Source organism: Populus trichocarpa, chromosome 17, assembly GCF_000002775.5.
Source record: "Populus trichocarpa isolate Nisqually-1 chromosome 17, P.trichocarpa_v4.1, whole genome shotgun sequence".
Classification (NCBI taxonomy): Eukaryota; Viridiplantae; Streptophyta; class Magnoliopsida; order Malpighiales; family Salicaceae; genus Populus; species Populus trichocarpa.
In genome coordinates this window covers 12130501-12201903 of record NC_037301.2, presented here as the reverse complement: position 1 = coordinate 12201903, position 71403 = coordinate 12130501, and the positions used below count along the sequence as shown (strand labels likewise).

Here is a 71403-nt window from a genome sequence, read left to right as displayed (position 1 = left end):
AAAAAAAAAACTTGCTCTAAACTAATCCATTGCCATCCTTGTCGTTGCCCAACATGGATTAGCAGACAAATCAAAAGAACTAGGCTGCTCAAATAAACCGAACCCAACCAAATTGGTCGATTCTTCAAGTACAATGTTATGGTTTGTTTAAAACTTTCACTATACATTCATGTTTGTTTCGAAATTCCATAAAACTATACAAATGAACCAAATCTTGAATTGACTCGGTTTAGGTCACTAATGTTTTTCTCTTGAAAATGTATAAAAATAATAATTTTATATTTTATATTTGATTTAATTTAATATTTTTTCAAGTAAAATACATTATATACAAAAAAAAAAAAAAAAAAGTTACCAACTCCGAAATAAATAACTAAATCCATTGGAGTCCACTTGTAAAAACAGGCCTATCCCACAGTTATCCTATGAAAATGGATATCAAATGCTGGAGGGTGAAGAGAACCAGATCGAACCGCCCTGGAATCGATCCTTCCTAGTCGACGTAGTTTTGGCTGATCAAACAGCCCAAACCAACCAACTGATGCTGACCTTAAAATCATTAGTTTAATTACCCACTTGTCCCTTAGCTCTGAAATGATGGTTAACTTTCAGTTAACCAATCTGATAATCTAATCTAATCCAAGTGGTTAGTCATTGTGTTAGAGAGGATAAGCACAAGGAAACAAGGCAATGACCCTTTCCAATACCATTGGCTATATTGGTCATGTAGTGCGCCCACAGTCCCAACACTTCACCCGCACAAACCCGGAAACCGGTTACTTGTTTTACCTCTAAGCGGTTTTAGCACACGACCTCCCGAAAACCGGGAGTTTTCTTTTTCTTTATTTGTTTTAGATACCGGGAGCTCCCCGTGGACCCCAACCCTCGACCTCCCCGATTATGTGGCGATTCGACCGCACTCTAACACCAAAACGTGTTCTCCACGCGTTGCTCTCCTGTCTTCTTAAGATTTGGACCCACCTGCATGCCTGGCTCTACTATAGTTTCAAGGACCGTCTTGCCCTCCCTCCATTTGTTCTTAACCAAATTCGGCACCGTTTATATCTATAAGACTTATAATTAATGCTTTTACGAATAATAGTATTTGTATGAATTAGTATGAATGAGTTTTTTTTTTTTAAATAATACCTTTCATTTTATTTTCTTATAAGAAATAAAATTTATTGATTGACCTTTGAAAAACCATTAAGATATTAGAAACTATGAAAAGTGTTATTGACAAAGCATTTATTTGCTAAAATGCATGGACATTATGTTCTCCAAGCTTGCCAAGATATTATATCATTAAATTAAGCAGCTGCTTCCGACAAATATACTATTATGTAATTTACCATGTGTATAAATTGTAAATTTACTTACAGACAAAAAATAAAGAAGAAAATAGAATTCAATATTAAAAAAACTTAAATATAGTAAAATAAAAAAACTCGATATTTCAGTGTGCTTCAGCTGAATTCATGAATATTACCTGTTTGGAAGTGTAGTTGCGGTTGCTTTTGAAAGTACTTTTTACTCGCATATACATCAAAATAATATATATTTTTTATTTTTTAAAAATTATTTTTGATATCAGCACATTAAAATGATTTGAAAACACCAAAAAATATTAATTTGAAGTAAAAAAATAAAATAAAATTTATTTTTTTAAAAAAATATTTTTAAAACGTAAAAACAAACAGCATCTTGATGAAATACCTCTGGCACCCCTTATGACACAATAATAATATATCTTACAACAACAATAAAAAGAAACAGAAAAAAAATGTAATTTAGAAAAAGCTAGACAAAAGGATGTAATTTTAACTTAGTACCAGGGCACATAGGTAACCACGAAGTCCAGATAAGAGCTACCGTTAAGTTACCGCAAACCTATGTTGGCATGCAAAGAAACAGCTCCTCACCTATGGCAGCATAAAACAAGCTTCTACTATTGGGAGTTCTCCTCACGCTCTCCAAGTGAAAGTAGGAAACCTTCATTCACTTTTCAACATTTTTGAATTTCAATATTTTAAGCACAACCAGACTTAAAACGAGAAGCAGTAGTACAAACTCCAACCTCCTTGAATGTGGAAACCAGTGTTTTGGAAGATACATGAAAAACAAGTTGCGTCCCCTGTACCTCTAATCCAGCGGCTCCTACTCTTATCTTCTCCTCTCTTATACATACATAAGCACACCCCATCTTGTCCTAACTCCTCCTACACGCACATCACATCCTCTTATATACTCATTTCTCTCTTTCATCAACCACCAAGTTCAAGCACTCTTTCGTTTCTAATTCCTTTTCTTTCCAACCCTAGTGGTCTTTTGATTTGTCACAAAACTGGAAGCCAAAATGCGGATGAGTTGTAATGGATGTAGAGTTTTACGCAAAGGCTGTAGTGAAAACTGTAGTATTAGGCCTTGTTTACAGTGGATCAAGAGTTCTGAGTCTCAAGCCAACGCTACTGTTTTTCTTGCCAAGTTTTATGGCCGTGCTGGCCTTATGAACCTCATCAACGCTGGCCCTGAACATCTCCGTCCTGGTTAGTATACACATGTAAACTCTTAAGAATTTTGAGTTATCCCAAATATTTTATAACAAAAGGTGTTTCTGGAAATTTCGGAGTTCTTTTTTTGACCCTTTCAAGTTTTGATTTAAAAAATACAAGCTTAGCTCTTGCTAGTTCAAGGAATGCGTCAAGATTATTGATGGTTTTTTTTCCTTAATAATTTTAATGACCTTTAAGAATCTTAATCTAGAAATGCTTTGGAAAATTCAGATATTCTGTACGATCCTTTAAAGGTTTTCAATTTGAAATCCAAGATTATTTCTTGTTGATGCAAGAAATGCTTCTATGTTCAAGACTTTTTTGTTGATGCCTCAAGTTTCCATGCCAAGGGTTTAAAATTGATTATTTTTTTTTTTGCGACAGCGATTTTTAGGTCGTTGCTCTACGAAGCATGCGGGAGGATAGTGAACCCGATTTATGGCTCGGTTGGGCTGATGTGGTCGGGAAGCTGGCAGCTTTGTCAAGCCGCTGTTGAAGCCGTACTAAAAGGTGCTCCGATAACTCCAATTAACTCTGAAGCTGCAGTTAATGGCCATGGCCCCCCGCTAAAAGTTTATGATATACGACACGTTTCGAAAGAAGAAAACTCGGCTGCGTCAAATGATGCAAACCGAGCCAGGACTCGGTGCCGGGTCAGGCGAGTTGTGAAGCCGAAAGCTAGCAAGCGGGCTTGTTTTGGTAATGGGTTGGCGTCAATCGCTGTCGACACGTTGTCGGCACGGGACGAGTTGACTCGGTGTACGAGTCACGAGTCTTCGGTGAGTCACCAATCCGAGTTGGCAGTGTTGGATGGCGACAGCAAAGAGTCTGATGAGAGCATGGTGTCTGTGGAAACAGCCGAGGCTTCATTGCTGTTCCCACCCAACCCCGAGTCGAAAAACGATTGCAAGGCCCATGACGTTGCGAGTAACGGAATTTCTGGGCTTGAACTTGGCCTGGACTTGACCCTGGGCCTTGAGCCCGTGTCACGTGCACATCACGTGGTTCCCGTGAAGAAGAGAAGGGTGGAAGCCTACGGGTCTGGTGACGTTGACACGTGTAAGATGGAGCTCAGACTTGAATAATCGATGAAGCCCAAAGGAAATTGTGAAAGAGGAAGTCCAGTTTTGGCGGCTTGAGTCTGGGTTTTGTTTAGAAGAGATGCCAATTCTGTTTTTTCCTTCTTTTTTTTTGCCCAACTGTAATTTTTATTTTTTTTATAATCTTTTTAGACCCTTTATGGTGAGAATAGAGCTGTACAAATCTGGTTTTACATGAACAAAGACTTGGTAAATGATCAACAGAGCGATCTTTCTAACTTTCCTTGGCCTTTTTGTGCCTGGAGCAATCAAGATCTCGTAACTTTCAGCATTTTGAAAAGCAATATCTCGTAATCTTCAGCATCTTAAAAATCAACAGCGCTGTTACACTCACAAACTCACCAATATGTTACGAGTCTATCAAGAACACGATACGCAGATCGTTATAGATCATGTACGGCGTAGGTGTTCATCATGGACATCCCAAATGCTCGTATCACGGGCCGCTATTAACATATGTGGTGGAAGTCAAGGAATTCAAGAGCAAAGATCTCAGCTACCTTGATAAGCAGAATGATCAGTCCTGCAATTAATGTTGGGAGACACTGCAACAGTGAACAGGTGTAGACGAGGGTGGAGAGCGTCGAAGGCATTTATTATGCATGTTTGACTGGATTTGTTGGCGTTTGGTGGCATTTGATGCGAGGAAATGATGTTCAAAAGGGTGGAAAATGTTGATGGGCCTTTTGAAAACGTACAATGAATTCAGCATCTGGCGATACCAAAACAAGGAATCTAGGAGTTGTGGGCGGGTTGTAGCTGGTGAAGAGTCAGTGATGTGTACTGAATTGCTCTGACACGTACATGCGCATGTCTTGCACTTGTAAGAAAAAGGCTGAGGTTTGACTGTTTTTGATGGAGCCTTTTGCGTAGGTTCTGTCCTTTCAGTTTTCCATCAGAGGTAAAGGGCGTGGCTTCCGTCCGACCAGGAATCCTGCCTGTTGCCCCGCCCTTAGCTCGTCACGCCCAGTAATTTTGAATCTGTTCCACGCTCCTCTTCTGTGCCCTTCGATTTTATTTACATATAAAATGCAAATCTTACGTATCTGGTATTCCATCTGAAAATATTTTCGTATTTCGTGCTCCTAGAAATTATCAATTTAGTGTTTTTTTTTAAATAAATAAAGTAGAAAAAACACTTAATCATATCTATGACCTCAACAAAAAGAAGCCAAACAAGGCAGTGCATATCATCCTCATTTTCCTTGTCACCTTGTGAATGTTTATTTATATTGCATTTTAAAAATAATTTTTTTAAAAAATATTATTTTAATGCATTTTCAAGTAAAAAATATTTTAGAAAACAACCGCTACCACAATATCAAACAAGTTTACTCGAGATAGTGGTAGCGATTGCTTTTTAAAATGTTTTTCATTTAGAAATGTATTAAAATAATATTTTTTTAAAAAAAATTATTTTTAACATCAACAAACCAAAACGATTTAAAACTATTAAAAATTATTTTAAAAAATAAAATTTTATGAAACTCCGGTTGCATAAAATAGTAAAATACATATCTCCTAAGAAATAAGAGTAATTAAATATTTTGAAAATTCTAAGATAAAATTGTAAAATTCCTCACAAGTTTGGAAGAGTGTCACATCACGCTCAGCCTTTTCAAATGAAGTTCGGCCTCTTATAACAAGTTAGCTGGACACATTCAAATGCGTGGGGTCGTTGATTTTCCTTTCTTGAAATTCATTAATGTTCAATTTAGTAAAATTTAATTTAATTTTTTTCATTAAACATAATTGAAACTTTGAAGACTAAAATTGATGTTCGAATAAATTACCTGAATCCTTTTCTTTTTGCTACTGTAGCTTAAACAAATTAATAAACTAAATTCATGCATCAACTCTTCAACTCACAATTAAAATTGAGTTAGCTCGCTAGTTTGGTTCTAAACTTAGAAGGGATGGTCTAGAAGTAAATTTATTCCAGCCTTATTATTTAGGGCTTAAAATCTTAAAAATATTAGGAAAAAAATATTTTTTTAATATACCAATTTGAATTTGAATTGAATAATTTGTTTATTACTCATTTAAGATAGGTTAAACTGGCTTGAGAATTAAGATATCCTTGTAAAACAAAGAAAGATGTCTTTATATATTTATTATTTTAAAAGTATAAAAATTCACTCAAAATTATTTAAAAAATAAATTTATTTTATATTTCCATCTCCTTAACCAAATATGTTTTATATCCTTTTTGCACATATCCTTTTATTTTTGGATACTAGCTAAATGCAACCTTTTTTTTTTTTTTTTTTGTATAAGACAAGAGTAACAAATATATAGCTAATAAAAACGCATTTGGTTATAAGGATGGAGATGGAGATATAAAAATAAATATATTTCTGAAATTGTTTTAGATTAAATTTTGTATTTTTTTAAAAAAAATCAAGAGACATGTTTCCTTTGTCCTAACAACAATCTTTATCTCCTGTGTCCTAAGACAGTAACTAAATGCCAAGGGACTAGTTTGATTCTATTTTTAACTTTTGTTTTTGTTTTTATAAAATATAAAATTATTTATTATTTATTGTTTACAATAGTTATTTAAGAACCATTTATTTTTTAGTCAAATATTAATTTACGTGCTTGCGCTACATTGAGGGCTGAATATTTTTTTTTGAATGCAACAAAAAATATTTGGGTCTTAAAAAACTATTTGATATTGTTATTAAACTTAACCCAACGGGTGAACCCCAAAACCTTTTGACTCGATTTATTGCCTAGCTTGAATTTTAAACTAAACCGCGTGGAAGTTATCTTGACGTGACTCAGTCGACCTAACTAATCTAAAAACAACTCGACCAATTGGTAAAAAAAATATTAAAATAAAACTGAGAAAAAAATAATGAAACTGACAGAAAAATCTTCTTGACCCATTTTCCTACCTAGCTTAAGTTTAAAACTAATCAATGTGGAAGTTGATCTGACAAGTTCAAGAATAAATATTTAAAAAATATAAAGATAAAATTAAAAAAAAAATATGAACAACTCCATAAAACTCCATAAAGAATGGCAGTTGTTTTAGTAGAGAAGAGGAATACATAAAGGAAATGTTTTTAATAAATCCTTTAAAAGGAACAGCCTGTCCGTGAGGAGAAAGTTGACGCTAGATATCTGTAAATTGAAAGAAACTAAGTGGGCTCAAACCCTAATGAGAACATGCAACTAAATTTATCTCATGGTCTGGGTCATGGGCCGGCCCACACCATACCAACACCCAACTTAGAGAAAACAAAATCGAAGAAAGAAAACCAGACATTTACAAAGCCTTCTTTTTCTTCCTGCAACCCCTCCCTCTCTTCCCCCTCCATGGAACCTTCCACTGCCATCTCTACTTAGCTGCAATTTGCTTCAACCCCCCCCTCTCTCTCATATTCGAATATTCTCTCAGTAACTCTCTCTCTCACCCTCAGGTACGTGCGCCTCTCTCCTTCGCCTCCTCCTTCTCACACTCCAAAACCCTAATTTTCTGATTTCTTACTTAATTCTCTAATTACCAGTTATTATGTTTAAATCCTGATTCTAATTAATCATTTATGTTTTCTTACGTAATTTTCGTACTCAATGCATTTGTTACTGCAGGATTTTAATTATTTTGTGGAAGAATGGATGGGAATAGGCGGAAATATTTCAAGAAACCGGGAAACAATCTTTTTAAACGGAAAGGAGTGAGCAGTAGTAGGAAAGGAAAATGGAGCGACTCTCACGGCGAAGAATGTTCAGGTGATGGTGATACTGTTTATAGGATACTCTGTCCTTCGAGAAAAATTGGGGGTGTTATTGGAAAGGGTGGGAATATAGTGAAAGCTCTAAGAGAAGAGACGCAATCGAAAATTACAGTGGCTGATTCTGTTCAGGGTTCGGATGAGAGAGTGATTATTATTTATAGTTCTTCTGATAAGCCTCCGAGGAAAATGGATGGCGATGAAGGTTTGCCTGCGGGGAATGGACAGCAGGAGGCCTTTGAGCCACATTGTGCTGCCCAGGATGCGCTTTTGAAAGTTCATGACCGGATTGTTGAGGAGGATCTTTTTGGTGGGATGGCGTCGGATGATGATAATGACAACAATGTTGTCACCGCGAGACTTCTTGTTCCAAACAACATGGTAGGTTGTGTTTTGGGAAAACGGGGAGATGTTATTCAGAGATTAAGAAGTGAGACTGGTGCGAACATACGTGTTCTTCCTGCTGATCATCTCCCTTCATGTGCTATGGATACTGATGAATTGGTCCAGGTAATATATGTTGCTCTCTTTGCTACATTGAGTTTTACTGAACATGAGGCTCGCTGCATTTTATTTTCTTTTATTCCAATTCTTTCCCCTAGTAACTGAATTATAGTTATTATGTTGGCCTTTTTGGTCTACTAGATTCTTAAGTAGTTCAGATACCAAAGTCGTTTGTTGGCGTTATGTAATATGGATTCATCATGTTTGTGCATTTGACATATAAGATGATAATCATGATCTCTCTCTTGTGCTTTAAGTTAGCATTGCTTGAGAATTGTAATTTTTCTTGAACCTTTTTTAAAGTATTAATTTGATTTTCATCATGAGATTGCAATAAAGATTTGTCATGACATTTATGGTATTGCATTCTTGGATGTATCAAAGGTTGCAATGTGTTATATGCATGTCAGAGAAGATTTTTTGTTATTTTGCGTGGATGTTCAACAGGGGAAGATGTTCTGATTCTTTTGTTCCTTCTTTTTGACAAATGCTGTTATTATTTGGGCTCTTGGTCCTTAGAGTTCAAGTAGTCAGTGAGCCAAGATAACAAAAAATCAGAACATCTTGACATGGTGGAATATAAAGTACCTACTGTTCTATCACTTGACTATCATTGCTTCAGTAAATTAATTGCTAAGGTGAAGACCCATTAGGGAGTGCTTTCTTTCCTATGTTTAGGATTTCTGGCTGTGCCTTCTGGAGACTTACTTGCCTGTGGTTCGGTTCTGAACGCTTAACTAATTTTGGGCTTGCGATGTACTGAGCCCAGTCATATCAAGTTTCACTTTTAGTATCATTAGGAACAATTGCAAAGCCTGCTCTTTTTAGTTAAGAAATGCTGAGGATGCAGCTTTAACCTTTTCTACTGCATTATATCTCAAGTTTGTGATTTCGCTGGTAAAACATTAATGCAGCTCTTCCAATTGCAGTCTGGTCTTTCTTATAATTTGAGTATGAAATGGCATCCGAGAAGAAATACCTTGGTTTGCAAAATGTCCTTTTGCCTCTGCAACCTTTGATGGTAACTGCAGTATGATGGGTTTAAGAAGTGCCAGCAAACACTTGAGTTTATAATTGATTACATGAGATGGGATATGGAAATATTCTTTCACTGGCTCGTGAGATATTGACCCTCAGTGCTTTTTTCTACACGAGTAAAGCTAATTGAGATGCTCAACAACCCAAGGACTTAGAAAAACTTCACCAGAAGGCCTTTAGGATTATTGGAATTCTTTTAATGCATGTGCCAATAGTTGAATAAAGTAGTATTATTAGATCAAGTAGACGAATGTCTTATGTGGAAGATTGTGGGTTGATTGAAGTCGCATAAATGATCTGAAAGTGATCAATTGATTTTTGATATGACCCTATTGTCCAATGGATTGTACTGTAGTCGACTCGTTACCTAAGTGGATATGTTAACGTTGTTTGGCTACCTTTGGCATTGACATCTTTATGCTTTCTACTGATTTCAAAGCACTGCTAGATTTCTTACTTGAGTTCCGCCTTGTGAATCAGCATGGTGGAATGCAGGTCCTCTTAGTAAGATGGGTCTTCTTCAACTGTTTGCTCACTTCTCATGAGCAGTTGACATATGTGATCACCATGAACTTTCCTCAAAGATGTGACAATGATTTTTCCAATACAGATCAACTGATTTGCTTGACTGAATGTTCTTTATATTGGAAGGAAGGTTATAGTTTCAAGTTTGAGTTTCAGAGATACATACTGAAATGAGTATGCCCCTGCAAGAAGATCCTAGCATTTTGTTGGTCATGGAAGTTTGAAGGATGAGGCCAGACATGCAGAAGAGGTGGGTGGAGTGACCTTTCCTCACCATATTTTTATATTTAAAGCAGGAAGACTGGCATAGCTAGGGAATTAATAACATTTATGAAGGGCATTTAGTTTTGTATTTTGACCTCTTTCCCTTTTTTCTTTGGTATTTATTTTATGTTTCTTATGTGTTGTCTCATATTCTTTATTGTGTCTTTAATATAAGATGGATGGGGTTTTCCCTGACATTAGTAGATAAGCTATTCATTATATTAGGTTCTCTTTCTCCATTTAGTGACCACCACCCAGATTAGAAGTTTTACCTCCTCACCCCTGAAAAGGAAGAGTTACACATGGGGAGTTTTTAGCGATGGGTTAGGGGTAGGACAGAGCTATGCCATGGTCCCATCATATAGTCTGCTATGCTATTATCATATGCTTCGACAATTTACTTACCAACTACGTATTTTCTTATGATTGTTACTGTGACTGGGTTACACCCTTACCCCCACTGCACTTTATTGAGATTTTTAATTTTGAAGCTATTTTTTGATACTATATCAAATCCTGTCAGAAAAGTGGTGGATAGTCTTGCATATTTATGGGAGCAAGTGTGCTACTCCTTTTCTCTTTTTAACTGGTTCAATCTAAAAAAATGTCCTTTGTTGTGCAGTATGAAACAGCACAATAAGATTGGTCATAATGATAGCGACACGTAATTCTTAGATTCATTAAATCGTTAGTTTAATTGCATAACCTGCTTTTGGGGGTCTCGTTCAGGTTGAATTTGATGACTAAGATTTTGTCTGATGGAGTTTAAGATGGTCATTTCATTGCTAGGATTGGCTGTCTTGCCTTTCTGGAAGGCTTAACCTCCTATGACCAATGTCCATTACCATGGTAGACTTTCCTCCTGTTGGTTTTTCCCTGAGACATTTTAATATTTCTCTATAACTAACGATTATCTGGCCGGGGTAGTATATCTAGTACCTTTTATTGAGCTTTAAGTTGGCAACATTTTCAAACAGATTGTTGCTGTTATTACCAAGGGTCTTAGTTGTTAACATCTAGCCTGAGTTAGATTGTTGTGTATCACATACTGTTGGCCCTAATACATCCTGGACCTTTAAACTGCTGCTTAGTTGAAGGCATGTGGTGGTATGGTGTGTGTTGATTGCATTGCACTGAAGCGGAAGCTGAGGAGGGTGTAACTTTAGCATTTATATTACAAACAGTAAACTTTTTCCATCATAGTGTGAATCTGATTATACCTCATTACTTGTTGAATATTATTTGATGATTGTGTGAGCTTACTGCTTTTGAGCATTTGTATGCAAAAGCATCATCATTTGCACTGGTGTGCATGGAGACACAAAAATGAGTTTGATTGCCGCATGATTATTTCTTATGTTATGACGTTCTATTATGGAACCCATGGCATTGTGCCTGTTTGCCTTGCCTTTTTTGTTTTTGTAACATTTCCAAGTTCATGTTTATGAAATGTTGCATGTGGATTTCCCCCACTTCATTCATCTATGAAAAAAGGTGGATTATTTTTGCAATTCCCTACTAAGTATAATTTCAAAAGCTATATTTCAGATCTCTGGAAAACCAGCTGTGGCAAAGAGGGCTCTTTATGAAATATCCATTCTATTGCATCAGAATCCGCGCAAGGACAAACTGCCAAGTGTTCCTATGCCTTATGGTGGTCGAACTTTTCATCCTCCTAGTGATTCCATGGCAAACATGCTTCCACCAGGAAATCCAATGTGGCCTCATCGTAACTCCACTCCCCACAGTATGCCATGGATGGGGGAATATGGGAATCACCCTTCAGAATTTGGGCCAGGTGGTTTCAATGGTGTTCCTCCTGGACATGGCAGGGAGCCTTCAGCTGAGTTCTCAATGAAAATTTTGTGCTCTACTGGGAAGATTGGTGGGGTAATTGGGAAAGGAGGCTCTAATGTTAAGATTGTACAGCAGGAGACAGGAGCTAGTATTCATGTTGAGGATGCTTCAGCGGAGTCAGAAGAACGTGCAATTCGTGTCTCTGCTTTTGAGGTCTAGCTGCTTTAAACATCACTATTTCTTTGTATGCCTAAGGTTTGGCAGTGCCTGCAGATTTGTATATTACTGATATACATTAACAACAGCATTGTACTGATATTTTCAGGGTCTCTGGAATCCGAGATCCCAAACCATTGATGCAATTCTTCAGCTTCAGGATAAAACAAGTGACTTTTCTGAAAAAGGTATGATAATTACTAGACTTCTGGTTCCTTCAAGTAAGGTTGGCTGCATCCTTGGACAAGGAGGTCAGGTTATCAATGAAATGAGAAGGAGATTGCAGGCAGACATTCGTGTTTACCCCAAAAATGATAAGCCTAAATGTGCATCTGATGATGAAGAGCTTGTACAGGTGATGTGGTTGAATGTATCTTTTGCTGATTTTAATGTCTTAACTGATGATTCTGTGATGTTTTCCCCATATCCTTGGAGCTTGGCTATTACTTGAGCTAAATTTCGAACTGGTTTTTTCAGATATCTGGAAATTATGGTGTTGCTAAAGATGCTTTGGCAGAGATTGCATCCAGACTCAGAGCAAGAACTTTGCGTGATGCAAATGCTGGAACAGAACCTGGGCCTGCTGGACCTGTCCCAGGCTTTGGGCCGGCACGAAACTTACCAGGAAGAGGACCCCAACCATCTGGTATGATGGCAGCTAGCAGCTCTGGTGGATATGAACCGCTCAGGGTAATTTCTGTTACATGTTCATGCAGTTTTTATGTTTACTGCGTAACTTACCGGCTTAGTGTTTGTGATAAACTCATTAACAAGGGTTATAGACTGTTCTTGTTGGGAGTTATTGTATTTCTACCGCGCTCTGGGCAATAACTTGTATTTTTAGATTCGTTTTCTGTAGTGATTTAATTGAATTGAGACAATATCTTGGTTGAACATACGCTGCAGTTCCATGTGGTAATTAGGAATGTCTGCATTGAGACCACAAATTGATCTATATATGTCACAGTGACAAGTGTTTGATCTGACTAAACATAATTCTTCTTCTTTCTGCTGCAAGTCAAGCATATGCTCCATGTGTGTGTCTCTAATGTGGGCGAAACGCAGGTACAAACACATAATGTTTGTTTCTCTTCAATATATAGATGGTTTGCCATTTCGCCTTCGCTACTCTTTTCTCATGAAGAATTCCAAAAATCATGCCTATTGCTTGTACCTGAGTTTGCTTTTCACTTATACGCATAATAAATACACATAGCAGAATATACTACTAGTTAATGGTTTGGTTTTTTAGATGCTTAATTAGGATTCTTGAGCAGTCTGTTTTTAACGTTTTATTATTTTTATGTCAAGATATGACCCAGTCATAATACCTATTCTTTATGCTTTTCTGAAGGGTGGAAGACGTGATCATGAGCCTCAGAGCTATTCAGTTCCTCCAGCTGCTATGGGGTATTGATGATATATATTTATAATTTTTTTTTGCAAGTACACGTGAGTTTTTGAATAATAATGCGAGTTCTTTTTTATTCTCCTAATTTCAGATACCCAAGTATGAACCGTGTTTTGGAGGCTGATAACTCTCGTAGTATGAACCGTGTTTTGGAGGCCAATAACTCACTTAATGGAATGAATTCTGTTATGCGATCTGGAGGGCGTGATGTTTCAATTACTGATGAGGTATGTTTATATCATGCCCTTGTGGTTTAGCAGAAGCATTGAAAATTGTTGAGATGTTGGACTTCTTGTCTGATATAATTCTCGGTTCATTTGCTCCCATGGGAGGTATGACACACACACACACACACACACACACACACACACACACACTATTGAGACAACCACAAATATTTCCCTTGCTTTTCAAATTGTGTAATTGAGTTTTGGAACTGCTTTTCCTTCAATAAGAGTTTACGAACTGTTCTTGTATAGTTCATCAATGATTGGATGCTAGATGATTGATGACGCCACTAAGTGGTTGCATCAGCCAGGGACACGGCAGACCAGATCAACATAAATATAAATCACTTGACATATCAATAGCTGACATTGGCAACTAGTCCATGCTTTACTGCCTTTTGAATTCAGTAATCACAACCCAATTTGCTGATTTATAGCTTCCGACCAATGAAAAAGTACCGCCCATTCTAAGAGCTCCTAAAATCTTCCTCTTAAGAATTCTCCTTCATTCTGCCTTTTATTGGCTGTCTCCCTTCTTATAATGGCCTTTTCTCTCTCCACACAGACACACACAATTGAGGTACCATCCGTCTGTCTAGATACCAAATATATTTCAAATCATTAAGATAGTATTTGCATGTATAATTTTAATTGCATTTAGCACAATTTCTCAGATAAAAAAGAGAAGTGTCACTTTCCAAATCTCTCATACCTCTTTATGTTTGTCTAGATACCAAATTATGCCTCCATTTACTGTCAGTACTGACGACACTGGTAAAATTATTGAGTTGTATGCCAAATGTTTCTGAATTCAAATAGATCATCTAGAGGAAAGTGAGTTTTTTGGAGAGTTTTTAAGAGACATTAGGAAACCATCTAAAAATCCTAAATAGTCCAAACAAATACAACTGCCTGTTGCCTACTACACCAGTCTAGAGTTATATCTCTGCAGATTGAGTTGTAATTTCCAGATTATTGTATAATCTCGTGTAGTCCATGTCATCCATGCTTGATCATGTGGGTACATGTTGATTTTAGTAATGGTCTTGGAGCTGGCCTTGCCCTTGACAATATCCGTCCCCTGAAGGAATTTGCACTATCATTGCCATACACAAGTAGGAGGACTCACTATGAATAATGGCTTGAGTCTGGTGCTTTCAAAACAGTATAATTGAAACATTTGATAAAATTAAACTTCACAGTTGGAATTTTTGAAGTATATTATGAAATTTTGTTTGCTCTGTACACTAACAAACATTTGTGAAATTTTATTTTTGCAAAGGATTCTTGAATCACTTTCTACAAAATGCAGTTTGCTGGGAGAAGGGCAAAGCTTCAAGATCCTCATTATGGTAGTTCTGAAGTTGAGAATCATGGATCTTCCGAGCATTTGATTGCTGGACAAGGTTTTTATCAAGGCTTCATGGCCTCTGGTGGACAGAACATGAGTGCCCACCAGGGTTCCTACCAAAACAATGTAACAGCCCAGCAAAGCATGAATCCTCAGCGAGATACCTACCAAGCCATGAGTGCTCAGCAGGACCCTTACCAAAGCATCAGTGCTCAGCAGAGCACCTACCAAAACATGAATGCTCAGCAAAACACCTATCAAAACATGAATGCTCAGCCGAGCCCGCACCAAAATATGAGGGCACACCAAAGCCCCTACTCCATGACCGCTCAGCAAGGTGTCTACACAAATATCAATGCTCCACCAAGCTCCTACAACAACAGTGCTCAGCAAGGCACTTACCAGTATTGAGTTCTGACTTCGATTTGCCCATTTTTGTACCATAAATTGTCATCTAGTGTCTTAACTATAATAATTACTATCGGAGAGAAGGAAGGTTTCTTAACTACAACCGGCAGATCAACTTATCAGCAGGACAGGATGCACAGCGGTTGTTTTAGCTGGGACATTATCTTGGGGATTTTTAGGGGAGCGGCGGTTCAATTTTGGCTGGCCTGTGCCGAGTGCTTAACTTCTGATTAGAGAAACAGACAGGATTTTTATTCTTTAACATGGACAATCAAATAGTCTGTGATCTGATTAAAACCTGCTCAGGACGAGAGATCTGTGGGAAATCCATGAAACCCCTGCTTTGATTCCATGACTTGCACCGACAATTCAGATTCAGATGGTTTGGTAACCAGGGGTGATGTGATTACTAGCCATCTCTTCAGCATTTAAGCTCTGTTTGTGCGCACCAGAAAGCTTTTTGTACAAAGCGAGGTTTCTTCTAAATTACGCAAAGTAGATTTTCGGAATGGATTGATATGATCTCTCCGAAATAGGGAACCCACAAGCTTTCTTTACAGCTCAATATTTATCCATAGTTTCAAAGCAGACAACCTGTGAATGCTAGGCGTAGGCTAGGTTCCAGGTTTTGATAGAAATGCCAGCAAGTCTAGTGCACGTCTGCACCTGCTAGGCACCGTCACAGCCAGACAAATGGTAGCACAGTGCTAGTCCATGGTTGACCCGGTATGTAAGGGGATTATTCAACTTGTATTGCAAAGCAGACAAGAGCCTGGGCCTGGGTCATTTTGCACATGCAATACAAAAATGGATAAGAGTCTGGTATCCACTACTCATCGGCAACCAGAAAGATTTCCAAATAGATGGTCATTTCACATCCTCAATAAAGTGCACCTTCAACTTGGCCACTTGACCAGACACATCGTGGAGATCCATGTAGAAGAAGATTTGATCTTGTTTGCATTATAATCCCTACCTAGTGAGTGCCATGGAAAAAAAATACTTCTTGTTTGCCCGCACAAGGAATGACGCTACAGTGCTTGTATCTTTTCACTTCAAAGCTGAACACAGCAACAACAGGAAGCATCACGAGCCATGTTTGATTGACTTTGGAACAAATTGAGTGCACCCATAAGAACAAAGCAACCAAACCTGTCGACATGAAATTGGTCCTGAGCTGTTGTGGTATCAAATTTGGTGATATCCTCGACTCAATATCATCGGTCCAATGACAAGTGTCACTAACTATCGAGGTGAGAGTGCTGTCAGCATTTCACTTCGAATTCACTAAATAAAACTTTCCGAAGGGCATCATTCAGTGTAATTTGAACCATGAGAGGGTCATGCAGATGCCTGGTTGTCACCTGAGATTTCTCATGGGTTTTTCTTGCCTTAACTTTTCCATTCCTATTATATAACGAATGCATGTAAACTTTCGATTACTAGCTCTATACAACTCGTGATCAAGGTGCCTGTTAACCTAGATTGTAAAAGGATTAACTCTGGATTAGTTATTTAATGGCTTGTTTTTTTTTTAAAAAAATTATTTTTCACGTACCAAGATTAAGGTTCTCTACGATCACATTTTTTTATAAAAATCATTCGAAACATAGATGATAACACAAAAAACCAAACTCATCCATGGAAACTAAGGCTCTAGAAATAAGTAGAGTGACAATCATATCATGAAGGAATCAGACAAAGCAACACCAAGACAAGGAGTATATCATAAAATATGCAGTCATAATCATATCTTGAATGAATCAAACAAGGTGCAACTAGCTAGACACTTATGACTTCCATTATATCCATAAATTCTAAACTCATTTCTACATTTTCTAATGCTGTGTACAGTTGAATCCCTTTCAACTGTGTTTTCCAAAAATGACCGTCTCCTGTAATGTAACAGTGTCCCTTTGACTTTCTTTGCAAATTAAAGTCAACTGTTTCTTCCCACCCAGCATGGTTCACTGTGCTCATTGGTCAAGCATGTGTCGACATCAAATATTCAACTATATCCAAAAACTTCATTAAAAAAAAACCCTGAAGAAATAACCCAAAATGAAAGAAAAATATCCATCCACGGACGTTCAGATCCCATTTGGTTTGAGCTTTGAAGCTTAGTTTTTGTTGAGTTGAGATGCTAATCCAAAAAGGAAAAAAAAAAGAAAAAAGTTAATCCTCTTTATGTGACACATCATGAAATATCTCATTTATAAAATTAATACACTAGTTAAAGAAAAAGATTACAATAAAAAAGTCAAAACATTAAGAAAAAATGAAAAGATATAAAAGGAGCAGTCAAATTAATATAATCTTGACAGGATAGAATACTTTAATAGAAAATAAATGAAATACACAAGTATTCAAATTAAAAAAAAATCAACCATTTTATGCACCGATTTTATAATTAACTTGTGTTAAAGAACCAATTCAATTCAAAAGTTTCTTTTAATAGAAAATAAATACAAGTATTCAAATTAAAAAAAAATCAACCATTTTATGCACTGATTTTATAATTAACTTATGTCAAAGAACCAATTCAACCCAAAAGCTTAAGCTGTTAGGTGATTCTTAATATATGATTTACATTATTCTCTAACACATTCTTTTTTATCACACATATAGAGATGATGAGATTCGAACTCGTGACTACCTTGTGTTCTGATACTATGTCAAAGAATCAATTCAATCCAAAAAGTTAAACTATTAGGTGAGGTACTCTGAAGATATGATTTATATTATTTTTTAACAAAAGAAATGTTTGGAAATATTTAATTTTTAGTTGTCCATTTAGCAAACACCTCGTCAATTCTTAAATTAAAATTAACCAAAATACTTAATTGATCACACTTTTCTAGCACAGAGCTTGCAATAATAAATAACAAAAATTAAAAATGAATACACACGTTTAAATAGAAAATATTCGGAAAAAATAGAATAAAATGATTTAGCAATTATCACTAAAAGATAATGTCCTTTGCTTTTTTTGAACGATGAAGTGTTAATGATGTAAGAAAATAGTTGAAAGGTAGAGTGTTAAAGATATCCAATAAGCGTGTATATAATGATGGAATTTAATAAATTTTAAAATAATAATAATAATTTACGGGACCAATGATTATATTTAGATAAAAAAAGTGAAGGATAAGTTAGAAATTGTTGACTATTAATAGTGAGATATTGATATTATTTAATTTTTAAAATTTTTGAATTAAAATAATTCTATAATATGATATGATAACTTTAATGATCATGGAATCAAATTTTATTATATATATATATATATATATATATTTTTTTTTTATTAAATTAATAAAATTAAGTATAAGGCAACTGTGGATCTACATAAATTTTAAATATAAAATACTTTTACTTAAAAATATATATTAAAATATAGTACAATTAGAATATTATAAAATAACTTAAATTTTTAAGTAGAATAAAGAAACCAGTTCTAAAGAATTTTCCTATCTTAACAGTTTTTCACCCCACCTCGATGAGATTGAATGTTAATCCATTGACTTTTGATCTCATCCAATCTATAAAAACCACAAAATACATTCAATAATGTAATTTAGTATAAAATCAAGCACAGCCTAAATTAGATATATATATATATATAGCACTTAGTCTACAACTCTACGTTGGTTGAGCCATTTTAGAAGCTAACCCACTAAATATAATCTTTTTGTGATCTTCTTGTCTCGATCGACTAGCTTTTCATTTGTCAAGATTTTAATTCATGCCTAATCCCTAGCTAGCCTCTATGTTGTGGGGTTATTCAAGTTTGCTAATCAATTTTATTACGTAGGTGCATTAAAATAAATATGATTACTTTATATTATAAATATAACTTGACATTGAATTTCTTCACACAGTTGATAAAGGGATGACTGAATAAAGGGTTAAGAGTTATAACCTGTAAAAGAATTATTTCTATCTAATAATTTAAGTTAGGTGAAATTTTAAGATATAATTTATATTATTTTTTAATATGTTTTCTCGAGTGAAAATCTGAAAAATTTGATTGTTTTGGAAGGGAAGATTCCAATTATCCACCTTTTGTTTTTAACTATTAATATATTTCTGGGAAAAATAATTGTACTCATACGAGTGTGTTCATGAGAAAATAATTTTTGAATATTAAATAGGTTATTCGTATTCGATTTTTGTAGTAATTTATGAGGAACTTCTTTCTCACCTTTTCTTTTTAAAAAATTCAAACTCGAAATGATAGCTGGAAAATATACACTACCCCTTGGCCTAAGCCAAGCCTAGCTACAAAGCTAGCATATGATAGCAATTAAAGTGGGATATGAAAGGCAGAAACCACGGCAAGTTGCATGGAAAGTGGTCCATGAAATTTGTACGTAGACACCAAATTGAGAAGAAATATAGATTGATCATTGATGCCTGTAAGTCTGTAAGTGGGAGCTTAAAACTAAAAATTAAGATGCCGACCAAAGTTCATCTCTTTGAACTTTTATGGATATAATATCAAGTCGAAACTATGCAATTTGCTCTAAGAGGTCACCATGCACTTGGCCACACATTAGACATGCACAATCCTTTTCATCTTTCATAAAATAACTTTTTTTTATATATTTTTTGTTTTTTTTTTTTGAAGTTCTCGAAGGAAATTGATGGCACTCCACTACAGAATTTTATAATATACCGATGAAATATTCTATCAATAGTTAGATACTAATTCCATCAGCCTAACTTATACTGATGGGATCACAAATTGTTTTTGTTCGTTGAAAAATCTTTCATTCGTGATTCTTGTTTTGTTGGCTATTCTGTCGGTAACATTTTAACTATACACTAACCTTGAACTTTCCTAACCACGTATCAATCATGTGTTTCCATTTAAGATTTTTAGAAACTTAACTCTATTGAAACTATGACATTTCCATCGATAATTTCATTGTCAATGTGTTATTACGTGGGCAACTTCATCATTTGTAAACTTGAAATTTCCATGGAAAAAGGTTATAAAATAAATAAACATACAAACAAACAACATATAATTATATTAATAATAAAAATATGTACTATTAGAAAAACAACAGGATAAAATTAAAAAAAATAATGATGGGTCGTAAAAGACACTTGCTAATATTAAGTGGATATTTTGGTTAATATCTTTTCGAGACCACGATTGAATATTTTGATTGCCGAAATCATGATGACAACTAATTATTTTCTCTCTCGTTTGTTATTTTTCAGCAAGTTTCTCTATCCTTTCTAATCTAGAGAGTAAAAAACAAACAAAATAAAGTTTTTTATTGAAACAAAAATTGTCATAAACTTGGGGTTAGCCATATATTTTTTTATTTTTTATATTTCGGTTCCTTTTCTTTTAATAACATATTTTTTCCATAATTTAAAACATAATTTCATCAAAGATTCAATAAAAATAAAATTTAAATGAAAAAAAGATCCAGCTACTTTACTCTTCACATGAACAATGCTGCGTATCACCCTAATTCTTATAGTTTATGCTATAATTCATCTTCGGACCATTCCAATTAGACGTGGTCTGTGATCTTAATTTTCTTCTTGTTCTTGTTCTTCTTCTTTTTATTTGTGAACAATGGAATATATATCATATATATATTTCATAAATTTTAATTAAGTAAATGATAATATTGCTACTTTTAAATAATAAGTTGTTTAAGTAAAACCATTTTTATATCTTAACGCCATATAATTATTAATGAAATAAATACAAATAAATTTGTTTTCATCATAACTATGCAAGTTTATTAAAATAGTACTATTTGTTTTTCAATATTGTAATTTTATCACTAGATCAGTAAGACCAGGACAAACTATTTAAACTATTTTTTTGAGATTTGGATGCCATTTATTATATATCTTTTGCATAAGATTCAAATTATAAGTCTCCCTGCAGCTTTTTTGTAGTTGTTTTGTGTGTTTTTAAAAATTAACAAATCTTAGATCTTGCTGTAATCATGGATAATATAATTGTCAGCCGTTAATTAATTATAATTAACAGGCCTAATATTATTATTATAATTAACTTGAAGAGGTGTTTGGGTCAGTTAATTAATGTCCATTTAACAAGCACCTCATCAACTAACCTTAATTAATTTGTCTCTATTATCTCTATTTTTTTCTTATTACAAGATAATAACTAGACATTACTTTAAAAAAACTTTAGTTTAGACTCTTCGGAAATAAAAATCTTATAGATTTAGCAGATATTGGTAGGATCTCTTCTTGCATCGGTCAAACAACCCTTCTCTCATGCTCGAAGGTTGTAAGATTCACTAAAAGATCCCAAATATTTTGAATGGCTTGGATTTTATTTTATATAGCACTTATGAAGGCAGGAATTGATTATCAAGGGAGATTGGGCCATTAATTAGAGAAGTGAAAAGGTGGCAATTGATATTTTATAGCTGTCCTAAAGATACTTGATAATCATGGATAATATAATATAATTGTCAGCCGTTAATTAATTATGCCCCTAATTAATGGGATTTCATGACATGGTTTTCTTGATCATCCTCTAAATTAATTAATAATAATGATTTGGAAGATCTGCAAAGTGATGCATAACCTAATTAAAATGGTGAGAATACAAAGTTTCCATCACAATGTCGACCATTATGATAAATTAATTCCCACGTGATTGAACAAGAAGCACTCATGATCCTTCGCGTCTTGATGTAAGAGTGTTAGAGAATCCCAACAGAAAGCATTTTACAAGGTTTAATACACGGTCTTAACTCTCAAAGCTTCAACTTCTATAAACAAGCATTCAACAAGAAATTAGGACACTACCATAGTTTCGTAATTTATTGACGGAATATTCTGTCGGTAGTTAGATACTAATTCTGTTGGCATGATTTTTTACTGGCGGGTTCACAAATAGTTACTGTTCGTAAGAAAACTTATCACTTATAAATTTACAGACGGAAAAAGCACGCCAAACAAAAAGAATTACCTGCTTTATTTCATCGGTATATCCCTCGGTGAATATGACATATCACTTTTTTTCAACTCTCTAGAATATACCGACACACTTAATCTGTTGGTAAAACCGTCATTAATTTTTTAAAATATATTTTTTAAAAAAATCTAATAAACATAGTAGAAAATAATTAAAAGAAATTAAATCAAAATCAAAATAAAATATTTATTATTGATTTAAAAATTTATCAATTCAAATACAATTCATTTTTAAGAGAGGAGCTCAAGAAAAAGAAGATGGGTTTTCACCGAGATTAGAAAAGCGATAAGAGAAAATATATGTACCACTCATGTGTGAATATTTTTCCATACACCACAACTTTCAAAGCTTTTAACTTCTACATATATTGGTTTTCTTAATGATTATTTTGACTTTTTCTCTCAAACAAGCATTCAACAAGAAATTGCGAGCATGGTGATGGCACAATCACACAATTCTTCAATGAGAGAAATTAAAATGATATTCTTACTTCTTTTTTCTTCATTTTTTTTCTTCTAGATAGTCATTTGGTTATTTTAACATCCCTTTTTACCATAGTTTATTTTAATTACTTCCCAAAAGAAGATTTTTTTCTCATTTAGGCTCTCAAAATGTAAGAACTTTCCAATAAAACCCCTAATCTACAAAATCACCATAAATTTGTAATTGAAAAAATCAAGATTTCTTGAAGGAAATGTCATTTTTATTGCATAAAACATATAATTCAGACAAAATGCTTGACATATTTGGATAAAGGGGTAAGTATGATTAATAATCAAGATTTCTTGAAGGAAATGTTTATTTTTGCATTTTAAAAGTGTTTTTGAAGAAAAAAATTTAATTTTTATTTTTTTCTGTTTTTTAAATTAATATTTTTTTGGTATTTTCAAATCATTTTGATATATTGATATAAAAAATAGCCTGTTTATTTTTGTATTTTAAAAACGCTTCTGAAAAAATTTAGATTTTTTTTAATTTTTTCTTTACTTCAAATTAATATGTTTTTTTTTTATGTTTTTAGATCATTTTAATATATTAATATAAAAAATAATTTTTTTAAAATAAAAATAATTTTATTTTAATACAATTCCAAGTAAAAATCACTTGAAAAAACAACCACTAATTAACTAGTTAAAAATTCAACCCAGTGGTGAGTGCCCCTCGAAATCTCTTGTCAACGCAGGGAGTTTATGTCCCCGACACAATAATCAACCTAGAGAATTCCTGAGCGATGTGGAGGGTATTTTTGTTGATGTTACGTAAAGCCTAACCCCATCTTTTGACATAAGGATGGAATTAATCAACAATACGTACCTTAATTAGTGCTGGGGGAAAGGGTTTAATTTAATTATGAATATAATTATCCTAGATGTTAAAGTAAACTATAACTCATAGAATATTAATCAAAGTGATCAACTGCTTAGAGAAAGTGTGAGAAAGGGAATTTACATGCTATAATGACCGCACGAGCTATCACTAAAGAGAATATGGGCAAAAAATAATGGTCCACTGGAATCTCAATTTTATATTGGGCAAGTAGATTTAAATGATAACTTTGGAGTTCTTTGGAAGAATCGACACATTCCCTTTTTGGATAATTTTAAATTGGTGAAGCACTTAGTAGTTTCATCCATCATCTTTTGCAAGGCAAAGAAGAGTGGTGGGGGAAGGACAAGGTGGTGGTGGTGGTGGAGGTGAGGGGAATGGTGGCGCATAATTTGATATCGAGTGCATTTTTTTTCATCAACTATTATAACATAAACAAATATATATATATATAACTTTCATTGAAGCAATGTTCTGTGAAAAGAAGAGCACCTTTTCATCTTGTTCATTAAAATTTTTTAGGAATTTTTTTTTAATGTTAAACTTAGATATTTTTTCTTTTTAATTTCATCTTCCGACAATAATTTTATTGAGTATAAGACTTTATTTTTTTTTTCTATGAAGTTATTTCAGTTTCATGACTCAAGTTATGAGTTTTGCAGGTTAGCCGTGTTGACTTAGATCTTTTTTTTTGTCCATTTTTTAATTATTTTTTTTAATTTCATCTTTCAATATTGAGTTGATTAAGAATATGACTTTATAACTTTTTTCAATTTGCTTTCTATGAAGTTATCATGATTTTCTTACCCAGGTTTGACTGGTTGACTATGTTATTTTTTTTGTTTTTAAAATTAGGTTGATTGAGAATTGAGATTTATATATTTCTTTTATTTACTTTCTATGTGGTTATTATTGTCTTATAACTCGGGTTACGGGTAAGACTGGTTGACTCAAGTTTTTTGTACTTTTTAGTTGATTTTTTTTAATTCCATCATTCAATATTAGATTGATTGAGAATCAAATTAGACTTCATAATTTATTCAGTTTGTATTCTATGAGGTTATCATGATCTCATGACTCGGGTTACAAGTTTGGTCAGTTGACTCAGGTGATTTTTTTTGTAATTTGTTTTTAAAATTTTTTACCTTTTAATATTGGGTTGATTTTGAATTGAGTTTTATAATTTGTTTCAATTTACTTTGTATAAAGTTATTTTAATTTTATCGATTATTCAGGTGTCTTTGAATTTGTAAATCTGACAAGACTATACCGTGTAAATTCTTATATAATTTAATTTTTTTTTTACTAAAAAAACATATTAAAAAAAACTCATCCGACTTGCTGCTAGTAACTTCGACTCCCTTGTGTTCTTTCAGCAGAGACCCTACATGGACATGCCACCACTTTTTCTTTTTCAAGGGAAGGTGAGAGAGATTAAGTAGCATAATTATTTTTAAAGTACAAACCAATACTTTTGAGCCATTTAATTAAATTAATCCACTCGGGCAGATGGGATCAGATAATGAATACAAAGGTTTACAACTAATTATTATATATCATATGATTATATATATCTCAAATGTGGTGGGACTTTGAATTAATTAAGGAATATATTATACATTTAAAGTCCCAAGATTTTAGCATCATTTTGCATCTAGTAATGTATTTGAGTCACTCGTGATGTTCAAAATTGGTTCCTCTAAATTACATTGAACTTGAGCGAGTTTGAGTATCATATCGAGTTTTAAAATTAATAACATTCAAGTTTGATTTGTTAATTTTTTTTTCACTAACACTTTTTTTTTTCAAAATAATTATTTAAAGTATATTTTATATTTAAGAACATTTCAAGCTGAATAATAATTTGTTCAATTCTTGATAAAAGTGATTGAATTTAAAAATTGCGAGCAAGCTTAATCGAATTTGTATCGACATTTTATCGAGTTGATATAGGATATTGAGCACAAATAATTCCATTCATTATACAACTCTCCTTGCATCTTTAACGCCGTATCTCTTACGAGGAACTTCATTGTGATATTGTCACATTGGACATCTTGGTGATCTTGGTTATTTAAAATTAGTAGAGATAAAATTAAAAAAAGATGTAGTTTTCTAATTTATGGTGACTAGATATCTTATTTAGTTTTTAGAATTCTAGTTAAAGGAGTGGTTATATTAAAAAAATATTTTATTTATTCTAAAACATTATATTTAAAATAAGGTGTATTATTGCTTGCTTTTAATGATAAAAATGTATCTTGTACTCTTCCTAGGAGTTTACCTTCTCAAAGAATCATCTCAACCCAAGAGTTTAAGCTATTAGGTGAGGTCCCATGATATGATTTATATTATTCTCTAACACACCTAAACTATTACGTTGTAAAAGATTACTAATCCTGAGGCAATGATTTGGAACATGGATCTAACAATAAAGTTTAATCCTTATTTTTAAAATATAGGCATTGAATCCAAGAAAATAGTAATGGTCAATTTGAATTTTAACCTTTCTATATAATTATATTTAAAATGACTCCAAGATATTAACTCATTCTAAAAGAGCTTTGATAGGATCATATTAACCTAGTTCAAATTTGTTTGCAATAATGGAAATAATATCCCAACACATGAAAAATTATAAATAAAAATCTACATGCATTGATAAAAATCAAAGTAAAAAACATTTACAAAGAAAAAAAAAGATAATTCACACCATATATGATTTTTTATGAATGTTGTCACCTTGAAAGTGACTACACCAATAAATTAATAATTTACTGTATGATATAAAAGCAATAAAATGTGAATTTATAACTCACATGCAGAGTTCACATTTCAAAAAACAATATATATAGCTTTCACATCGAACATAACAATTTTTTAACAAGTGAGGAATATATTTGTATTAAATAAAAATAACAAAATTTTAATATTTGATTGACACGACCTGATTAATTTTTCTTGTCCCTCTTTCTGAATCTAAGCCCTATTTGTAGTATCTAGTTTAAATTTCTAGACTTTAAAGATTTTATCTTTTCGAATCTATAAATTTTGTTTTGGGTTTTTAATTCTCAAAACTTTAACTTTTAATTTAAAATTAACCTTTTTATTTATTTTAAACTCCTACTTTATCTTTACTGATCTTTCATCTTACACTTATCTTGAAAATGAAGGTCTAATCTTTATTTGGATCCCTTTCTTCTTTAGCTTGCTTATTATTTCTCTCTATTTTTTTAAAAAAAATTGTTTTAAAAAATATATTAGAAAATAGTTAAATTTGGATTATGACAACGTTTCACTATCAAAGAAAAATAAAAAGCTACGGTTCTAAAGGCACCTTTCAAGCTTATTTTGGAAATCTTTTGTTGAAGGCGAGCGACGGGGCCGCTTTTTTTGTAGCCATTTCCGACCATTGATAGTCAAGTCAAATATTATTTTATTTTGTGCATTTGTCTTCATTGAAGAAAGAACCTTAAGGACAACTATAGTGTTGTAATTCTCACACTTTATGTTCTCCATTTTCTTTTCCAAAGTGAAGATATCTTTCTTCATTGGTACTCAACAAAATTTCTTTCGCGTGGTGCACGTTTATCCATTTTTTTATAATATTTAGTAAATGATAATGTGAAAAACATGGTAGTAATAGTAAAATAATATGATTTGATATAATAATGAAGCAGCAACAACAACAGCAATAGCAACAACAATAATAATAGAGTAACGAGAGGGATGATGAAGTCATGGAGTGGTGATGATAAGGTGACAGTGGTGACACTGGAAATATATAGAAATTGCATTGGAGTGAAAGAGTGGTGGCAATAATGAAGGTAGTGACGATAATGGCAATGAGGTGAGTATGGTGATGATTGAAATTATTGAATGATAATATGAATTGATTAATATTTGTAAAATATTTTATTGAAGTTCATGAACTAAAATTAATTTCCACGTGATTGAACAAGAAGCACTCATCCTTTCCTTCTTGATAAAAGAATGTTAGAGAATACCAACAGAAAGCATTTTACAAGGTTTAAATCATGGTCTTAACTCTCAAAGCTTCAACTTCTATAAATATATTAGTTTTCTTTATGATTATTTTGACTCTTTTATCTCAAACAAGCATTCAACAAGAAATTAGGACACTACAAGCATTTTTTTTCATCAACTATTATAACAGAAACAAATTAATATATATATATATATATATATATACACACTAAAACAGCTTTGCTTTTTCATCGTAGCAATGTTATGTGAAAAGAAAAGCATTCAACAAGTGTGGTTGCGATTGCTTTTCAAAATACTTTTCGTGTCGAAATGCATCAAAATGATGTTTTTTGATTTTTTTAAAATCATTTTTGATATCAGCGCATCAAAATGATTTTAAAACACTAAAAACATATTAATTTGAAGTAAATAAAAAAAAATTTCAAAATTTCAAATTTTTTCAAAAGCGGTTTTGAAACGCAGAAACAAAAAATCCCGAAAAGCACTTTTTCATCTTGTTCATTAAAATTTTTGAGGATTTTTTTTAATGTTAAACTTAGATTTTTTTTTATTTTTAATTTCATCTTTAAACAATAAGTTTATTGAGTATAAGACTTTACATTTTGTTTTGATTTGTTTTTTATGAAGTTATTCAGGTCTCATGACTTGAGTCACTAGTTTGACAGGTCAGCCATGTTGACTTGGGTTATTTTTTTTATATTTTAATTATTTTTTTTAATTTTATTTTTTAAAATTGAGTTGATTAAGAATATTAATTTATAATTTTTTTCAATTCGCTTTCTATTGAGTTATCTTGGTCTTCTTACCCAGGTTTGATTGGTTGACTCTGTTATTGTTTTTTTGTCTTTTTTATTATTTTTTTCAATTTAATCTTTTAAAATTGGGTTGATTGAGAATTGAGATTTATATATTTCTTTTATTTACTTTCTATGTGGTTATTATCGTCTTATGACCTGATCGCGGGTTAGACCGGTTGACTCAGGTTTTTTGTCCTTTTTAGTTGATTTTTTTTTAATTTCATCATTCAATATTAAATTAATTGAGAATCAAATTAGACTTCATAATTTAATAAGTAAAGAATATAACCTGTTTAAGGATCATACTACTATTAAATTGAACATAAATTACACAAAATAAAATATATTTGTATTAAATAAAAATAACAAAATTTTAACATTCGATTGACACGACCTGTTTAATGATCATACTTTTAATGGGTTCTTTGGTAAAAACCAACAACACAAACCTCTCACACACAAATATTTCTTCTATTTTGAAAAAATTCATAAATTTTTCTAGGGTTTGGAACGAGAAAGATGGCTTTATTTTTCCTCTCGAATTCTTCTTTGTTTTCTCTTGCAGTGTTTCTCTTATGATTTTTATCTCCGGTACTTTTATAGTTTTTCTGCTCTGATTTTTCTCTCATAATTTTTTTTATCTAATTTTTCTTGTCCCTCTTTCCGAACCTAAGCCCTAGTTGTAGTATTTATTTTAAATTTCTAAACTTTAAAGATTTTATCTTTTCAAATCTATAAATTTTTTTTTGAGTTTTTAATTCTCAAAACTTTAACTTTTAATTTAAAATTAACCTTTTTATTTATTTTAAACTCCTACTTTATCTTTACTGATCTTTCATCTTACACTTATCTTGAAAATGAAGGTCTAATCTTTATTTGGATCCCTTTCTTTAGCTTGCTTATTATTTCACTCTCTATTTTTTAAAAAAAAATTCTTTAAAAAATATATTAGAAAATAGTTAAATTTGGATTATGACAACGTTTCACTATCAAAGAAAAATAAAAAGCTACGGTTCTAAAGGCACCTTTCAAGCTTATTTTGGAAATCTTTTGTTGAAGGCGAGCGACGGGGCCGCTTTTTTTGTAGCCATTTCCGACCATTGATAGTCAAGTCAAATATTATTTTATTTGGTGCATTTGTCTTCATTGAAGAAAGAACCTTAAGGACAACTATAGTGTTGTAATTCTCACACTTTATGTTCTCCATTTTCTTTTCCAAAGTGAAGATATCTTTCTTCATTGGTACTTAACAAAATTTCTTTCGCGTGGTGCACGTTTATCCATTTTTTTCCTCTTGAATTAGTATGAGTCCAACATAAAGAAGTCACATATCTAATAATTTATATTTATTAAGTGCGTTTGTTTTTCATAAAATAGCATACATGAAAAATATTTTATGATATTTAATAAATGATAATGTGAAAAACATAGTAATAGTAGTAGAATGATGTGATTTGATATAATGATGAAGCAGCAGCAACAACAACAATAATAATAGAGTAATGAGAGGGATGGTGAAGTCCTGGAGTTGTGATGATAAGGTGACAGTGGTGACACTGAAAATACATAAAAATTGCGTTGAAGTGAAAGGGTGGTGGCAATGATGGAGGTAGTGACGACAATGACAATGAGGTGAGGATAGTGTTGATTGAAATTATTGAACGATAGTGTGAATTGATTAGTATTTGTAAAATATTTTATTGAAGTTCATGAACTAAAAATAAAATATTCACTACCAGAAAATAGCAAAACACTGAAAAAATATCTCGTATGTGTTTAAAGCTAAATTCTGTCAAATAATCATCTCAACCCAATAGCTTAAACTGTTAGGTAAAGTTCAAAGACATGATATATATTATTCTCCAACACACCCCTTCAAGTGAAAGCCATTTGAACTTGAAACTTGCACAGACCCACATTACCTTGTGCTTAATTTTTATCAAATAAATAGGGATGGTGAGATTCGAACTCGTGACCGCTTGGTCATCAAGGCTCTGATACCATGTTAAAGAACCATATCAATCCAATAGCTTAAGCTGTTAGGTGAGATTCCAAGATATGATTTATATTATTCTCCAACATATTCAGTCAGAAATACAATTAACAACAAAATAACTAATGAAAAAATATCGTTGAAAAATATACCATCAGTGATTTTTATTATAACACATCTAAGATACAAAATCAAACTCAATTTCATCAACTGACAAACAAGTATAATTTTTTAAAATCTCAAGCAAACTCTAACTTGTTCAAATCATACATCTATACAACACATTTATCTAGGAAAAAGCCATAAACAAGTAAACAAACAAACAAACTACATATACTACGTAAAAATGCCAAAACATTAAGGGTAAAAAAAATAGGCAAGTTTGCTTACTTAATGTGGAGAATCTTAAAAAAAAAAAAAAAAACTAGGATAAGGATATTGACAGACTGAGTGTTAGGGTGACTGAATTTATGATGAAGAGAACTAGATTTGTGAAAAAATAGAAGGAAGAGTGTTTTTTTCTGCAAAAAGAAAAGGAAGGAAGGGGGAGTCGTGATGCTGGTTATAACTTTAATATTACCGATGGATTTCATGATGGAAATTAGTGACAGTAAATTATCATTGATAATTCTGTCAAAAATATTGACACGTCAGATTTGCCGACAGAATTAACAAGGGAATGCATTTTTAATTTTTTTATTCTTTGAATTCCATCAGTAATTCTGTCAGTTATTATCGACGGAAACAACGTGATCAGTAAATGTCATTGTAATTTACTGATGATATTTTTTTGTCGGTATTGCCTTTGATATTTGATAATTTTCTGGTAGTGATTTTTTAAATTAAAAGAAAATACTTTTAAATTAAACCTGAACAATACTTCTTAAAAGTCTTTAAAAATCTAGACCCTTCTGATTAGAATCAAGATGGCACCGAAAACTCGTGAGGACGGCTCAAAATTTACAGCCATGCATGATTCAACGAGCTTACGAGAAAAAAAAAGTTCTTTCTTCTTTCGGCTAGTTGATCAGGTGTTCTGATTTGCCTTTCTTACATTATCTTCTCAAATTTTCAAACCGCTTTTTGTGAAAATGATTACCATTTTCTTCTCATCCTCTTGTTTTCACATTATTTTCTGCAGCAATCCGCAAATTTAGATTCCTCATGATCTTTTGATACAGTGTTTTAAGCCTGGAACGGATTGGAATTTGGTTACTAGCTCTGTTCAATTTCAAGATTCAGATGAATCAATCAAATCTAGTGAAATGCCAACAACAGTACTCATGAAAGTTCCTGGAATTTGAATAGCATCGAGCTCGGACAGTCTGTGCTTTGATTTTGGAAAAGTTACGTATCCTGTCAAAATTATGTTCCTTACAATAGTACTCTTCGAAGAAATAGCTCAATGATCTATTCTTATAATTTATATTTATTTTTCAATCTATTTTTTATAAGTAATTTGTTCTTCAATTTATACCTGAATATAAAATCATTCTCTGATCTATGCTTGTATAAGATATTTTCATCCACACTAACGAAAATATGAACACTAAAACCTACCCTAATTTATTTAAAAAACCATAAAAATGAATTTTAACACAATATCACTTTTTTTTCTTCATGAATCAGGACTCTTTTCAGATTTATATATATTTTAAAAAAATTAGACACGGCTTGAGTTCTTCAAGTGAGGGTATTTCTATCAATTTACACGGAAATATATACTAGAAGAAAATGAACAAATTAACTGAGAGCAATTAAACTTATAGAAAAAAAAATTGAAGACTTAATATAAAATATAAAGAAAAATTGAACGAATTTTTTTATATCATACTAATTTTCTTTGATCAGTTATACGTACTCCAGTCTTTTATACTAACTACAAACATTCTTCCAAAATCTTACCTTAATTAGGGTTTGCAATCTCTTGCTAGCCAAGTTTACGTAACACATGATTGCGACCGACCGATTAAAAAATAAATTAAAAAGGGGTTTAATATCGATAAAAAATGCTTCCTTTAAAAGAAATATGTGCTGCATAACATTCTATAATGTATTCGTGCGATAGCTACGTATAGGAATTTTTTCGTGTAAAGTGAAAAAGACAGCGACAAAAAAAGAAAAGAAAAGGGAAAAAGCTGCAGCAAAAATAATTGGAGAAAATGGGTAGTGGAAGGAGCAGAATAACAGATTGGTGTAGGAATATGGAGAGTGGCTGGTCAGAAAGCCAAGGATGCATCCTTTTTGGTTTTATCAGTGTCGAAAGTTGGAGCACTTGGTTAAATCAAAATCTAATTGGAGAGAAAAGAAGGGAAGAATCAAGCTATAATTACGAGTATGTAAGCATCAATTGCTGAAGAAGAAGGCCCTTTCCCTCTACACTTTTAGCACTTCGTATGAGCATCTGATGAGGCTTATGAACACAGAACTTGTATTAATTTTCACAATGTTTTTTTTTATTAATATTATTTATAGGTAACTAGATATATATCACCTTAAATATTGTTTACAAAATTAGAGTACAAACTTTACTAATTTGACATCTATCTATCTCTTGAATATACTATAATTATAAGAGCTGATCAATCTTAACATATATATATATATAAAGTATAAACTCCCTCGTCGCATCTAGACCTAACAAACTCTGGCTTTTCAAAATCGATCGTTTTCACGAATTCAAGGGCTTCAAATAAACTTGAACCCCATATTTTGGTTTTATTGTGAGGACGACAACAGGAGCATGGCGATAGCTATCAGAAATATGGAAGCTAAACTGGGAAATCAACATGGCTAATATGATTTTAGCTTCCATCATAGCAAAAGACTGGCCTATACAATTCCGCGGTCCGGTGGCAAAAGGGATGAAATGCCGTCCAGGAGCAAATGGCTTGGAGGCAAATCTGTCAGGATTGAACTCATTTGCATCTTTTCCCCATATTTCTTCGCTATGGTGAATTGCCAGAACCGGAATCCATATTTGTAGGCCCTTTGGAACATGAAGATCACCTAGCTTAATATCTTCGAAGGCCATTCGAGGTAGCAAAGTGGCCGGTGGATAGAGCCTTAGAGACTCATTTATAACCATGTTTAACTGCAAAAATGCCAAAAAGTTCATGTACAAGTTATTAGTTGACCATGAAGAAATATTTTGAGGCCGAAAGTTTTTTGGAATGCAGGTGATTTTTCGCTTTCAGTGAAGATACAACACTTTACATGCCACTATAGAACCTTTGTTGACCATTCCCATCTGAGTGGATACTTGAATCTAAACAATACCAAATTCCTTTTTGACTCTCTCTGGATGATTCCAATATATATTATTCATAACTAGTAGGCAGCTAGGCTGTTAATAAGATTAATCAATATTTAGCTTCTTCCATTAAAATATACCTTCAAGCTATCTAAGCAGAGAAGAACAAATTCTGAAGTGGTGAACCATGAACTCTAAGGCCTTGTTTAAGTTAGAGGGCCACTTACTTTTCTTTCAAAATGAACCTGGACTGGTCATTGTCTTACGTATTTGAGTGCCACCAACTAAAAGCACAACAGTACAAAACCATTTTGTTTATTCTCCTGAATGCAGAAAAGATTTGCTTCCTTTAAAAGAAATGAGAAATATTTAAAATCAAAATCCTTTAGCTTATCTGAGGAAGAAGTTAGTCAGTGATAATATTACTGCTACGAGTAGGATTTGGTTTGTACAACTTTTAGTTAAAAGTTTTTGTAAGGTTAAGAACGACAGCTATCTTATCAGGAGACAGGACAACTTCCATATCTATGAGTATTAACAGCTCATGACTCAATTTACAATTGAATTCTTCATGAAGCTTAGTTCAATGGGTTTCCTAATAATAAAACAGAAAAATAATTTTTTTTTTGGACCCATTGTGTTGGGTTTCAATATAATTAGCCTCACACCCCTGGATTTACTTACCACCACGCCCGCTGTTTTGTACTTTTTAGAGAAAATGGAATGGATATTGAAAAACTTGGTAAATCGTCACTTACCAAATTGAATTTGGAAAGATGATCAATTGAAGGAGTTTCACCATTGCAGACTTCATTCACCTCGGCTCTCACCTTTTCTTGCCAAGAAGGGTTGCTGGCTAGAAGCATGACCGTCCATGTCAGTAAAAGAGCAGTTGTTTCATGTCCGGCAAAGAAGAATGTCTTGCATTCATCCATGATCAACTGAAGGTTTATATTAAAACCATCACTTCTCTTTTTCTCCATCTCATTCACAAGAATCCCCAGTAAATCATTTCCATAAGAACTACTTCTACCGATCTCTACGCAATCTTTTCGGCTTTGTATGATCTCCAGTAGTAGTCTATCCACCTCCATCTTCTTGGATTTTATTTGTCTGTTGTAGTTACTAGGAAAGAACCTGTCAGGGGAATACATTAAAATTTAACGTCACATGATCATGAATCCACTAATGCAACTTGTTGCAGACAAGGAATCCCAAGTAAATTTTAAAGAACCAGAACTAACTTGAAAGTGATAGAAGAATCTGTCAAAGGAAGAAAAAACCGACCACGTAATGTAAATTACACACAACTTTTTATCAGATATATATACTTCTCTGAAGAACACTTACCGGCTTCCGGGAAGGCACAAGTGCCTCGTTGCTTGATGGCAAAGACTTTGCAACTCTGTTAAGAGATGGAATATTTGCTTCCCCTTCTCGTAGCTACTGTCGAATTCGGTTCTTGAAATTATATCAGCACTCACTCTAGTCATGTATTCACCAATTTCTACCTCAGTTTGGCCAGATTCTACTGCATTTTGCAGTGATTGGAGCATCTTCTTTGTGCATTCCACCATTAGCCCTGCGTAGCTCTTCATAACCAGAAAAAGCAAATCTCTCAGTGCTTCCATCATTAAAATGAATCAATACCAAGAATATGAAACATGTTGTGAACTGTATTAACCTTGAGCCTTTCTCCCATGAATGCCGGCGCAGCAATATGGCGTTGATGATACCAATCACTTCCGTTAGCCATTAACAAACCACGACCGATAAAATGTTTGGTTCCCTCTCTTTGCAGCCATGACTTACCAGCTTTAGAGCTATACTTTGTTAAAAGTTCTTTGATCAATTCAGTCTCTGTTATGCACAGCCTTGGCTCCACCCCATTCCAATATATAAACCTTTTCCCTGAAAAAAGAGAAATCAAACCTTTTTTTAGAAAAGAGAGAAACCCAACAAAGTTCTTTGAACAATTCAGTCTCTGGTTTGAGTCCCGTCTCGAATGTGAGACATATGTGCATACCGTATTGTTTAGACCAAGCAACATAATGTGGCAAGAGACGATTGACAGTGTCGTGAGTGATGTGATCCATGTCTTTGGCAGTGGACTGAGATACAAAATCGGCAACGTCTAGGATGTTGCCGATAAGAGGGCGGGGTTTGGGGCCACGCACTCCTTGCTTCTCCATGATTTTTTTGATGCGTCTTGGTGTAAGAAAATAACACGATAAGGTATCATATGCAATCTTAAAGAATGAAATAAGGAATATAACTAATAGAGTTGTCAGCACCAACACGATCATGGCCATGGTTGCTGGCGGTGATCGATTGAAACAGGTTCTCAACTAAGCAAATATAATTTGACACCAAAAATGGGAAAAAGAATTAAAGAGCTGAAGACAGGAGGGTTGTCTAGTTAATCAGGGGAGGGACATTAATTTATAGGCATCGCGAAGAGACACGAATTTTTAAAAGTAGCACATATATTTTTATTTTTTGGGGGGCAAATTGGTAAATTAGAATTTCTATTTGGTTGATGGTGAAATATACATAATAAAATACGGAAAAAATTTATTTTACTTTTAATATATATTATTGTCAAACTTATGTATTTTAAAAAAATAATTAGATATTATTTTTTTACTTTAATTTACATTGAGTGTTGAAATTAATGATAGTATAATAATCATAGTTATAAAACTTGGATCGGCTTGACAAATTGCTCAAGATCTAGACAACCTGAAGCCTAGATTGGTCTGCTTTTAAAAAAAAATAGGGGAATGATTGATTTAATTTGACCTCATTAAAAACCCGAGTTCACCCGCAACATGATCAACCTGAGATGAAACTCTTTTAAAACACAAGTAAAAAACCTGTTGATTTTTTGTTGAAAATAAGTCAAAACAACATCTTTTTAATACTTTAAAAAAATAAAGTTGACCCTTCCAACATGTAATCTGGACTTTGCCCCATATTAATCCCCAAATCAAACTTTAAAACTATAATCATTTTTATTTATTAATTTAACAAGTTTGAAATTTAGAATTTTTTGCTACCAAATATATTTTTGTCCTCATTGTCTACATTTCTTCTGTGTCATGCAGTAACAAAATGCTATGCATATATCTAATCCAGAACACTTTTACTTAATGAAGGTAATGGATCCCTTAATCACAATTTTAATCGTTGAATTAATATACGTGGCGCCTCAATGCATTTAGCACAAAAAAAGAAGAAGGAATTAATGTAATATTCAACATTTGAATTAATAGTTAACAGGTCTTCATTATTTAGTTTGAAAATTTTCACTCCAAAACAACTTATTATTATTATTATTATTATTATTATTATTATAGATAAGAATACCCTCGATTTTTTATACTTCCATAAATGATAATATTAAATTTAAATCTATAATATAGATAAATTATGAAAGTCTTGGATTTTATAACTAGTATATTTAACTATTTACCATTTTTAGATGAAAAAAATCTGGCAGATCTAGTCGTCCAATAGCTAGTTAATGAAATATCTAGTTAAAAACTTAATAGACCAATGAAATTTCTAATAAATTTAATTTTTATATATTTTTACTGTACAATAACTTTCTTGATTTAACACAACTTGAATATTTTAATAATAAAATCCAATCAATTTAAACAAAAAAAGGAATTCTATTTTAAAAATATTTTTTATATAGCACATTAAAATAATCTAAAATTATAAAAAAAGATAATTTCTTTTTAAAATGCTTCTTAAACGTAAAAACAAATTAATACTGAACTTGGTCATTTCCCTACCTGTTCTAAATCTACTACAGTTTTCACAAGTAAATCTAATTCCTTATATTTAAGGCAAGCAATAAACTTTTTTGCTCTTCTTAGTACTCTATTGACCTCTGTTTTTTCTTAAGCAAATCTACATCTTGTGATAAAAAATTCATTACTACTGGAGTGATTGTGTTTTAAGTAATACGCCACGCCGAATTTAACCATGTATTATATTTTTTCCTGTATGATTATTTTTAGAGAATATTTTTAGTATTTTCTATATATTTGATAGACTGTATTAATATTAAAATGCAAAGCACTTTTATATATATATATAAAGATTTGTTTGTTTTATATATATATATATACACACTACTAAAACAAACAAATCTTTAAAAAATTGTGGCATGAAAATTAAAACAATATTCCTAGTATGATATTATAAAGTTTCATATCGTTTTTTGTTTTTCATAAAAGAAAAAATAAAAAGAGTTTTATTTTTCCTTACAATCCATGTAAATAATTGTTATATTTAGATAAAATACCAAGGATCCCTTATAAAAATGATTAACTTACATGTGATTTACTGAAATTAATAATTTATTGGTATAAATAATTTAATAGTCAAAATTAATTTTCAATAAAGTAGAGGGTGATTTAAGAAGGTTAATTATTTTATATTATTTAAGGATTTATCTAATGCATAAATAGGCACATAATAAAAAAATGAAATTAATTGTTTTAGTGAATTATATTAAGTTTCCAGTAGCTTTCATGATCAAAGGTATAGTACTTGAATTGACATATTTTTATTGGTATATATTTTATGTTGTCATATAAAAAAAATAATTCATTTCTATATATGGAGTATTAAGTCTTTTTAATAAAAAAAAAATTGGTATATTTAGCATTTACCAATAAGATCCGTAAAAGGTATTTGTGTTGAATTAAATGTTTCGATATAAAGTTCATGCTTTTTTTATTTAATTATAGATAAATAATTATTATTTAATCATATTTTCTTTTTTCTAATATTTTTTTATTTTAAAACATAATTCTTCACTTTCTTCTAGCTCCAGGTTAAATTAATGGAAAAGGATTTTTTTTTCTCTTTCAATAAGCAAAAAAAGTCATAGTACTTAACTATTCGAATATTGCTTATATTCCAATTATTATACTAATATGTTTTATTTGCTTAAAAACCAAATCGAAGTTACAACTTTCGAAGAGTTATTAGATTATAAAAGCCAATATTATAATGATAGATACTTCTTGAGTCATTCTATTCCTAGGTTTTATAATAAAAGAAGAATTAATCTTATTAATATAATGATATATCCTTTTCAATATTCATTTTAAGTGCATTCAAATAACTCATTTGATTTTTAAAAAAAATAAATGGATTTAGATTAAAAAAATTATTGTTTGTTTAAAATACTAAGTTTACTAAACACAAAGATAGAGTCACATTTAAAATGAAGAAAATAATTTGAAAAGGGAAAGAGAATTAAGTGATAATGGTATATAGCATAGAAAAAAAAATTGATACTAATTTGAAAAAACAAATAGAAAAATCATACAAATTTTGGATTAAGTATTTTATCCTTGTATGAGATTTATTACTATCTTTATTCAAACTTAGTAGTAAACTGTAATAGTCCGGCCCAACCTGCCGTATATTATTATTTTTTTTACCTTACCGCCTTCATGGTATTTAATTTTATTTTTTAAAATAAAAAATTGTTATCATCCTTAAGATCTCTCCAAAAATCGACTTCATCCATATGTACAAATTATTTCTAGAAAGGTTGTTAACATGAAGAGAGATCATGCCGTCCATTTCAACCAATTAAATTTTTGTATCTTCATCAAACACTATAAATACCAAGTCTTGAGACTTTTGACCAGTGAACTGGGATTTGTCCTGGTCAACTCTCAAGTTAAATTTTAAAACTATGATAATAATAATTTTTATTTTTATATTAACCCTCAAGATCCGTAACCCAGACCTTGCCCCAAATTAATTAACCCTTAATAATCAAGTTTTAAAACTTTGATAATAATCACTTTTATTTTATGTTAACTCGGGTCAACACATGACCCTGGCCTTACCCCGGGTCAACCCTTGAGTTGAGTTTTTAAATTATGATAATAATCATTTTTATCTTTACATTGACTTGATTCAACAGTCAACCCCACTCATGACCCGAGTCTTGTGTCCCGTGTCGACCCCTGAATCTAGTTTTAAATTATAATAATAACCATTTTTATTCTTACGCTGACTCAGGTGAACCCGATCCGGACCTTAACCAGTGACCCGGACTTTACCCTGGATCAACCCCCGAGTTAGTTTTTAAAACTATGATAAAATTATTTTTATAATTACATGAGATAATTTTAAAATTGAAAGTTTTTTATAAAGATATTTTAAAAATAAAAAGTAATAAATATTGTCTCTAAATATATATTTCCCTTGTAACTTTTATTTTAAAATATATATATATTCACTCTAAAATTATTCTAAAAATATTTTTATTTTTTTATTTTTTCAATCAAATATCTGCGCTGTTCACATGCCTTTTATTTCGGCTATCAAAGGACAGTAAACAAAATGCTACCTTCGTTTGTGGTCAATTAGTTCAAAAAGCAAGGAAGATGCTTTGACTTTGTGCATATTTGGTTTTTTGACCACCTTTGTCAGTCAACCACGGTACAATCCTGATTAATTTATCACCTTAATTAGAGGGCCGTTAAAAAAAAATATTTAATAGTTACTTAATCATGTGTCCATGCATGAGTGTTTGTCGCTATTAATATGCAAATTAATCATATGAAAAACTCAAATCAATAATCGTGACGTAGAGAATTAGTGTAAACAACAGGTCAAAATCTCGAAATCCTTGTATATATTTACTACAAACGACAGAAATAGAGAATTATCCAAGAGAATTATACACAAATATCGAATAATATCTCCTGTAATGCATGGCACATGCAAAGCAAATATGGGAATGATAGCATGAACAAAAGAAAAGGAAGTAATTGTCTGCGAAGTTTCTTGGACATTCCTGTCAAAACGCATAAAGAGATCGATTGGCTCGCAAACCAAGTGGATCAAGAATCAACGCATGCATATAATCCAACCGAAAGCTAACAACACAAAGTCTCCCAAATTTAGAAATTTAATCTGGACTTGCTAAAACTATGATCCAAATGGAACTTAGAATCCCTTTCAAGAATTCAAAATTTATCGAATCATCTTTGGATATGTTCCATGAACAGAAAACGTAATCTCTCAGATCTCATGGCGGGGATTGGTGAGTCGGTGCGTAAAACTTATTCATGATTATAGTAAAATATGAGGGTCTAAAGTAACTTTTCTAAAAGGTGTACGAAATCATAATATTGCAATTAAAACAAAGATTAATTAGAAAATGTCGTCAAAAACGGAAAGGGTTTCAGGGAATCATAATTGGCAATGAATAAACTGCGCATTGCTTCCACCTTTCAAATATAATTTAAGAGGGAAAGGATGGAAACGAATTGCTGATCGAGTCAGTCAAAAAAGGATGAGATGAGGGAGGACATGAACATATGCATTGGTCCCAAGGAAATACCTTTAAACGAAAGCATAGAACATGTTCTCATGGGAAGAAAGGAGCATGAGTGCCCTTGCTAGGGGGCACTATGCCACACACAGAGGAACACAAAATTCGGTTAAAGTCGAACGTTGTATCAAAAGTATATATGCTTCGTACGGTTGAGATTATGTTTAATCAGAGAAAGTATAGACAGTTTTTTGAATGAAAGAACCCCACCTGCAACATGTTAGTGCATTCATTTTATTGTTTCTGCAAATTCTTGTAGGTTTTGTTTCCTTTGTTTCAAAAAATGAAACGGATTGATCGAGGCAAGGCAAAACCATGCATGTGTTGCGTTTGCTCCTTGTACATGCATTGTTTTGGTTTCCTGTCTGAGGTAATAAATTTCATTTATAGAGAGGAAAAAACATAAAACCAGCTCGTAGATACATTATCAAAAAATTAAAAAATATCAATGAAATATTCCAGCAGCATACAAGGAAGATTTTATTAGTATTGAAAATTGCCTACAAAAACGGTGATAGAATACTACTATTGAAAAATAAATCATCGGGTTTTTTATTTAATCAATAATTTTTAATACCGATAAAGTTATCAATGGAATTTTCACATTTAAAAATTAGATTTTACCACCTATTTCCGTCAAAATTTTATCATTGTTTAATTATTTTTCTAACAAAATATTTTATTGGTGATTTTGTCACCGAATTATTACATTTTCTGTAAGTTTTACTAAAAGTTCCTGAATGGTTAGAAACATTCCAGTAAAATTGCCAATGAAATATTGATTTTGTCAATGATTTCATCGAAGATTTGAATTTTTTTTTATTAGGATCCCCAAGCCAATAATTGCTTGCTCATAATAAACTCACAACCATAAATAATGCAAATTCATATACAATAAACCCACAAACAAAAGGTATCTCCAAAAATTAACACATACAAATTTCACAATGAATAATGTTAAATGGATAGACCTATGAGTTTTCACGGTCAAAAAATTTAAGTAGCAAATTCATATAAATAGTGCACAACAATGTGATAGACAGAATTCCATATACGAACAAAAAAAAAGAGAGTAGAAATGAACAAAAAAAAAATACTAGTAGGAAACTATCCAAATTACAATTGAAATACAATCAAATCAACAAGGTAAATGGTAAATTATACATGATACATCACATCAAAGGTGCTGAAAATGAAGGTGGAGGGGGAGAAAAAGATTTCAATAAGTTAACTTAAAATATAAATGGGTTAAAACGGGTTAGTTTGCTTACTTGGTGAAATAAATTTTTTTTATCAGTTATAGGTTATGGTGGCTGTATTTGTTGAGGTTGTGGAGGTGGTTGTCGAGACGTTAGAGAGAGAAAAGGAGAGGATTTTGGTCTGAAAATCACAAGGAAAATAGGTTGTGGAGAGCCACTTTTAATTTTTAATTTCTCTTAAAATCACTGACAGAATTTTTGCCAATATTTTTATCAGTGATTTAAAACGTCATTAACTCCAGCAAAAATGCCAACAAAATGTTTTTTTATTCTGTCACCAATATTACCATCTTAAATTATTGATGGAAGATTCATGTTGTATTTTCCGTCACTAAAGAACAATGGAATATTTTTCATCGGTATTTTTGTTGTTTTTTTCTATTTTTCTAGTAATTATATATAATTCAAAAACTTAGCATTTAAATGTAACTTATTTCTTTCTAGTTTTAACATGCTATTTTTTCCAGATTCATATCTACAATTATATATGAATAGTTAGTATTGGTTATTTACCTGCGGAATGTCATGGATATTTTTCAAAATCTACTTTTATTTTATTATAATTAAAATAGGTATTTGTACGAAATGGTACAAGTTATTTTTTTTATTCATGCATTATTTTACCAAAATATTTGTTTATTAGCATCATATTAAAATATGTTTTTTTTATAAAATCTTTAATAATTTAAAATAAGTAGGAAGAAATATACCTCTTCAATCTAAACTATATTATCTTGTTAATGCATTTCTTTTTTTAATGAAAATATTTTCTTTTTATTAGAAGCATTATTTTTCAAATAAGAAATTTATCATGATATGCAAAGAAAGTTTAAAATTACAAAAAAAATTCATGTCTTGATATTTTGTATGCAATTTAAGAAATAAGATAATAATTAGTCTGAGAAAATTATTTTAAAAAATTAATAAACAATATAAATTTTATTTTCATTGAATATTCAAGAAAAAATTAATTTTTTTTACATATTAGTTTCATATATAATAATTAACAAAATAATTGTTGATATTATAAAAAAAATGCTATAATCTTATTTGAAAAACAAATAAATTGTATTTAATGGAATAATATTCTAAATATAATTTTAGTTATTTTATTTACAATGAATTTTAATTAAAATTAAAAAAAAAGACTATATACTTGTATGAAAAGAGGGTATATGGGCTAGAACCAATACAAAGAAGTCCACCCCCTCATTTGTTTTTGTTTAATAAAATGGACAACACTTGCTTCAACTTTTGTTTTTAGCAAAGTAGATAACTTGTCATTTATAATGGTAGAACGATGGGTCATTAATGGTTAGAAAGTTAGAGTTTGAGTTTTTAGATCTTAAAAACCTATTTTTAACATGTTCTTCGCCTATAAATATTCAAGAAACACCTTAAAAACTTCAATAAACTCATTTATAACATCAAAATACTCTTTAATTGGTGAAAAAACCCAAAATTAAGTTAAATAAAAAAAATTCCTAAGTCCTGATCTATGTTTTCATAAAATAAGAGTTTCAAAACATTTCAATGATACTTATTTCATCAAGTAGAACCTCTTAATACTAAAATTGTTTTTCTTATTATTGGAATGTAGCAAATCAACCACTTTCTTTTTCCTCACTTTTTTTCCCATGATTTTCTTTTCTCTTTCAAACTCAGAGACTTAAACATAAATAAAATGAAGTTTAGGACATAAACATATAATTCTAAAACTAAAATGAGTAAAAAATATATATAATTTTTCGACAAAAAATGAATTTTTTTCTCGTGAATTTGAGAAAAACTCCTTTTTTATTTTGATCTTTTTATTTTAATTATTTATTATAATACAAAGTTTAAAATCTATTTTACTAAACTAGCCTCTAATTCAATTTTGATATTTTATCAAAAACATTAAATCTCAAGAACAAGCAAATAGAAGAAAATATCAATAAATAAAATATAACAAACATCACATTTTCTTATTAATTCATTTTTTTATGAAAATTTGTTTTTCATCATAAGCATTATTTTTTAAATAAAAAACTTATCATGAAATGAAAAGCAAGTTTCAATTAAAAAAATCATATCTTGATATTTTATATGCAATTGAAGAAACAAATAATTAATTTGAGAAAAGCATGTAAAGAATTAATAATAACAAAATATAAATTTTATTTTTATTGAATATTCATGAAAAATGTTTTAAAAGATTTTTGCATATTAGGATCATATCTAATACCTAATGAAATGATTGTTAATATTATCAAAGAATTACTATAATATTATTTGAAAAAAAGGAAAATTGAATGGTGTTTAATGGAATAATATTTTAAATATAACTTTAATTATTTTATTTATAATGAATTTAAATTAAAATTATTTTTTAAAAAAAACTATAGGGTTGTATGAAAATAGGTCAGGTGATTAGGTTTGGATAAGCCAACATGCTTGATCCCATATAAAGAAGTTTCGGTGCACATGAACCTTCTTTTCTCTTTTCTTGTTTAATAAGGTGGATGTGTCATTCATCTTTTTTTTTCAAATGGACAATGCATTGTTTGTTGTTGTTTGTTGTGGTAGACGACGAATGATCTAATAGTAAAGATTATGACTATTGGAGGTGACTATAAAGTTAGGGTCCAAGTTCTAGGACTTTAAAAATCCATTTTGAATTTTTTTTTCACCTGAAAATACTTAATAAATACTATAAAAACCTCAATAAACTCATTTCAATGATACTTCTTTTATCGAGTGAAACCTATTGATATCAAGATGGCAAGTTCAAATTTTTTTTTATTGTTGTAATTTGGCCACCCAACTACTCCTTTTTTGATGACTTTCCCTCTCTTCTATCAAACTAAAGAATTGAAATATAAATAAAATGAAGTTTGGGATCTAAATGTAAAATCATAAAACTAAAAGGACCGAAATGATAGAACATAGATTTTTTTTACGAAATGAATTATTTTGTGTGAATTTGAGAAAAGCCGCACTACCTTTTTTTTTTTTCTATGGTGGACCTTTTTGTTTTAATTACTTTTCATACTACAAATTTAAACTCTATTGCATCGAATTGACTTGTAATTCAATTTTGAGATTTTATCAAAAACCTTAAGTTCTCAAGAACATGTAAACATAAGAAAATATCAATAAATAAAGTATCACAAACATCACTGAAATTAGAAGAAGAAATACAGCAATAATAAATTAAAAAAAAAAAACACTTGTTAAACAATGTCGTTTTTAGTGAATTGTGAGACTAAACACAATAACCAATAGTGAATTAATTAATGTTTTTTTTTAGATGTATTGTGTAATATTGACGAAAAAAAGGTTTCCGACAACCTTTCTAATTAGGATTTGAAATATAGATTTTTCAACACAAATTATTGAGTGATCTTGATGTATACATAATTATTCTCACTTTCATTAATGGATTCTGCAATATGTCTTGTGTGATTGTGAAAAATTACAGAAGAAAAAAGAAACATACTAACAATTTGCATTGAATAATTTATCAGATCTTAGATTCGTTGGTTCTTGTGGTTGGCATTGATAAGCAAAGATTTATGGTTTTTGATGAAACATGAGTCTATTTACGAGACCCACAGCAAACTTTAATCTCACATGTGCTGAACTGGGGTTGGTGATAATAGCATAAAATCTTTTATTCAACTTGTCATTGCCAAGAACTAGCATAGAAACCTCATAATTTTTGCAAAACCCTACTTTCGAATCACTACCCAGCCTGAAAAGTAGATTGACCCAATTTGATTGAGCACTTGATAAAGTGAAGGGCAGGTTTTTGCCTGATATGGGTCTTAAAGACGGCCACTAACATGAGATTTGATTGATACACTCTCTAAAAGAACAACTCGGGTACAATTCATACTTCTGGGTACGGAAAAACTCCATGTTTTTTCACATCAAGCCTAGCCCAATTGACTAGAATGAATACTGATTAGCTATGCTGTAGTGACTGCAGAACATTTTCAAGTCTTGCCCATAATGAACGTCAAAAAATTGTCGCTGACGAACCTGGGAAATCAATCAAAATATGAGAAGTCTCTTTCTCAGGATAATGCAATATTCAGGACATCAATGTCTGTCCTCACAACTGAGCCCGTGAATTTTATTCTTTACTTAGCATTCTATACATTATCCCTAATATTCGTGTCTAAATCTTATGGTACCATAAGTTAACTTTCCTTCTCCTTTTATTCTATCTTTTCTGATGAACACAATAATATTCGTGTCTAAATCTTATGGTACCATAAGTTAACTTTCCTTCTCCGTTTATTCTATCTTTTCTGATGAACACAATCTCATGACAAGCCTCCACAATTCACCAAACACTTCACTTTCACACTTCATAACTGGGAAATCATCAATGTACAAGTTCAGGCCCGAGCTCAATGTTTTGATCCTCGACTCCCAATATTGTTGCCATTTTGATAGTTGCTTTTCATTGAAGGGATTCTTTTCATTAGGTAGATCATTAATCCTGAAACATTGTCTCATGCTATATGAATTTTCTTGGTTACAAAGGAGAGAATTTAACCTAAGCCATCTTTCTTCAGGAGACAGAGCATTGTCTGTATTAGCATTATTGTAGACGAGGGAATAAGTAAGATATTCCTTAATCATAGCAAGAAATCTTCTGCATTAGTTGCAAGAATTCAGGGTACACGAGGTGTTTTCCTCTTAAAATTTACTAATAAACTGAAGGAGATCAGCAGAACATTGCAGCTATTTACTGTGTCATTTTTTATTCTAGGTCCCTCAAGTTTTTCATTCTTTCCGTTTTAGTTATTGAATTTTATTTGTTCCCCAAAAGTTATGTTTGTATGATTTTATGTTTTGAGATTTGTTTCGGCTTGCATGCTCTCCTACGATGCAAGATGTCAAAGAATATTCTAACCTTAAAAGAAAATTTGGTTTTATAAAATAGAATTTTAGGTTATTGTAAAAAAAAAAAAAATTGAATGAACAATGACCAAAATTAACATAAACAAACAGCAGGGCCTTTATTTAATAGCATTGTTCAAAAATAGAAAACAAACTTCAATTTGGTCCCTGAATTTTTAATTTTTCATATTGATCCCTATTCTTTTAGTTTTTTATATTTTGATTCTTAACTTTATTTTTATCAAGTTTTGGTTTTGAATATTGAGAGATAAGAGAGAAAGTTATCAAAAATAGAAAACAAACTTCAATTTGATCTCTCAATTTTTAATTTTTCATATTAATCCCTATTCTTTTAGTTTTTTATGTTTTGATTCTTAACTTTATTTTTATCAAGTTTTGGTTTTAAATATTGAAAGATAAAGAGAGAAAGTTATCAAAAATAGAAAACAAACTTCAATTTGGTCCCTCAATTTTTAATTTTTCATATTGATCCCTATTCTTTTAGTTTTTAATGTTTTGATTCTTAACTTTATTTTTATTAAGTTTTGGTTTTGAATGTGGAGAGATAAGAGAGAAAGTAATCAAAAACAAAATAAAAGGAGAGAAGGGATCTATCTAATCACATTCTAGCCATAAAAAAAATTGAACTATCAATGAATTCATCATGGAGATAAAGTTCAAAGAAAATATTTTTGCCCTCATAATTTAGATTGAAGCTCGGAAATGTTTTTATTAGGTTGGGTTTTTTTTTTTTTTTTTTTTTTTTGAGTGATTAAAAGGTATTTTTAGGTTGAAATTTAGCTTATTAAAGTTCATAAGATGTTTTTGAATTATTTTAAGTAAAAATAAGTTGAAAATAGATTTTTTTAGATCCCAAAACCCAAACCTTATTTTTTTTTAGTAACCAAAAGGGCCAAAATTTTACTAGGAGAAAACATGTAATTTGTGCATGCATGCTACCATTTAAAAAAAAAACATAAAACTAGGCATGCATAAGCTTTTCCTTCTAGGTTAAGTAGGTTTGGATTATTTTTTTAGTTTTGTATTTAATTTAATTTTTAATAAATATTCTCTTTCTTATTTTTAAGAAATTATTTAGTTGATCTATTATTTAAATAGTAATAATTTTTTGGAAGGTTTCTATAATCTTATAATAACTACATGAGATTATTGTAATTTAACTTTAAATTTTTTCTTGATAAGATTTAAGATAGAACAATTGCATTTGTATTATATATATATATATATATATATATATATATATATATATATATATATATATATATCACATGTACTTAGCTACTATAACAAATCTCTAGAATAAATAAATAAATAAATAATGAATAAAATAAAAAGAACCACCGAGATAAAATATTTGAATTTCCTTCTATCATTTACTTCTTACTAAAACAATTAACTTCTCACTTTAATATTTAATTAGCATTCACGATTTTTTTATTCATCAATTAAATATTTTTTAATTCCTTATATTAAATGCATACATCATCTTTCCATTTATCAGTTAAGAAATTTTATAATATTAGGAAATGTATCTATAATACCAAAGCTTTCTTTCTTTTTTCATTCAAAATTAACTTCTACTCTATCTAGTCTCTTCAAAGTTCCAAGGACTCCCCTAATTACCTTGCTCAAGGCAAGGTGCAAGTTCAAAACTGCAACCTGCGCACGTAGAGACCGTTGCTCTACATGTCAAGCTTGTAGAGCAACCAGTCTAGTACACACACACATTGCCGGATGTAATTTACACCGACGGTACGAGAGATAGGAGTCACCTTTGCCGTGGCCTATACATGTGGTGGTTGTGCACTTCTTGCCTGAGTACGTGTTGGTGATGGGATCTGCTCATGTTGCATCATTCTACGAGTTTAAAAAGAAACAGCACTGACGAATCTAATGAAGACCCAGCAACCATCATTGAAAATATAAAGCAAATTTCCAAAAGTCATTAATCCCTACCACTAATGCAAATAAACTTGGAACAAAATGATAAATGTGAGACTAGAGCTGCATAATTCAATTGAGATATGATCCAATACAACAGTTTGCCAGCCGGCAAATTGCTTACATATGCCCTTGCCACCTCCATATCTATGCTCCCCACCAGCACAACAAAATCCTAAATGCTAATACTAGAAACCTGAAGTAAAAAACACAAAAATCAATTAAGTTTCTTTTCTTTATCCCTTGATGTAGATTGTCTTGACAACATCCATTGCTTTGCGTTGGTATAAACAGTAAAGGCTAAGAAATGAGAGAAGCAGAAATTCATGATCATTGCTTCAAAAAGGAAAGGATACTTCTCAGGGGGGCGAATGGTTAAGTATATAATATGAAGAACAAGGGAGCACAGGTATGAAATCACAATTGAGAATGTGATCATAGACCTAGAAAGATGCCTTTTAATATGCTGTTTTCCACAAGGTGCAAGATAAAGAAGGATGGAAAGCATGTAAAGAGCCATATAAGGCACAGCCATTTTGTCACGACACAGAAGAGGAAACATAGAGAGCAATGCAGAATGCATTAATAACATAGAGAGTACACCAGGCAATTCCATAGCCAACAAGGTTGCAGGCAGAAGCGGCAGCAGAATGGACTTCTCATGAACTGCAGATTTAATGATCAGTGATTCAAATACTTGCTACACATGAGATTATATAAAAATATATAATATTTGAGAAAGTTCTGCACACCTTGGAATGAAAATAAGTAGAAGGCCAAAGAACTATTCAGCAACCCATAAAGAAAACCTTTGCTGCTGGGAGACCATATTTGTTGAATCATTGAAGGCAGAAATGTCAATATAGTAGCGACTAAGCTGAGAAACCTCAGAGAATTTGTTGTAAATAATCTCTTCCACTTAATTAAAACTGAGGTGCAGCACCAAAAGTTAGCCACATAATCTTCATATATACCTCTCTCAAAAGGAGCAAGCCGTGAAAGAACCTGTAGCAAGCACCAAGTTGGGGTAAATATCGCTTGAGTATAACAAATCAACTTTAGAGAGGAATGAAGACCTTCAAGCATGTTGGTTCGTTCTAATAGTCTAATCAATGTTCTCATGTATACAAATACATAAACATATGCAGGCAACTACACTGAAAATTTAATCAAGCAGCCCAATCAATTTTAATTACCAATGAAATCATGCATGTAATTCTTTCAATTCTTGCCAACAAGAATGTAACAGGTTGCAAGACATTCTATAGAAAAGACAAAGAAGTCATTCTTTATATTTGCCACCATGCACAGAAGGAAAAAAAAAAAGATCTAGAAATTGTGCCACAGCCTGTGCTTTGCCTAAAATGCATCTTACAAAATATATATATATATATATAATACCACAACAGAAAACTAAAACTGGAACATCTGCCAATCATAGAGCTAGTCAAGTATCAGTTTGTCTGGACAGTCAAATAGCAAGAGCAAAGATCAATTGAAGAAGTGCCATTAAGGAGCACAGCTTCAGCGACCATGTGCTAAACACTAAAATACAAACTGGAACAAGAGGCGGCCATGTGTTCAACATATGGAAATAGCACGTGTGAATTGCCATTATGCACAAACTGCTAAGGTAAAGAAATGGAATGAATTACATGTGTTAACAAATGCAAATAAAAACAAGTGTGAATTGCTCAGGTAAAGAAATGGAATGAATTACATGTGTTAAACAATGGAAATAAAGACAAGGACCAACTGTGTTTTTCTAATATATTAGCACTTATTCATACCACAGAAAAGGCATCTCTTGAATGAAGGAAGGGCCACCAAACAATAGCAAATGTTCCTAAGACAGTCAAGCCCAATTTTAAAACCTCTAGCGGGGGATTCTTACGCCTTAAGCAGCTACCAAACAGATGGCTGAAAAACGCTGGTGCATAATACGCACTCATCTGGAAGAAAACACAGAAAAAACATCACCTTAGAATTTATAATTAACATCAACCTTATAACAAGTCTTGATAAGTAAAAATAACAATAGGAGTTTTTATTTAATTTGTTCGGCAAGGATATATAAGGTATTCATTATTTGTACTTTCTTGTTTTTCATTGTGCAGAAATTGTCTGTTTCTCTCCTCAATATGGCTTGTATGCACACAACAAGCAGAAAGTGCAATTCAGTGGAGGAAAACAATGGTTAATGGACTAGATCCACTATAAACATACAATACTGCTCTGTAAATATGCATGCATGGAAACTATAAGAATTTTCAAGGTCCCATCAGTCTCTACATCAAAACAGAGAAAAACAAACAATATTTTTTCTGCTCCGTGTTTCTCACTTTTTTGCAGAAGTGTTACAAACTTTTAGTAAATATTACTGGTATTTGAATATATTTTCATCTAGTTTATGGAAAAGAATGTCATGTGGTTATTTCTCCATAAAACATGGACAGTCCATATCCCAGATTGAGAAGCATGAAAACTATAAATCTTTATAAACATACAAAAAATTGGAAAGGGAAAGGAAACATATATGAAATGATAAGAGTCAACATGACTTTCGGTTCAATGAAAAGTTGGTGTGCATAATTGGAGAGATTGTCAGATAGACTTAGCCTACCAAATCATCCATAGACTAGGCCAACACTGATGTGACAATGTTAAAAAATGGAACTTATGTGGTGACGTTTGAATTCACCCGTGTGTGCTTAATCTATGAGTAAGTTCATATACTAAGGCACCGTTTGGTAGTGCAGGGAACCGCACTACCAAACAGGCACTAAGTGCGTGTTTGGGAGTGTAGTTGTGATTGCTTTTCAAAGTGCTTTCACTTAGAAAAGTATGCCAATAATGTTTTTTTTATTTTTTAAAAATCATTTTTGAAATCAGCACATCAAAACGATTCGAAAATATCAAATACATATTAATTCAAAGCAAAAAAAAAAAATTCAAATTTTTTCGAAAGCGCTTTCCGAACGCATTACCAAACGGTCCCTAAGTCTACCAAACAGCTTTTCACATGATTAACGAAAGACTGATAATAATAGGGCTGGCACCACACTACCAAACTGGCACTAAGTCTACCTAACAGCTTTTCACATGATTAATGAAAGACTGATAATAATAGGGCTGGCACCAGAAGTCTGGCAATTTCTGTAACGAAATCCTCCAGTGTATTCAAGCAAGTTGCACATCATAAACAGCAGGAGTAGTTAGCAATCTACCTTTTAAGGTACAAAATGCAATAAACAGAAAGGCAGTCAGTGTCAATGATGACATGAACTCAAATATGAGTTGTTCAAAATGGCATCAGGATGGTTGATCGGTCTATTATAAAAAATTGATATTGTATACTTATTTACTGTATATTCCCAACATGAGCAGTTCACACATTTACATATTCCAAAGCAAAATAAAGATTAAGGAAGTCCAGATAGACAACTGGAGTCAAAAGATATCCATTCATTGTCTTATGTCACTCTGCTTCTTGGCGATCCAGCAGTAAGGATATCTGAATCAGGTCTTTTATATATATTGATCAGAATATACAGACACTGGCTAAAACCCCTCCAATCAAAGTTACAGAGCATCAATACATTATGAGTACAAAACTAGATGTGACTTCATTATAAAAATAACAAACCTTCAGAAAACCAGCCACACCAACACCTACAATTGTCCAATAGATATAACAATCAGCAACCCTCTCAATCATGTAATCACACTGTTTGGTAAGCAGTAACCACTATTCTCATAATTAGATAATAAATTTGCGTTCAAACTCTGAACCAGGAAATAAGACTTCACTGAGCATCCACTCACTAGTCATTACACATTCCTAATCAGATTCCCCTATCGAACCTGGTCACACTTAAGCAGTCATGCTAGAGTAGTCATCATTGCTAGGTTATTATTCTTCCAGCCTTTAATCAATTTGGTCAGACAATGGCGATGCAAAATATTCACTCTGTATATGAAACATGATAAGGGAATTACTTCTCCAAAAAAGTGCAAGGTCCTTATAGCTATGGATGGAAAACTTGTACAGTAAAATTTATGATATAGTTTCCAGCACTCCCTCAAAAGAGCTCCTTCAGCTAATTTCCTGCTAAGACCGATAAACGTGCATGTTGCAGTCAGTTTTTTCAACAAAGACACACATACACTCTCCGAAGAGCTCCTTTAAGCACATTTCTGGCTAAACACGTTATCACAGCTCTCAGCTCTCATCCAGCCTAATTTGACTTGATAAGGTTAGCTGCCCTTTTTATTCTTTAAGGAAAATATGTGTATATAATGTCACCATTTCCAATTAACTTTGTTGAGCACACTTGAACATATGGTATAATGAACATGTATCACCTGTCTCCAAACTAGTCAAGCACTAACAGAAGGCCCTTTTAAATTAATAAACAAGTCATATAATGCTGAAAAAAGGGACAAGCACCTGTTTATGGTTAAGAGAGAGACAGAACAGAACACAAGCTAAAAGATCTTTCTGCGAGAGCACAGCAGCAACAGCACCTAATGTAAGGCCCAAACTGATGCAATTATACTGAAAGTAAACCATATAAAATATAAGGACAATCACATATGCTTCACAATTCAACACAATCATAAACAAAAGACAAGCAAACGCAAATTGTTTTCAAACCTGAAAATGGCCATGATCAGTTAAGATCAAGCAAGGATTGATTAAAATAACAGCAATATGCCATGCTACATCACTCTTATTTCCACCGGACCGGTTACCCCCGTAATACACAAGAACAAAATACAGAACAGCAGGGAAAAATATCAATAAATCAGATGATAAAACTGTCCACCTCATTAGCAACTTCCTGCAAACAAAACACAAAACACTCAAAACCCAATACAAATAGAAACTCAACAAAATATAAAAAGAACACAAATTGACAAATGGGTTACGATTCTTACCCAAAATGTGTCTCATAACCACGAGAAGTAAACAACGAGACTGAGTTTGGATCAAAATGCTTGAGAAAAAGACCATGAAAGTAACTCTGGTAAGCGGTTAATGGAGGGTAATCAAGACCCCAATAACTTAAATCATTGTTGGTAGTGTTAAAGTACCAATCTTTAATTGGTAAATTAGTTGTAATCTCCATCCAATGACGTTGAGCTTCAAAGTCACCAAATTTTGGTGGAGTGCCTGCACCTGAATATGAATGGAGAGAAACTGCAACTCTGAGGAGGAGACTGAAGATACTGATTAAAAGAAATAAACCCATTATTCCTTTTTGAAAAAACAAGCAGGAGATGTCATCAAGATCGTTGCTTTCAGTTTCTGACATGGGGTTTTTAACTTTCTTTCTCTGTTTCTTTTCCATTTTCTTAGGATGGAAATCAGGCGATGTGTTTGGGGGTTGCTAATGAGTTCTGGTGAGTGAAATTCTGGACTTTTCGACAATGGGTTTCAGTGAATCAGTAGTCATGATGGGTAAGGAGCAGAGGGGGTTGGACTTTGGAGGCTGGAGGAATTATGGCTGCTGATGCCTCAGGGTACGAGAAGGTGGAAACAAGAATATTTTTTTCCTTTTCTGTTCAAGGCTGTTTGATGTATTGGTTTTGTTTTTGTAGCCAATGATATATATATATATATATATATATATATATATATATATATATATATATATATATATATATATAATTCAATAAATATAATTTAAATTTATACAATACATAATGTAAAACAAATATAATTTTAAAATTTAAAATATTTCTAAATAGTCAAGATTAAATAAAACATTAATTTAAAGTAATTCAACTTAAACAAAATATCAAAATATTATGAAAGTAAAATGTTTTAACACAAAAAAAACATAAATCTAAAATCATTTTCATCATTAACAAAGAAATAATGATATTGATCTTGTGGTGGTATGTAGGGAAAGTTATCATCTGAACATTCTAATAATTGATTATTTCAAGCTCATTCTCGTCATTAAAACATATCTTTTCATTCTCTAAAGTTAAAGTAAACAAAGGTGTTTCAATAGTCTCCTAACCTATATCATCTCCATCAAGAAGGTTAAGTTCTTCACAAATTCATTCATTCAATACATCAATATTATCAAGGCTAATGGGATCTAAAGTATCTATTGTTTTGCTCAAATTCCTACAAAGTATAAATATGAAAAAAAAAAACATGAATATAAACCATATATATTAGTGATAAATCTAGTTTTAAAAAATTAATATCATTGTTATTGAAAATAGTAATGAAAAAAAAGCTTTTTATACTTGAGTGATTTAATTAATCAAATTGAACCGAGTTCAATTTGATTCAATGGCTTTTCAACCTCGAAACGGAACATGTGAAATGAAACCAGAACATTCCGCTCGAAATTTATTTGGAAAATCCGGAACGGATCAAGATTTGAAATAAAATGAAAATTATTCCGTTTTTTGAATTGGTATGAAATGTTTTAGCAATTCTGGATGAAACAGAATGGAATTAACAACCTTGGAGGTGTGTGGGAAGGCCTTCAAACACAGACTTGTGTGCCTGAGCTTGATTGTTTTATTTTATTATTGTTTTTCTAAATAGATGGACAACTTGTCGTTCGTTTTTTTTTAAATACACAAACAACACGTTGCAGCCTAGTTTCCAACCATTGTCGTGGTGGCCAAAAAGTTGAAAGAATGTTTCTTTTGGCCAAAATACCTAATTTTAAAGTTATTTCAACCTAAAAATACCTCGTTAATATCCTTGAAACACCCACAAACCAACCAATCAACTTAAAACACCAAAAAATAGTAAAAAAACAAAAAAAATGGCCAACATACCCGAAATCAAACCACTTTAGATTTATCTTTCTCAATCTAGATCTCTCTTTTTAGGAGATATTGAGGCACCAAAAAACCATCATTAAGCTTCTTTTATCTTATGGAACTCATGAACATAAAAGAAATCCATTTTAGTGGTAAAAAATAACTTGAATGATGATTTTTTTTCTCATTATTGGAATCCAACGACCCCTCTCTTTTCGCTTTTTATTCAAGGACCGAAGGATAATACAAATAAATTTTTATACCAAAATTGATTTTTTTAATTTAAAGGGATTTAAGTTGTATAATTTGTGTTATTTTGAAAGATTGAGGACCTAAATATATATATATTTTAAAATCTATGACACGCCATCTATGTTTGACGTCCTTTTTATCCAGGTCTTTTTTTTTTAATTTTATCATTAACTAAAAAATCTAAAGCAATTGATTTTTAATTAGGATTTAATCATCTAAAAAATAAATTATTAAAAAAAGCATATGAGATCCACACTGTTCTGTTTTGTAAATGTGTAAACAATGATAACTGAGTGAAAAACACCCAACTTTTAATTTTATAGTTAATTAATAATACAAATAAAAATCAAAAGTTCCAACAATCAAATCAAATCAAAGTATTCCCTAAAAACATATTATTTCTATACGAATAATATAAAATATTAATTTTATCAAATTTATCAGATCTACACCTAACTCGGATTATCTTTACTTCTCTGCGCGCTTTGCTCACGTAGACAAACGCTTTCTTCTCCTTTTTCCTCTCACTCCTAACCACCCAATAAAAGCACAACACGTTGCACAAATTCCACATCTCTGCACGTGCCGTCAAATAATTGGGTGTCACACCGTTTCAGAAATAAACTGAGCCGTTACTCAATTCCTACCCCTGTTCGTCCAGCTAATATCAACAAAACCAAAGCCCACTTCTTTAATTTCTCATCGACTCCTACTTTGCCTCTTCCTCTACTCTCTTTCTCTCTATCCGGCGGCCACCGGAGATCAGTGTTCACCCGCCGGAGAGGAATAATCGACTATTATTCGGATTCAAGATAATGAAGGTTTTTGTAAAGACTTTGAAGGGTACTAACTTCGAGATCGAAGTCAAACCTGAAGATACGGTAATTCATCTCCCTTTCGTCGCTTTAATTCTTCGATTTTCACGCTAATTATACTGATTGTAAACTATTAATTATTGTTTTAGGGTTTAATCTCAGTAATTAATTTCAATTTGGTGTATTTTTTTTCGATTTTTTTCTAGGTTATTCAGGCTTTTACGTTTTTTTTTCTCTATTTTTTCAGCTGTTTAGTTTAATTTTAGTAATTTTCCTTTCTTAATTTAATTTAATTTAGGTGGTTGAAGTGAAGAAAAACATAGAGAATGTACAGGGAGCGGATGTTTATCCGGCGGCGCAGCAGATGCTGATTTATCAAGGGAAAGTACTTAAAGACGATACAACATTGGATGAAAGTAAAGTTGCTGAAAATAGTTTTATTGTTGTTATGTTAAGCAAGGTGAGTTTTCTTGCTTTCGTTCCTAATTTTAGTGATAAAAGGAAGCTTTCTAAGTGGAAGGAAATGCTGCGAATTTTGAATATACATAACAGCATAAAGCCAACAATTAGTCCTTGTTTTGAAAGTTCGGTTATGTTCAATAAATGCACTTAGAGAATTTTGATATTTATACACTAAAAATACTATTGCTTGTTTGTTTCATTCTCTATTTCCCATGTCAAGATGATGAAAATTTTCCCGGACTGGCTCTATATGCGGCGGGGTTTGTCTGGTAGGGGTTTTTCGTTATTTCTCATTTTGCATAGAAACAAAAATAGTTAAGAGGGGTGCTGGCAGGGTTTGTTTTGTGACTTATGCATATTTTAGTTTATTGCTTATGAAGAAATATGGGAAGCTTAATAATATTATTAATATTTTGTTGCTATTCTTATAGTGCATTTGTTAAGGCTGTATTGTTGTACCTCAAGGGTTGGGTTCATTAGCCCTTCGTTGAAAATAGCCAACGTTGTAATGCTGACATTCATTTACTCAGCTTTTTCTTATAAAGTAAGTTGCTGTGGCTTTGCTGCTTCTGTGCTGCAAATGTATTTTTCTGAACTTATTTAATGGCGTATATGAATTCCTTAGTGATGTTTGAAATTTTATAGCTCGTGAAATGGAATTTTAAGTATCAATGTGGTACAATAATAGTAGACAGCTGGACACGGGGCTGCCTAAGGCTGTCTTTCTATATATGAATATTTATACATGGTAAATTTCGTTATCACAGTGATGAAAAATGATGGTAGATTTACCATTTTAAGTCCAATGTAGTTTATTTTAGTCATGCTGTCAGATTTGTAAAATCAATAACATTATTGCACTTTTATTTAGAGTGATGCCAGAAATTTTATAAATTATGCTTACTGATCCATGCATATGTCCAAACATGTGTAGAGTAAGGTATCATCAGGCGGACCCTCAACTGCAACAGCAGCACCACCAAATGTATTTTTCTGAACTTATCTAATGGTGTATATGAATTCCTTAGTGACGTTTGAAATTTTTATAGCTCGTGAAATGGAATTTTAAGTATCAATGTGGTACAATAATAGTGGACAGCTGGACTGGGGGCTGCCTAAGGCTGTCTTTCTACATATGTATATTTGTACATGGTAAATCTTGTTGTCATAGTGATGAAAAATGATGGTAGATTTGCCATTTTAAGTCCAATGTAGTGTATTTTAGTCACACTCTGATTTGTAAAATCAATAACATTATTACACTTTCATTTAGTGTGATGCCAGAAATTTTATAAATTATGCTTACTGATTTATGCATATGCCCAAACATGTGTAGAGTAAGGTATCATCAGGCGGACCCTCTACTGCAACAGCAGCACCACCAACCCTAGTAAGTGTAAAATGGTCTCTACATTTATTTGTTTGGTTGCAGAATCCAAAGGTGCATTCCTTTATTAACTTTTATGAAGAGATGCTTTGGCATGCATGATTTATTATGCTTAACACAGACACTCTCTGTGTTTTGATTTTTGCTGTATCAGTTTGTCTACAGTTTCAAAAGTAATTTCTTAATGCTAAAATTATAATGCCACAATCTACTTCTTCCCCATTGAATGCTCTTTTATTGCTTTCACCTCGGATGATGGAATGCAAACACCAGAGGTACCTTTTGCCTCTGCAAAACTCTCCAGTCCTGCTGCTTAAAACATTCAGATCTAGTTCCATTGTGTCTGACATGATCCAAGTGAGCCACAATCCATGCTAATTCTGTAAAGCACACCCCAAGAATGATGTCAGCACACTGTTCCCTATTATTGATTTTTATCAATCGTTTATGCCATGCCCCCAGCATCCCTCAAGCAATGGACACTCTAAAATCTAAATGTGACTTTGATCTTTCAAAGGCTCTCCAAGAAATGACACTCTACCAATATTTATAAATGCATTTTAATGTTATTGGTTTAACAAACACCCATTTATTAGATATCTTGATCAAGCAAGAGGATATCTTTTTGTAGCTAAAATAAAAGATCTTGAACTTTTTTGCATCCTTCTTTCTGCTTTTCATTATTTTCGCAACAAGCAGCAATAACAGATGCTCTGTTAGCAATATGATTCAATTTCTGTTGTTAAGTCACTTTCTGAGGTAAACTAATACAACTGCTTGCTCACAGGCCCAACCTACAAGTTCTTTGCCTTCCAATGTGACCCAACCATCATCAACATCTCAAGCTGCTGTCCCAGCTGCAGCATTGTGGGTGTTGAATTTACAGCCTATTTCTACTATCTTCTGTGTTTTGTTCAAATGTCAGAATATGTTTGCATTTTCTGCCATTACTTGGGTTTGTATTTTCTGGTCTTTTCTGTTCTGAAGTTGTGAATCTTGCAGGCCTCAGTCCGCTGCTGAATCCAGTCCTTCTGTAGTTATTTCAGCTCTGTGAGTATTTTCTTGTACTAGTTTTAACCAATCTTTATTATCACTGTTAAGGGGTTTGATACCATGATCACATGTGTTTTGGTCTATATAAGTTTCATGATCTACAGCCTTCATAATTCAATTAACTGGATTATCTTTATCAACTCATCTTTAGCATGGATTAGATGGTTTCCTTTTTTCATTTCCTAGCTTTTATGTCACAAGTCATGCACATGAATTTTTTTTGTATGTGATTTTTTTTCCTAATAGAAAGGGTTAGTAATAAAAAAAGGATCCGTAAAAGAATGTTTTCACTTGTTTGTTTACTATTCAATTTTTCCTTTGTATTGTGCAGTTTTTTTTTTTATATATATATATATATGTATTTAACACATTTTTTTTAATAAAAATGTAAAAAATGATTACAAAGTATGTATCTTTTATTTATTTTTCTCTGCATTGTTAACAATTTTACTGGTTTTTTTCTATTTTAGTAGGACTTTAATTTTTTTTGTCCACATCATGGATCACCATGGCTTGTAAAATCATTTAAAGTTCTCATGTTAGCTGAAATTTTAGAAAACGACAACCAATCTCATTGTTGCTCATGTTATTTTCTTTGGTTTTGCTATTAGTGTAACAGTCTATTTTGCATACAGATTTAAATATTTAATTTTAATGTTCAACGAACACTATAATATGTGATATTCAACCCTATGAATGGGAAAATTATTTGTAGCGTAAATGTCAACAGCAGAAAAATACATAGCCTAATCAACTTTCATTATTATTTGGTAGTAAATCTTCATTTAATCAAGAAATTTGTCAGTTAATTTTTTTCTGTAAATAATAAATCTTGACTATGGAAGATTTCTCAATTAAGCAGTGAATTGAAATTTATCACAAGCTCCTGTGATTCGTTGAGTTCTTTTATGAAAAATTTAAAGTTACATAAAATTATAGAAGATAACCTATTTCAATTAGAATCACAAAGGAAACAGCTTTTTTTTTTTAATTCTTGAACCTCATATCAGTGAAAACTCTCTCTTAATACGAGAATACTTATTCTGGACGGATGTAGATTTGTGAGGTTTCTTAATAACCAAATGATAAAATATACAAATCTGTGCTCTTAATAAGAAATACTAATCAAAATTATTGGTGGGTCATGCACCAGTTACTAGCCAATTATAATAAATCATTAAATTGGCCTTGAGGTAGTAAAATGATTCATAACAATTTGAACACTTGATGCATTCCCATTGTTATGTAATATTTTTCTTTTCTTGTCATTGAAGCACTTCAGAATCGGAGATTCCACTATTATATGTTTATATATTTGGATATTTTCTTGTTATTGTAGCAGTTCAGATGCAGACATGTATGGGCAAGCGGCTTCAAATCTTGTTGCAGGAAGTAACTTAGAAGCAACCATTCAACAGATTCTCGATATGGGTGGAGGAAGTTGGAACCGAGAGACTGTTGTTCGTGCTCTACGTGCTGCATTCAACAACCCCGAGCGAGCTGTTGAATATCTATACTCGGTAAGTCATTGAACAATTGTGAGTCCATAATTCTGTAACCTGGTGACTGGATCTAGTTTATTCTCAGTTGCTTTCATTTTTTCTTCTCTAATTGAAAACTAAAAAGTGTTGGTATATATTGTCTGATCTTTGATATTATTTGTTCATCTTGAGCTCTCCCTCCCCCATCTTCTCAATGTCTTTTCTTGGATAATACTGTTGAACCTTAATAGCAATATGTTGCTTAATGTCAAGCCTTAATGGCAATATATTGGCCAGCCAAAGATCTAGACTTAGGCAATAATCCCCCTTCGCAAAAATGGAAACATTCATGAGAAGCCATGATTACATCTATGTGTATATGGTTTATGTACTTGAAATAAATCATCAACATTTTGTTATGCTAATTAGTGATAATGAGATCAACACTTTTGTACTGATAAGAGCTTTAACATTTCTTCTTCTTTTGGTGAGACTTTAGTTGGTTGCAAGTGTATTTTACTCCCACTTGTTTTGTTTTCTTTATTTACTAGTATGGTGGTAGTCAATTTAGTATTTGAATTGTAATATCAGGGTATTCCAGAGCAAGCTGAGGTTCCACCAGTTGCCCAAGGTCCAGCAAGTGGTGTCGCTGTAAATCCTCCAGCTCAGGCTCAGCAACCAGCTGCACCTCCTAGTGGTGGACCAAATGCAAATCCATTAGATCTCTTTCCACAGGTATGTATTTCTTTGATCTGTAGTTTCCAGGCCTCATCAGGGTGGTTCAATTGATGAATATCATTGTTATGGAACCAGGGCCTACCCAGTACGGGTTCTAATGCTGGTGCAGGCAACTTGGATTTCTTACGCAACAGCCAACAGGTATTTTAGATTTTTATTATTAGTGTAACATTCACTAATTTGCTTGAAGCTTTTATAGACCCCTCTCCTTAATTTCAGTTCCAAGCCTTGCGAGCTATGGTGCAAGCAAACCCTCAAATCCTACAGGTACTTTGTAGGATTCTGATTATGTGTTTTTTCCTGCTTGTTGCCATACTTTAAGGTGCTAACCTACAGACGATCAATGACTTTTAATGTATTGCAGCCTATGCTTCAGGAGCTAGGGAAGCAAAATCCACACTTGATGCGGCTCATTCAAGAGCATCAGCCTGATTTCCTGCGCTTGATAAATGAACCTGTTGAAGGAGAGGGGTGAGATGAATCTGTTTTTAGAATGATATGCACAGAATTCCTTGCATGTGATACTAAATTGCTTCTATTTATGGATAATCAGGAATGTGCTTGGCCAATTAGCTTCTGCGGTGCCACAAACAGTGACTGTCACCCCTGAGGAGCGTGAAGCAATAGACCGTGTAAGTTCATCACTTGACACTATTCTTTGACTATTGGTGCTTTGTTTCATTTTTCGCTTAAAATTTGTAGCCGAATCACAGTTTTGAAGTTATCTTGGTCGCTTGCATTTTTCATACATGCCTTGAAAAGTATTGTTGGGACTGCATCTGCTAAATTTGATTGATATTTGTTTTCCTTTTTCCAGTGCTTCTATGCCTCCGTTAACCTTTGATTTGCACTTTAGGTGCTAGGTGGTCATGGCACATGCCACATGCCACATGCCACATGCATTGAAATCCTTGAATTGTCTTTTGCATACATCGCTAAAAATTTACTTCCATGGTTATGTGATGTCCTTGAAATTGTGCATTTAATGAGATGATAATTTTCTGCTCTCGATGCTCAAGAGCATGTACACATGCAGAAAAGCAGAAGTCCTTATAAGTCTCTAATTTTCTATGATCTAAACTATCTTTTCCTCGGGTCTACATTGACAAAGTCAATTTGGCAGCTTGTAGCAATGGGCTTTGATCGAGCCTTAGTATTGGAGGTGTTCTTTGCATGCAACAAGAATGAAGAACTGGCAGCTAACTATCTATTAGACCACATGCATGAGTTCGATGAATGAAACAAGTATTTCTCATGTCTAGTTGTGCTCTATCCCAAACTGGTTTTACCTTGTGGAACCTCGTGAGCAGAGACTGTCAAAATGTTCATGTCCCCATTTTATCCATGGGCAAACATAGCACTTTCTGCTTTCATTGTTTTGAAAATTCAGTTATCATAATATCAGAAACACATAATTGTATAATTGTGTTTGAATATGGGAATTGTGCTTCTTTTTATCCATTCTCACCATTACAGTCGTGGATCTCTATTCTAATACCACAGAAGCATCCATCTACTGGGCAACAAGGCTCGTAGGACATGTGTGGCATTCTGGTATACTTGTCTTTGTAGCCTTTAATGGTGCTTTCAAATTTGCTGTGCAAGGTATGTTTCAGCATGTGCATATAAACTACTCCCTCGCAAAGCCAACACTGAAGACGATAGGCTTCGGTGCTCGATACGGGGCCTAAGTGCTCGATACGGGGCCTAAGGTTCCTCTCACACTCGGGAGGGATGGCATGATGTCTTGTTGGTTCAACTTTCATCCAACTATGGGTTATATTTGGATTTCTCTCCTGATAATTTAAATATAGGGTAAAAAGGTAGCTAGCTGTGCTGAATCAATGGTCAAGATGCAATGCGTGTTTAGAATGAGTGCTTGATAATGGTCTAGAATGAACATCATGATTAGATCAATGGTTTAGATTATTTCTGAAATGACAGGAATCCACAATGATAGAACCTAATCTTGCTCGGATTTATAGCATTAATGTGACCCTTAGAGCTGGAATCTGCTAGCTCGTTGAGTTGACCAGGGAAAACCCCAAGTGCCCATTTTCTTTCCCTAACCAAAACACACGCAATCAAGTCGGCTTATACGAGTCCGAGCTTATTATATCTTTACCGTCCCAAGTCCGAGCATGCTCTGGTTCCATAAACAAGAGCGTATGGACTCGGTACCGAACTGGACTTGGAAGTAATTTCCAAGAAGCTCCAATTCAATTTCCTTGGACCTTCAGCCATGAACAGAGTCATGAGAACATGTATTGCAGTGTCGAGCACGCTTTATAGTAGGAGAATTTGTCATGCCATGCCCATAGCTCTGGAAAGACTAAGAGAAGACAGCAGTAGGAGAATTTGACTTCGTTATTTAGGCTTAATCTGACTTGGTTCCAATAATCTGCAGTGTATATTTCGGAGTCTGAACGCATCATTTCAGTGTTGAAAGTTGAAACTTGAGAGGTCCAGCATGCTTAAATTCCCATGTATTTATATAATTTGTTGAGCCAGTCATGGCCATTAAGGCATTCACGTTGCCAGGTTGGGAGGTACAATTAGTCAGCGCTTCCATTTGTCTGTCAAAGAGTTCCATTTTCTTCTCTTTCCAGAGTTAATTCTTTCTTAATCTGGCCTTGATCTTTTACACCATTCTGTCAAACTGAATGCTAAGGCTTTGTTGTTCAACAAATTCATGTAGCTATGTCGCCCTCCCTTTTTTTTTTTTTTTTCTCTCTAGAATGATGCGTTTTACTCTTGTACGAACTCAAACCCGAATTCTAATCCTTTTATTCTAGCGAACCTAACTCACCATAAATCTAATTAAAATCATGTGAAATCTACCATAAAGTAGAACCCACCATTGATGAATTTGGCTCTGCAAACTTTTCTTTCAAAGACCACTAGGCTACACATAAATTGTTGCTGATATTTTGCTTTCATGGCCAGGACCCACCTGTATCCAGGAATTCATAAAGAAAGGGAAAAGGAAAGAAAAAGAGGGCAAATAAACAAATTCAACTTGGGATTTAATATGAGAAATGAATAAACTTCTACACAAGTGATGCCCACTTGGATTACAAAACAGGGTTCTGATACATTCATCATCTCTTGGGGATGACAAGGCCTTTTGGTAAAATATTCAATTAAATGATGCTTTCACAAATTATTGTAGTTTGTGTTGTTAATCCACAGACTTCAAAACAGCATATGATATAACATGAGGCTCCGCCAAATTAGCCAAGAACAGTAACACATAGAATAAGATAAATTCCAAACCTTCTTGACAGGCTACTTCAAGTATCCGATACAAGACTATCAAACTCTACTTTGATTTTTAGGTCCTTATCTATGAATTCTGTATTTGCGCGGTCCTTCCTAGCAAAAAACCCTAGCATGACTCACATTTTCAACCCTCGAGTTACACAATAACATGTTGGGTATTGGGTCAAGAAAACTAGAATTGAAAAGAAAATAAATTGAAGCTATGAAAAGATATATTTGTGCATGTCTGAAGGTGTTCAGAAGGAAAAAAAAAGTTTTTTCCTATTTTATTTTTGTCTGTGGCTGACACATGCTTAGATAAATATAGAAAGAAAGCGTTGGTCTTTCTTTAGGTTGTTTTCTTGGGAGAGTAACTAGAGAGAAAGAAAAAAAAATATTTTTTCTTTATTGATTTTTGTGGATTGCTATAACAAAAAAGCAAGAAGTAAACTGATTAAAATTATAGAGTAGTTAGGATTCACATTATTATCAATAATATAAAGTTTAACTTATATTATAATTTATCGTATAATTTCTTGATTTAATAGACAAAATTTATATAGGATTAGAAGTTGATATTTAAATGAGTATCAAACATTATACCGTTATAAATAGGTGATCTAGAATTACAAAGAATGGTTAGCCTCATATATTCAGTTTCTATAATTCAATTTTCTTTATCTTTTACCTAGCTAGGAAGTTTTTATTGCCTTATTTACAATTCTTCTATGTTTAAATTCATGCAATTTCTTTCCTTAAACTCTTGTTATTTTCAACATAATGTCACTTCCTAAAACGAACATCCATTTCTTAGGATTTCGAGATCTAGAAATCCACTTTTTATTTCTTGTTTGATAAAAATAGTTGTCATCTTATCATAAATAATTAAAATTAACAACATATAGATTGACAAGCCTATTATGATAAGATTCTATATCTATTCCTTATCGTATAGGGAAAGATAGTCTAAAATTGATTCTAAATAGTAAAATCAACCAAGCTTAAAAAGCTCTAATCAATTGAGAAAACTAAGAAGCAGTCGATCATATAATTAGGATTCACGATTAAAAAAAAAAAATCAACCACGAGAATTTGAGCGCATGCGAGTAACCATAACGCTCAATCCTGCTCAGTTAAAGAATTCTTAACATATTAAACTGATCAAAATTGAAGATTAGTAAAGATTCACTTGGTTATCAATATATAAGATAGAGTGCAATTTGTACCAGGATGTATCATGTAATGACACAATCTTTGTAGGTATAGAATTGAATGTTAAAATTCCTACGATTTATTCCTTGAACTTACGTTATTTTTTATACGGTGGTGCTTTTTGGAATTGACATCTTTTTTTTAGGGTTTGAGATCTAGAATCTCACTTCTTATTTAGGCAATGTTTGTGATGATGTGGTAAATGTAGTTTTTCAAAGTGATTTTCGTTTGAAAATATATTAAAATAATATATATTTTTTTATTTTTAATTTTTTTAATATCATCACATCAAAACGATACAAAAACATCAAAAAATTAATCTAAAGCAAAAAAAAATCATTTTTTAAAAAAATACGATTGGATCGCAATAACAAACAATGTCTTAATAAAAATAATCATTATCTTGTCACAAATGTTAAGTCCAAAATAAAATTAATTGACAGTTTCATAAAAACTTGTGAAATTATAATTCGCATATAATGTGCCAACATTTTTGAAGACCTGAAATTCGACAAAAATAATAATAAAAAAAAATTGTATATCATGTGGTAGTTTTATATTGTATTTTTCTTTGCTCTTATGGCCTTTACACCCTCGTAGTAGGTCATGGCCAACGGAAAAACAACAGTTTCACCTCTTGAGAAAAATATTAATAAAAATAAAATATCTCTGTTTAAATTATAGCTTATAGTTTTCTGAATTATTCCTTCTTCTAGACAAAAAGAAGCGGCAGCCGCCAAGAACTAACCAAAGAATCTTTGTCCAATTCAAAGTAGAGAACGGGCTAAAATCACCTTCACCAATATTGACCTAACTAATAACATCCAATTTGTGACACATTATAGATTGCTACATATGACAACCTGTGAACTGAGAAGCTGACTGTGATAGAAATTCATCACAGACAGACACATCAAACAGGAACAACAATTTGTATCGAGAAGTTTTCATGGTCTTAGTTACTCCTTGAGGTTCTTAAACTTCCCTGAATAAGGTTTTGCTTCTTCAGGCCTTTCATGGTGTTTGAGACCAGCAGCAACAAATTATAGAGTGCAAAACATGGGAAAGAAACTGGATGCTCTTTTCCGGAGGAAACTCAAGACCTCTAAATTCAGTTCTCTAGCAAAACTAGCAATATCTAGGATCGTCATCCTCAAGAACCAGAGACAAGCCAGGCTTTCCCTTGCAAAGTCTGATGTTATTCAGCTCCTTAACCTTGGACACCAAGAAAGAGCTCTACTTCGCGTAAATTCATGATATTCCCTTTACCTTTTGCTTCTTTGATCTTTCAATCTTTATATATTTGATATGTGATGGAGTTTGCTCTGCAGGTTGAGCATGTCATCAAGGATCAGAATATGCTGGGTGCTTTTGATATGATGGAGGATTACTTACATTTCCTGATCGAAAGAGTTGTTCAACTTGAAACAAACAAGTTAGTTTCTTGAATTTCATCAATCATGTTCATTTTCTGTGGTGGTGATACAGGGTTTGAAAACTTTGTTTCCTTTGTTCTGAGATTGAATATTATTAATTTATATGGATTACCGTTGTTTACATAGAGAGTGTCCTGAGTTCAAGGAGGCAATATCGAGCTTGATCTTTGCATCTTCCAGATGTGGTGAGTTTCCAGAGTTGCAAGAGATTCGTGGAGTTTTCACAACGAGATTTGGAAACGAATTCGCTGCTCGTGCTGTCGAGTTGCGCAGAAACTGCGGAGTGCATCCTAATGTAAATAGCTGAATATTTGTAGATTAAATTGTACCAGATTTTCTTCTCACATCTTATTTAATTGTGTTTTTCTTTTGTTGTTTTAGATTATACAAAATCTTTCTGCAAGACAACCAAGCTTGGAAAGCAGAAAGAAACTGCTAAAGGACATTGCAACTGAGAATGGTATCATCCTGCATTTGGAGGAAGATGCTCCTGTGGTTGCACAAGTACGAGTCTTCTACATTACGAAATGAGTACAATTTCCTATGGAATATTGAGGTTTAACAGTCGTTGGTGGTTTCAGGAAAATCTGGATGTCGACCAGCCAAAGCAGCAGCAGCATGAATATAAATCAGTCAAGTTAGATGCTACCGAGTACCAAGCCAGAACCCACGTTTTGCCGGAGGAGGAGCTGTCCGGATCATTGAAAGGAAGGAAATACAAAGATGTAGCTTCTGCAGCTCTAGATGCTTTTGAATCAGCAGCTTACGCAGCACATGCTGCAAGAGCTGCTGTTGAACTCTCAAGATATGAATCTCAGGACAATGAACAATATGGTCATGGTGATTCTAGTCATGGATAAGGGATTGTGTATGATTCTGATGGGTCTTTGACACCTGAACTTCGAAGGATATATGAAGCTTCAAAGGAGAGTATGCAATCAAAAGATAGGTTGGTAATTGACAAAATCCATAACATTGTCAATATCAATCCTGAATCGGTAGGTGAAAACATGAAATAAAATGGAAGAGTGCATCTCAAGGTGTTAGAAGAGAGCAAAACAAAACCTGTATTTGATAGGACACCATTTAATTCAAGTCCGAATCCTAACGATAATGTGATAATTCAATTTTTGATTTTGATTTTGATTTTTGATTTTTGATTTTGATTTTTATATAAATAAAAAGATAAAGAAAATGAAATGATGAGTGGAATGAATTAAGACAAAAAGAGATTTGGCTGAGCACAACACAAATGAGAAGTTTTTGAGGGTTGTTCAGGGTGGAATTATAACTTTGGAAGTTAATTTTGGTAGGAATTGAAAAAATTGACAAGTCTGGGAACTTTATTAAACTTTAAATTGGTTTAAATAATGATATCGGGAGTTTAATTGAAGAATTGATAAGTTTGGAGACTCAATTAAACTTAGAATTAGTTTAATTAAGAAAATCAGGGGCTTAATTGAAGTAATATTAAAATTCAGGGCTAATTAGGGTCACAATTGTAAGAAATTAAAGTCTAAGGACCAAAGTGAAAAGATAAGGGTATTATAGGAAGTTTAATTTATTTTTCCAAGGGTAATTTGGAAAGAATTAAAAAGTTGAAAAGTCAATTAAGGACTAAATTGATTAAATTAGAAGCCAATGATTGTTTTGTAAAAGACACCGAAATGCAGAGGTCTAATTACAATTTTGCCTAGGGGTTTGTTTAAAAATGTCAAAAACTTCAAAGATCAAATTGAAAACATGCCGCCCCAATCCATATAGATGGGCTAGATCTAGCCCAATAAAAAAATAAGAAGAAGAAGAGTGGGTTGGGTCTGGGTCTCAGGCCCAACCAACCCAAATTGTTGTTTGCTAAGAGTGTGTTCGGCAAAACACACCTTCATGCTTTTGCCATGTATTTTTATCCATGTTTTGTTTTGATATCTGCCCAAACGAGCCCTTTTTCGATATCAGAAAATTCCAGAAAAATTTGGATATCTTTTGTTGATTTATTTGTGAGCCCCTCGCACTTTGTTTTTTTCTTTTTTCTGTTTGAGTTTTGTTTTTTTTCTGCTCCGTGCTTAATTTATGGACCTTTACTGTTAAACACAAATTTGTTGTGCAATGCATTTTTTTATTCTTGTTTAAAAAGAGCAAATAAAAAAAAGGGTAAAAAGGGCATAGAATATTTTTTTTCTTCTTTAAAAATTCAAAATTTTACGAACTTATTCACTTGAGCCAAAGTCAGGAATATTGCACTTTCTACGTTTGTGTAATATTTACCAACACCAGAGTCAGAAATACTTATAAGTAAACATTCACTGACGTCAGAGTCAGGAACATTATAAAAAGAACAAAAAAAAAAGAGAAGAACAAATTCTTAGCAATTTTAGACAAAATCAGCAATGCAGTTTGTCTTAGGTAGAACGTTTAAATGGTGATAATATCTTTTTTTTTACGTAACTAGTTCCATATCATATAATCTCTATTGACCAGTTAGAGTTTCTAGTAATCATAACGTTAGATAACGACCTTTAAACTAGATATTTTTCCTCATAGAATAAAATGCCAGATTTTTTTTTCATTGAGCATAATTTTATAAGATCGTCGTAATATCCGGATGTTGCCATGATATACCTGGAATGAGAGAACAATTTTTGGATTCACTCTCTCATAATAGCGAGATGGTTTCATATATGGTCGACAACAAGGCTGAGAGGGAACGGGTGAGCATTCCATCACCGAAGCACCATGACTTGGACTCGTACAGAAATATTAAATATATACTTGCAGATGAAAACAACACATCAGACAGCACACTGAAGTGCATGAAGAAGTTGCCTCGGATGAGGATGAAAATAAGCTTCCATTTTTTAATTTTCCCATCGTATTCATGCTTTCTTCTTTGTGGGCAACGATAGGCATCCTTCTATCTATAGTTTTTAAATCCGGCCCGTTCAAGACCAGAGTTTCGGATTTTAACCGGGTCAGTTTTTTATAAATCAAAATGATATCGTTTTAGTAAAAAAACAAAAAAAAACAAAAATCAACGGGTTCAAGACCAGGTTTTGTCGGGTCAATTGGGTCGCCGGGTCACACCGGGTTTTTTATTCCCCTATTTTTTCTTCAATCCGGCCCGGTTTAAGCCTGAAGTCAACCGTGTCCAGAATCGACTCGCCAGATTTCAAAACTATGCTTCTTCCATAGGATAACTTAAGCATGAAAAGATGATTAGAAGGGCGTGCAAAGTACAAGGCCCAAAAGCTAAGTCTATCTAAATAATTTATAGGCCCAATTCAGGAGAGTTGGTTTGGTAATATGAAGAAATGGTTGCATGAGCTATTGTTGGAGTTCTTTTTAGAAACAAATATGGAATCGGCCATTCTAGAGAAGTTGACGAGGAAGAAAGGATTGTATATTATAGAAACATGAGCATTGGAGAATTTGAATGTGGAGGAATCGTTATGCAAATGATCACTGGAATAATCCATGAAATTGCAAGCCAAAAAACTTTTAGAGGCTAAAAGAAATTA

At 32.3% G+C, this 71403-nt stretch overlaps 6 protein-coding genes across 13 annotated transcripts; 4 read left to right on the top strand and 2 right to left on the bottom strand.

Annotated features, from left to right (window-relative positions):
* Nucleotides 1–2062: 2062 nt before the first annotated feature.
* On the top strand, nt 2063–3870 carry LOC18099497 (LOB domain-containing protein 41). The gene is made up of 2 exons (XM_006383396.3): nt 2063–2546; nt 2937–3870. Exons 1-2 carry the CDS (start codon nt 2357–2359, stop codon nt 3635–3637), a joined length of 891 nt encoding a protein of 296 aa, XP_006383458.1. The 5' UTR covers nt 2063–2356; the 3' UTR covers nt 3638–3870.
* A 3055-nt stretch (nt 3871–6925) lies between these two features.
* LOC18099498 (RNA-binding KH domain-containing protein RCF3) lies at nt 6926–15485 on the top strand. Of its 2 annotated transcripts, none has more exons than XM_006383397.3 (8): nt 6926–7080; nt 7250–7902; nt 11272–11733; nt 11846–12091; nt 12214–12426; nt 13091–13146; nt 13239–13374; nt 14687–15485. In XM_006383397.3, exons 2-8 carry the CDS (start codon nt 7273–7275, stop codon nt 15134–15136), a joined length of 2193 nt encoding a protein of 730 aa, XP_006383459.2. In that variant the 5' UTR covers nt 6926–7080; nt 7250–7272; the 3' UTR covers nt 15137–15485. The 2 variants fall into 2 exon arrangements, with proteins under 2 accessions (XP_006383459.2, XP_024444783.1); XM_024589015.2 differs by having other exon boundaries at nt 14657–14799.
* A 17186-nt stretch (nt 15486–32671) lies between these two features.
* Nucleotides 32672–35898, bottom strand: LOC18099500 (cytokinin hydroxylase). Its single transcript, XM_006383400.3, has 5 exons — nt 35522–35898; nt 35180–35406; nt 34846–35087; nt 34254–34632; nt 32672–33336 (listed from the first exon to the last, which is right to left on the bottom strand). The coding sequence occupies exons 1-5, from the start codon at nt 35805–35807 to the stop codon at nt 32914–32916; spliced, it is 1557 nt and encodes a 518-aa protein (XP_006383462.1). The 5' UTR covers nt 35808–35898; the 3' UTR covers nt 32672–32913.
* Nucleotides 35899–49025: 13127 nt separating this feature from the next.
* LOC18099501 (probable dolichyl pyrophosphate Man9GlcNAc2 alpha-1,3-glucosyltransferase) lies at nt 49026–54584 on the bottom strand. Of its 3 annotated transcripts, XM_006383401.3 has the most exons (6): nt 53935–54584; nt 53651–53837; nt 53444–53551; nt 50784–50945; nt 49746–49998; nt 49026–49659 (listed from the first exon to the last, which is right to left on the bottom strand). In XM_006383401.3, the coding sequence occupies exons 1-6, from the start codon at nt 54345–54347 to the stop codon at nt 49211–49213; spliced, it is 1572 nt and encodes a 523-aa protein (XP_006383463.1). In that variant the 5' UTR covers nt 54348–54584; the 3' UTR covers nt 49026–49210. The 3 variants fall into 3 exon arrangements, with proteins under 3 accessions (XP_006383463.1, XP_024444165.1, XP_024444164.1); XM_024588397.2 differs by lacking the exon at nt 50784–50945; XM_024588396.2 differs by lacking the exon at nt 53444–53551.
* Nucleotides 54585–56731: 2147 nt separating this feature from the next.
* On the top strand, nt 56732–63440 carry LOC18099502 (ubiquitin receptor RAD23c). Of its 5 annotated transcripts, none has more exons than XM_006383403.3 (13): nt 56732–56924; nt 57157–57318; nt 58255–58305; nt 58657–58710; nt 59495–59574; nt 59710–59757; nt 61103–61280; nt 61833–61976; nt 62055–62120; nt 62199–62246; nt 62344–62450; nt 62533–62611; nt 63103–63440. In XM_006383403.3, the coding sequence occupies exons 1-13, from the start codon at nt 56859–56861 to the stop codon at nt 63217–63219; spliced, it is 1200 nt and encodes a 399-aa protein (XP_006383465.1). In that variant the 5' UTR covers nt 56732–56858; the 3' UTR covers nt 63220–63440. The 5 variants fall into 5 exon arrangements, with proteins under 5 accessions (XP_006383465.1, XP_024444868.1, XP_024444869.1 ...); XM_024589099.2 differs by having other exon boundaries at nt 56733–56924; nt 61100–61280; XM_024589100.2 differs by lacking the exon at nt 58255–58305 and having other exon boundaries at nt 61100–61280.
* Nucleotides 63441–67108: 3668 nt separating this feature from the next.
* LOC7460986 (uncharacterized) lies at nt 67109–69045 on the top strand. Its single transcript, XM_024588861.2, has 5 exons — nt 67109–67697; nt 67784–67887; nt 68015–68183; nt 68270–68392; nt 68470–69045. Exons 1-5 carry the CDS (start codon nt 67512–67514, stop codon nt 68746–68748), a joined length of 861 nt encoding a protein of 286 aa, XP_024444629.1. The 5' UTR covers nt 67109–67511; the 3' UTR covers nt 68749–69045.
* The last annotated feature ends 2358 nt before the right edge of the window (nt 69046–71403 follow it).

Excerpts from the sequence above, each read along its gene's own strand:
- LOC18099497 (XM_006383396.3), top strand. The coding sequence starts at position 2,357 with ATGCGGATGAGTTGTAATGGATGTAGAGTTTTACGCAAAGGCTGTAGT. Across the intron at positions 2,547-2,936 it reads CCCTGAACATCTCCGTCCTG|CGATTTTTAGGTCGTTGCTC; the intron begins GTTAGTATACAC and ends TTTTTGCGACAG.
- LOC18099498 (XM_006383397.3), top strand. The coding sequence starts at position 7,273 with ATGGATGGGAATAGGCGGAAATATTTCAAGAAACCGGGAAACAATCTT. Across the intron at positions 13,147-13,238 it reads GTTCCTCCAGCTGCTATGGG|ATACCCAAGTATGAACCGTG; the intron begins GTATTGATGATA and ends TCCTAATTTCAG. Across the intron at positions 13,375-14,686 it reads ATGTTTCAATTACTGATGAG|TTTGCTGGGAGAAGGGCAAA; the intron begins GTATGTTTATAT and ends TACAAAATGCAG.
- LOC18099500 (XM_006383400.3), bottom strand. The coding sequence starts at position 35,807 with ATGGCCATGATCGTGTTGGTGCTGACAACTCTATTAGTTATATTCCTT. Across the intron at positions 35,407-35,521 it reads TGCTTGGTCTAAACAATACG|GGAAAAGGTTTATATATTGG; the intron begins GTATGCACATAT and ends CTCTTTTTTCAG. Across the intron at positions 33,337-34,253 it reads ATCTTTCCAAATTCAATTTG|TTAAACATGGTTATAAATGA; the intron begins GTAAGTGACGAT and ends GCATTTTTGCAG.
- LOC18099501 (XM_006383401.3), bottom strand. The coding sequence starts at position 54,347 with ATGGAAAAGAAACAGAGAAAGAAAGTTAAAAACCCCATGTCAGAAACT. Across the intron at positions 53,552-53,650 it reads CTGATCATGGCCATTTTCAG|TATAATTGCATCAGTTTGGG; the intron begins GTTTGAAAACAA and ends GTTTACTTTCAG. Across the intron at positions 50,946-53,443 it reads TCTCTCTTAACCATAAACAG|ATGAGTGCGTATTATGCACC; the intron begins GTGCTTGTCCCT and ends GTTTTCTTCCAG.
- LOC18099502 (XM_024589099.2), top strand. The coding sequence starts at position 56,859 with ATGAAGGTTTTTGTAAAGACTTTGAAGGGTACTAACTTCGAGATCGAA. Across the intron at positions 59,758-61,099 it reads TCTGTAGTTATTTCAGCTCT|CAGTTCAGATGCAGACATGT; the intron begins GTGAGTATTTTC and ends TTGTTATTGTAG. Across the intron at positions 62,612-63,102 it reads AGCGTGAAGCAATAGACCGT|CTTGTAGCAATGGGCTTTGA; the intron begins GTAAGTTCATCA and ends TCAATTTGGCAG.
- LOC7460986 (XM_024588861.2), top strand. The coding sequence starts at position 67,512 with ATGGGAAAGAAACTGGATGCTCTTTTCCGGAGGAAACTCAAGACCTCT. Across the intron at positions 67,698-67,783 it reads AAGAAAGAGCTCTACTTCGC|GTTGAGCATGTCATCAAGGA; the intron begins GTAAATTCATGA and ends TTTGCTCTGCAG. Across the intron at positions 68,393-68,469 it reads ATGCTCCTGTGGTTGCACAA|GAAAATCTGGATGTCGACCA; the intron begins GTACGAGTCTTC and ends TGGTGGTTTCAG.